This window comes from Triticum urartu, chromosome 5A, assembly GCF_056163025.1.
Source record: "Triticum urartu cultivar PI428250 chromosome 5A, HENAU_Tu73, whole genome shotgun sequence".
Lineage (NCBI taxonomy): Eukaryota > Viridiplantae > Streptophyta > Magnoliopsida > Poales > Poaceae > Triticum > Triticum urartu.
The window spans coordinates 444,323,764-444,395,491 of record NC_141877.1 but is presented as its reverse complement, the minus strand read 5'-3'; the positions used below and the strand labels follow the sequence as shown (position 1 = coordinate 444,395,491).

Below are 71,728 nucleotides of genomic sequence, written 5' to 3'. Positions count from 1 at the left end.
CCGTCTCATTTACACACAAGTTTTCGGGGTATGTTTTCAACAAACTTTTATCCTAGAGTCAAAAAGTGATTATGATGTTTGCAGTGAGTTATCAGCTTTGTTGTGTATATTATCTTGTTGCACAAAAGTTATCGGGGTATGTTTTACAACAATTTTCATTCCCTCGATTAAGAAATTACCGCGATATTTGTATATGAGTTATCAACTCTCATGTGCGTGTATTATCATGTTGTTTACACATGAGTTATTGGGAGGTATTTTTTAAGAACATTTTTCCCTGGTCAAAAAGTTACCACATCTGGATTAAGTAATTTATCAGCTCTGTTGTATGTATATTACCATGTTATTTAGACACAAGTTATCAGGGTATGTTTTCAACAAACTTTTATCACAGGGTCAAAAGTTACCGTGGTGTTTGTAGTGAGTTATCAACTTTATTGTGTGTATAATACCATGTATGCACACAAAGTATCGGGAATATGTTTTCCAACAACCCCCCCCCCCCCTCAACGGGTTCACCTAAGTATCAGGTATGCATTGCTTCTATTACCATGATATTCACGCAACCATTATCGAGGTTATATTTTTCAACAATTTTTCCTTGGGGTCCAAGTTATCATGTAATTACCATGATGTTTATACAGAAGTTATCGGGGTATATTTTTGACAACTTTTTCCCTTGAGGTCAAAGTTAGCCTGGTGTTTGTGCCTAAGTTATCAGGGTTGCCATGCAGAAATTACCGTGTTGTTTACACACAAATTACCGGGGAGATGTTTCAATAATTTTTTCACCCCTGGTCGAAGTTACCATGACATTTATACGTAAGTTATCGGGTCCCGGTTCACAAATTATCATGCCATTTGCACAGAAGTTACCGGGGAATGTTTCAACCCAAAAAATCCCTAATGTGAAGTTGCCATGATATTTACAATGAGGATACATGGGCAAGGTATACAACCCGTTGGTATATGGGAGACTACAAGACAACTTGAGAAATCCAAAAAAAGAAAAAGAAAAATGCTTTTTTTGGCTCATATGAAAGTGAAATAAAGGTTAGTTGTCATATTTCTACTTATTAGACAACAATCAAGGCAGGGCCAGTTGGTTAATACACTGATGCTACATTGTAGGGTAGTAGATTCGAGTCACACTTTAGACAATTACGTTTTCAATCCCGATCTGGACGTGGGCTGAGCTGGCGTAAGGGGCTGTGCGATCGAAACCTTGCTATTCACACAGAAAAAACTGGGGGTATATTGTATTAATTTTTTCATGTTAAAGAAAGGTTACCACGGTGTTGGCGTGTAATTTATCGGATCTTATATTTTAACAACAAAGAATCTTTGATGATCTTCCAGAATTTCCATGATGCTTGTACGTGAGTTATCAGGTATGCAGTGCGTAAGCAAATTTATACGGAAGTTACCGGGGTATGTTTCAACTACTTTCCCCCCGGTTCAAAGTTACCATGGTAAGGGTACGTAAGTTATCACTTCTACTTCTACTTTCATGTTTGAGGTCGTCTCTGATCATTTTTCTCTCCCTGGTGGCTGGAACCCTAGCCGCCGCCAGGAGAGGCCCTCTTTCAGCGCCGTCCTTCGACGGCTCCCATTCGCCGGCGACCCCAGTTGTCGGTGGTAGGGGGGTCGCCGGATCCACACGTGTGAATTGTTTTTACTTCCTTGTAAAGTAGATTCTTAGGTTGTTCATCATTTTGGCTTCGGCGGCGACGATGACGACGCTGAATAAAGATTCTTCGGATCCTTCCTTGACGAGGCCATCGATCCTATGGTTGGGGATGGATTTGGAAACCAGTCGGTTCAAGCAAGGATGGCGTGGCGGCGGCGCATCCTCGTGGTGGACCTGTGTCCTCGGGCTCCGCCGTTGCGACGACGTTTGCTCCAGCGTCGGCGCGGAGCTTGGGAGATAGTCCCGGAGCGGATGCAGATTGTGGTCTGTATCGACGACATCTGGAAGATGGAACGTGTGCTAGGTTCGTGGTTCGTGAATGGAAGGTATGGTTTCCTCCTTCTGCGTCTTACGTGGTAGGGTGCCAGATCTGAAGTTCGATGACGTGTCCGGAGTGCTGTCCCGGTCTGATTCGTTCAACGGCAATGACTTCACTTTTGGTGAGCCACCTTGAAGGTCCGCAAAGCTGCATGTCAGCAATGGAGCTGCGTCGAGCTCGGGTGAGGAGTTGATCTGTTATTCTTTTCTTCGATGGATGTCGTGGTGGTGCTGAAGGCAGGTGACGAGCATTGGTGTCAAGCTCGGAGATGTTCTGCTATCTTTTCGGTTTTGTCATGTCAGTTCTTACGTGACTTGTATTTAGTTCTTTATGATATGAATGAGATACGTATTACTATGCAAAAAAAGGTACATAGTTATCAGGTCAACTTGTGTAAATTACCATGATTACCATAGTTTGCGCACCGGCGTAAACTGACAGGTGACAGAAGGAACGACGTTCACGTCGCGTGACTCAAAAACAAACGGCGAGGGATATGTTCGATTTCGTTTCAAAAATAAAATGATGCACCAAATAAGATTTTCGATGGTTAAATAGCATCGTGCCATTTTCAAAGTGTAGGAAATTAATAGAGGGGTGTTGGCTATTAGGATGAGGTTTACTAGCAGAAGAGCCCGTGCGTTGCAATGGGAGAGAAAACATAACACACGCTCTTAAATCAATAACTATCACTCAAGACCACAATAGGTCCATCTTTTTTATTTTTGCGATGCATCATATTTGTGTTGCCGCTTATCCTTCTTCTCACCCTCGCCGACGATGGCCTCGGTGTTCACACAAAACAACAAAAAATGTGTGTTGAATATGATTAATCCTAAGACGTCTCTCTCTCCCTCTCTCCTCCCTCTCCCTCTCTCTCTTCCTCTCTCTCTCTCACGCTCGCTTGCTTTCTCTCACTCTCGCGATGAGAAATCTGTTGTTTTCCCTTGCGACATTTTTCCGAGGTATGCATGTGGAGTTATCGATGTTTCCTTTTCCGCATATGCTTATAGTGGGGTGTTTATTTGCAATCCGGATCGCCGCCGGTATGAAAAAAACGAATCTTGCGCTATAAATTATAAGTTTGCTTCCATAACAATATTTTAAAAATATTTAACAGGTAAAATTAGCATCATATTTAGATTCCACACTTTTTTCTAATAAAATTTCATATATAATATGTTAAAATCAAAGTTACGGTTTAAAAGATACAGATAATTTAGAAAATCATTTGGTTTGACTCAACTATATTCCAAAATAATATTTAAAAATACTTAACAGGTAAAAATAATCTCATATTCATATTCTAAATATTTTTCTAATCAAATTTCATATATAACATGTTCAAATCGAAGTTACGGTTTAAAAGATATGGATGATTTTAAAAAGCATTTGTTTGATTTAAATATGATCCGCGGATGAATTACCTAAAAAATCAGGGGGTGGGGGGGTTTCAAAAAATGTAAAATAACGGTTCGGATATGACTTAAAGCCGGGCGGCGGGTTGATTTCAAGAAAAGACATGGGTTTTGTGTAAAATACGAAAATAACGATTCGTTTTAACTTAAAACAAGACTGAGGGTTGAATTCCCTGAAATAGAGGAACTTTTCTAAAAAATGCCATGACGGACGAAAGAAACCCACTTTGCTTTATTATTAGGTAAAGATAAATATTTGCTATCATGATGGCTAGGGATCGAATCCCTCTTCCCACATAAAATTTGACTTTTTTTCTTGAATTTCGCAGATGAAAATCTCAAGGGAAAAATAACCAGCGTTCAAAAAATCTGATGTGACGTACGAATCAGGTCACGGGATCGATTTGTTCCAAAAAAATAGGGAGGAAAACTAGCGATCAAGTCGCATCGGGTCATGCAAAAAAAAGGAAACTACCCAACAAGATCGTGCGAAGAAAATTGGAAGGGAAATGTTTACACCCGGTGTGCCGGCCGAACCGTTGCGCCGGACGCACACGACGCGTTGGATCGAAGCAAATCTGTGTCCTGCGCCCTCTCCCAGATCCTTCTTTCTTTCTTCTCACTCCCCGGCGAACCACCACCGCCAGGTGAGCTCGCGCGGCCGCGCACGCCTCGCCCCGCGTCCCGCCGCTGACCAACAACCTCTCTCCCACCTCCCCCTTTGCGCCCCAGGCCCATCCCCTACTGTATTTTTGGGCTTCTTCGTATGCTCCGTGGTGCATAGATGCTCCTGCGACAGAGGTAACGGGACCGTATCGGGGCGCCGCGACGGAGGTGCTGGGACCGCGCCGGGGGCACCATGCCGAGCCATGCCGACGAGCCTCCATGGACGACCATGGTGAAGGTTGTGACGCCAACGAGTGGACAACGATGCTGGAGCCATCATTTTGTTTTACTTCAACCGGCGAAATTCAGAGCTGGAACCACAGCTGTTTTTTGTTGCAACCGATAAGTGAGTTGGAAACACAGCTGGTTTTTGCTACAACTGTATCATTTTTTTTGCTACATCCGGCGTCTTTATTTGCTACAATCTTTCGACGGTGTAGTTTGGCCGATGACGACAAACAACTGCAACTGGGAGATCAGAAAAGTTGCAATCCACGCCACGAAAAGGTACGACCGGCAATAAAAAAAAGCTACAACTATCAGACTGACGTGTTGCAACCAAAGACGGCAAACTTGTGGCCGGCGACAGTAGATAGCTGCAACCTACGACCAGGAGCTGCAACCGGCGTCCACTTTTGCTACAAGCTGCATTTTGCCCTGCTACCATCGGCGTCGAGTTTTGCTACAACCGGAATCAACAGTTGGAAAAAAGCTTCAACCGGCGATGTTTTTTGCTGCCACCGTTGATGAATTTTGCTACAACCTTTAATCAGGGGGTCCGACGGGGGCGCTGGACTGCGAGCGGCGAGGCGCGGGACTGCAAGCTGCCGGAGCTGCAACCGGCAACTGGCGTTGCCGGAGCCGCGGCCATCACCAACGAGGGGAGCTGCAACCCACGGGCGAAGTTTTTGCTGCATGTGGATCCCGACGAGAAACATGAGAGAAGACGGCGGAGACCGGCGGTGAGCGCGGCGACCGGTGGCGAGTGCGGCATCCAGTAGCGGGGGAGGGGGCGGAAAGAGGAGGTCCAGGTGACGGGGTGACGGCCGGCGGCTGGGAGAGAAGAGGAAGAAGGAGAAGGGAAGTCAACGTGGGGGATCGAACGGCTCCTAATTGCGCGCATCGAACGGCTAGGGCTGGACCGGCCGAAACTGTTCGGCCGGTGCGCCGGCGCCTAGCATCGACCAGATTGGAACGGGGAAATCGGGATCGATAGCACGAGCGTGAGCGAGCAATTCATATGTACCTGTTGCACAAAAAAAAGAACTAGCGAACGCAGCGCTCGGGATGCGGATGGGGCGACGGCCGAAGCGCAAGATCTGATTATGGGTAGGAATTTGGTGGACATGGTTCCACATGCATAGTTTATGAATAGTAAATTCAGAAAAATACTAAAAAATCTGAATATCTTTTGTAACATACATAGTTGACTCATATACTCACATACGAAGTTTCATGAAAAAATGACATCCATGGTATTCTAGACAAAAATAACAAAATCGATGCTATTTTAGAAACCATTGTTTGCTGAATAGTAAGGACCTGATTGTATTTTCTTCACTAAGGATGCCCACAAGTATTAGAAAACTTCACGCATGAGTAGAATGATCGACCAGTTTGATAATCCAAAATTTTCAGATTGTTTTGAATTTTTCTAGTGTTTGTTTTAAATTTAGTATTCACCTGGGTGCACGTGGAACCATGTTCACCTGTGTATTTTCGAATCACTATAGCTTACATTACCGTATTGTACTTGCTCTGTGTATTTTCGAATCATTATAGCTTACACTACCGTATTGTACTTGCTCTCAGACGATAAAAAAACATAGCATTTTGTGAACTGTACAAAAGAACATTTCGTTTTAAAACATCAGATGTCAGGGCTATGATGCCACGTGTATCTTTGTGTCCACATAGTCAGGAAATATTCCTAGTTTCCCAAGTATTTTATTACGCTCTACACGTGCTAAGCTATCATGCAGAAACATGCATGCCAAGTTGCCAACATTACACCATCGAACATAACACTTTATTCAAATAGAATATGATCGCCCGGGCCAGTTAATGTAGCGGATCTCAACTTGATTGCTCTTTCATTTACTCACATCGTGCTACAAGTATATTGCTACGAACAAACATGCTCATATATAACAGCACTGTGGCGCTGAGAAATATAGTGGTATATGGTTCGCCAGATAGACATGAAAATAGTTGGAAGAACCTCAAGGCTTGTAACCTACACATTTATCGCAGATCACTCTGCATTTTCTGTAGGTATCATACTCTGAGATCTTGATATTGCAGCTCATATATGTGTAGACTATAGCTTAGCCAGGGTCTGACTGTATGCTGGATCCATGCAGACAACCACCTGAACAAGTCCCAAATTAAGAAGAAAAAAATGTAAGGTGAAATACAACTGCCAAGAAAGGCATTCCTGTAGTTATGGGTTTATATCATGGCAACGGCGGTACCTTGCCAACGCTCCTGCCAGAATGGAGATGTTCTACTGCGTCTGCCACAGAAGCAACACCTACGAACTTCTTGGGGTCAAGGGAAACCTGTTGCATGCCGTGAGCAGCAAAGTAAGTTAGAACGAGAGAAAAACAAGAGTAGTGAAAATGGAGGGGCAACAACTAATATTAATTCAGTTAACAGCTGGAAAGTACGAAGCATCAGCATTCTGGTTAAAAGTAGGCAACGTGGGAGACTGGAATGCTGCGTATGCACCTTTTTCATTGCTTAACATAATATTACCGCGAAACGTATTTATTTATCAGGCTCTGCTTTGCGTGGCTTGCTGAGGTTTCTGCCCTGTTACCTAATGCAGGTCCTACTTGAATTATTCAATCGAGAGATATCTGTCTGGTTACTGACATTTGGCGGACTGCCATCACAGACAGAGAACACATACCTTTAACTTCCCAGACGCATGCAGATCGAAAAGCTTGTCAAGGTGTTTTTGCCACAGATCGGCATATTGAATCAGGAAAAATCCAGCCTGAGATCGTAAAGGAAATTAAGAGCTCATAGTTTTGAGTACACTACAGAAGAACTACATGTTGGATGCAGATTTCTATATGTATGACTCAATGTCTGCCCACATATAGTTTGTGACCACACATGTAATTTTGAGCAGGTGGGAGTGGTATAGTCACAGAAAGTTGAATGAGGTTGCTTCATCTGTTGCTGTGCTAACCAGAAAGGAACAAACGAACTCATGTTATCTTCGGATCAAATGTGTCCAGTGGAAAACAATATTTTTACCAGTGTTGTGGTTCGTTCAGCTTTAACTTCAGTAAGATTGCACTTGCTTGATTTCCTCATGACCAAATTATTAAGCAGCAAATATATTGCAGTGCATGCAAACTGAGTAGTTCCAGTGTTCTACTGCATACACATACCACAGTTTGGCTCTTTCCAAGAATCTTCTCACACAATCCATAGTAATTCCGTGGCATCCATCCATCCTTTCCTTGATACTGAAAACATCAGTTACTCTTCTCAGTACACTTATATCAATACAGTACAAACAAACTGCAAGTTCCTATCAAAACTAAGTACAAGGAGAAAAAGGATAATTAACAACGATATATTAGGTATGTATCAACATAATCATAATAGATCAACACGTTCCCAACTGTTGATGCAGATGCATAATCGATTGATTTCAACATTCAGTTTGTTGCGGCACTTCAGCTACTTCACTGATGAGTTTATGCAAACCGCTACTCAACTGCTCATTTGTTATAAAATCTATGAAATATTCTCTTTGGTGAACAACAACAACAACAAAGCCTTTTAGTCCCAAACAAGTTTGGGTAGGCAAATATTCTCCTTGGTGAAGCATGGAACAAATGAAACATAACCTATTCCCTCTCTGAAGTTGGCATTCAGAGTGTTAAATAGGTAACTGCAGGTTCAGAGAATGTCAAAAATATACATACCTGAGAGATCATACCAATTACAATGAGGCGTCCACGGACAGCAAGTGCATTCAAACACAAGTCAAACATTTCAGCGCCTACAGATTCATAAACTATATCTGCACCTCTTGGAAACTCCTTTTTCAGAACCTGGAACGAAACACTCATTAGTACCTAATTTTTTCAGTCAGGAAACAATTGCTAAAATTATCAAGAAGAATAAATAAAGGATTAGTGTAGTAAATTATAATTATGACCTAAAACATCGTATATTTGTTTACAGAGGGAGTAAGTTCAAACTAATCATTTCGGAGACACTACTATTATAGTAAACATTCTCCAGAGAGACATTAGATCATACATGTAATTCAAGCATTCCCAACACACATTCTGCATTATAAGTAGAGGTAGGACACAGCCTCGCAATAGGAGGATATAATGAACTAGACAATATATTTTGAACATACTGTCAAAGTACAAAGATAAAAAAAGAAGATGCTACCAATATGAGCACAACACACAACCACACATGACAGCAAAATTGCATCATTTGCATGCAAAGCGGTAGAAGTATGAAAATTAAAACTGGAAGAAGGCATACATCTTTTATCTTTTCATGTTGGTAGTTGATGACTCGATCAACCCCTAATGAAGCCAGAAGTGCAGCTTTATTCCCGCCACCACATGTGGCAATAACCTTGTTGCCAGCTAGTTTAGCGAGCTAGTGAAGTGACGGAGAAAATATCAGAACATACAGACATGGATCAGGGTAACAAAACATATAGCACATAGAGCAAAAAAAATCACAGATGATGACTTGCCCATGTCCTAGAAATATCGTATTCAATGCAAGAAAAGCACATGCAAGGGGCCAAAACATGCTCCAGTGGCAGTGCTGGCTAATCATGAAAGGCAAACTATATGTTTTCCGAGTGTATGAAATAGTTATCCTGTGCAAGTTCTTAAAGGGAAATGTGGATAAAACATTACTATCCTGTTTTAACGCCTAGATAACTATGAAGTAGACGAGCAACTGAGTATTGCATCAAACAAAATAAAGTAACGATGGCATAAAATAAAAAATGCCATCAACTGACCTGAACAGCAAACTGTCCTGTCCCACCAGCAGCAGCTGTAACTAAAATAACTTGTCCGGATGTCATTTGACCTGACTAAAGGGTAACAGAAAACAACCCAGACCAGACCAGACCAGGAGGGAAGTTATATTCCAGAAGTGAACTTAAGTTCTGGTGATCAAATAAGAGCTAAAAACACAGATGGTGTATGACAAAAGTGGTAACTGCATAGCAAGATAACCTTTTCAAGAGAAATTGAAGCAGTCAATCCTGATGTTAGCATAGCAACTACTTCGGGGTCTGATCTTGGCACCAGAAGAAGATGTTTGGCTGGAACCTTTTAGCAGGAAATTTTGAAGACAGAGGTAAGTATATGGAAAAGTAAAAATTCAAAAGGTCAGAAATGATTTCATTCAAAAGAGGGCGCAGATTAGGTGGTAATTTCTTCTGCAACAAAAATACATAGACTGCAGTACCACTGTAAATTCGGCATAGCCCCCAAAGGTCATAAGGGCCACAGCAGTGCCAACTTTGATATGTCTCACCGAATCTCCAACAGAAGCAACAATTCCCACAGCCTGCGTATATTGGTTTTTATAGATAAGATACATTAAATTCTCCTGTAAGAATGTAAGAACTAATGCAGCAACACCATATCAAATCGTTAGAGGTGCAAGCTGGTTTGATGGAGGCATATTGCATAGGCATGCCAATGTTCTCGGTTTACTCTACACCAAGAGTAACTGTTTCCCACCTAGCCGATCAAGAGTGAGCACGTTATCCTTGCCCTTCGGGGTCAGCCATAGTTTGTGCCATCATGTAGTTGGATGTCATACCAACAGGCTGACAACTCGGCTGTCTTAGAAAGTTCTTTTCATGCCGGCACAATTAAACAATCAGAGTCATTACAGCACTCAGGGGAAATGACAAGAATGGTGTACTTTTTTTCACAGAACATCTTCCTACATTGAAAATGCTTTTAAGTTCAAAATGGACATATGGGACCATCAGTTACCTCGAAACCAGCATCAAATGGAAGGTGTGCAGAAGCTTCTTTAGCATTACCACTGAAATAACGGCCAGAAGTGAAGTTCACCTGAAACAAGTCACTAACATTTCTGACAGTTCGGAAATAGTAAATCAAAATAGAAGCAATTGAAACATATATGAAAGGACTTACGTCACTAGCATTTACACCAGCGTATATTATTTTAACAAGAGCACTATGTGGTTCCATGGGCAATCTCAGCCGCACACGATCAATTCTTGTAGCATTGCGGAAATTATGGCTGAGCGTGTGAACCGTTCTACAGAACCATCATGAAAAGACAGACACTATTAGTAGCAGACACAATTTTCAATATCCATACAAACATTCTACCATGGTAAGAACTGACAGGGCTGTGCTTTGACGAAGTTAACCTACCATCTATAAGATAACTTTCAGACCAATGAGGATATTACACATGTAAAAAGAGACATACTACTCTAACCCCCCCCCCCCCCCCCAACACACACACAAAAGCGGTGGTGGATTAAGAACATTGTGTTTGGAGAGGTACAAGTGTTGTGCTCTAGTCTGAACCTTCGTGAAGAAATCCACCAACCGAAGTTCAGAAGGCAAATGTTGAAGTGCAATCAATTAATCCTGCACACAAGACCACATGAAGCGCATTGCCCACCTTTCTTCATTAACTTGCGCTTTTGGGTGAACTGACCAGTACATGCAACTTTACATGACATCAGATCTGGATTTTTTTCCCCGCACGCACAACTCGTGCTCTCCTCTCATCCAGATTGGTTTCAGTTTCTTTTCTTTTCCCCTGATCAATTTCTTCGAAGCCGGGTCTTGAACTGAAGACTCTTGGCTCTACCATGTGAGAAAATATGCAACTTGTATTTCTACGAGGCCATAAGCTAAGTTTATGCACGTAAATGTGTGGTAAATATACAGAACCCCCCTTCTAAAATGGGCACATTAAACAGCTAAATGTAAAGTATTATACAACTAACAATTTGGAGCTGTAGGAGGCGATGCATAATAAAGATTTAAGAAATTGGCATGCATATCATGTCCAAGAAATGGACTCGCATATTCTCTACTACAGATGTTAAAGTATGTTAACTGGCCAAGATTTTTTAAAGATGCAAAATGGCTGATAAATTATTCAGTAAAGGGACAGCAAATCTTTTTTTTAGCAGGAACAGTAGGGAGAGACGGCGCATCTGATAAAATGAAATATCCTGAATTTTTTGGGAGTTCAATTTTTTCTAAAACAAAAAAGCTAAGGGTGTTGCAACATAATCTTATATTATATTGTATTTATTTTTGGAGTTGCTCAAATCAATATCAAGTCGTTTGGAGGAAAATAATTTCCATAATATCCTGAGTCGATTTAGTATTTTATTTGAGTTCATCTTGTCTATCTTTTTTCACGGAATTTTTACAAAGTCATTTGTTTTTTTCCTCTACTGTTATTTCCAGTGCAGTAAAAAAATATTCTAAAAGTTAATATTATATTGATTCTCTCTCTCATTGGTCTTGGACACGTATGTACCAAAGCGTCTCTCTATTCTCTTGTTTTTTTCTCTTTCTTCCTTTCCCTTTCTACTCTGGACAGCCAGTGCAGCAATTAGGCCCATTCCAGCGAGGTGCAGCAGCCGCACAGCCCACTCGGCCAGCTGATCGAGCGAAGCGTCTTCCACCTCCCGCACGCACTTACATAACAGAAACGTCCATGGCTGCCGCCTCATCTACTCCTTGCGCCATCACTTCTAGGCCTCTTTACTCCTTGCCATCAACACAACACAAAAATTATGCCCCATCCAACCACGAATTCATTCAAACTAATTGTTCCACGCATAATGGTCTTAATCCCAGGCAAAAAACTGATGCATCGAATGCCAGCCGTTGGCATTCATCACTTGATCTCCCTCTCCCGGCCATTATTTTCCAAACCACTCACATCACTATGTTCGTCTGGACCTCCTCTATAAAAACCAACGAACATAGTGACACGAGTGGTTCGAAGAATGATGGCCGGGAGAGGGAGATCAAGTGATGAATGCCAACGGCTGGCATTCGGTGCGTCAGTTTCTTGCGTGGGATTAAGACCATGCATGGAACAATTAGTCTGCATGAATTCGTGGTTGGATGGGGCATAATTTTTTTGTGTTAATGATAAGGAGTAAAGAGGCCTAGAAGTGATGGGGCAACAAGTAGATGAGGCGGCAGCCATGGACGTTTTTGTTATGTACGTACGTGCGTGCGGGAGGTGGAGGACGCTTCGCTCGATCAGCTGGCCAGGTGGACTGTGCGGCTGCTGCACCTGGCTGGAATGGGCCTTGGGCCTAATTGCTGCGCTGGCTGTCTGGAATAGAAAGGCAAAGGAAGAAAGAGAAAAAAAAACAAGAGAATAGAGAGACGCTTTAGCACATACGCGAATGAGATAGACCGACAACAAGCAAGGTAAGGAACGTGTTGGGTCCAAGAACCAATGAGAGAGAAAATTAATATAATATAATATTGATTTTTATAATAAACTTTGACTACAATGGAAATAACAGTAGAGGAAAAAAATCAAATGACTTTGGAAAAAATCCGTGAAAGAAAGATAGACAAGATGAACTCAAATAAAATACTACGAATGACTAAATCGACTAAGGATATTATGGAAATTATTTCCTCCTGTCATATGCTAAATTAATTTCAAGCGACTTGGTATTATTGAGCAACTCCAAAAACAAATACAACATAATGTAAGATTATGTTTCAACATCCTTAGCTTTAAAAAAAATTGAACTCCCAAAAAAAGTCAGGACGTTCATAAAATCATACCCATCAATGCATAGCTGCAGTTTTGCAAAAAAAGTGCAAACAAAAGTTTGCTCACTGTCTGCTTAAGGGATCAGAGTAGTGACTTTAAGCATTTTAGGTATGGATAAAAGAACAAATAGAGTAATACTGACACGTTGCTGTTTCTTTGTGAGGATATTTGACAAGTCCTTAGAGAAATATGGATAGAACATAGCAGGATTACTTACATCTTCTCGAAGAATTCAGGTGTCTGGATGCTGGGGAATCTATTCTTTGTTACTGTCATTTTTGACTTTGTGGCATACACCAAATACTTCTTTTCTTCCTCTGATGTTGGCCAGTACACCATGCCTCTCCTTTTAGATATCCAAAGGCAGGCACCAGCCTTGCTCTCATCTTCTATAAGCTCAAATGCACCTAATCCAAACAGAAGACATCATATCCCTTCAGATAACATGGAGAAAAAAGTTAGAGCATCATAGGCAAAAGATATAGACCTATATATAAGTAGGTCCATAGATATCAAAATAGTTTAGTAGGTCTCTAAGCTTGCACAGTGCTACTTCAGGCAGGAACTTGAGGACTGCACTTGTAGAAAGGTAGTGAAGGCAGGAGAGCAGTACCTAGTACCGACCTGGCACATAGGGCTGGCATAGCCAAGGGACTGATTATAATAAAAGATAAAACATATGTAATTTAACAACTCAATGCTTTGAGTTAAACCTATTTGGCATTCAATTAAACCTGCATTTTTTTAGTTCAGGAACACAAGCAATATACTTTACAAGTCTAGGAACACGTCAGTTATTTCCAAACTTAGTTAATAGTTTGTAATAATGGATGCACATGTTTCACACGGAAAAACAACACAACCATCCATGTTCATTTTCATGATTTCATCATCAATTAAAACACCCGGTCTCAACTTATCTAAGGCTAACTGTAACCTGTAATCCTGAGACACCAGATGTAGGCAAAAATATATTTTTTGATTAACTGAACTATGTGAGAAACACAGTACCATTAATAACATCCTCCATCTTCAAAAACCCACCAAGCGCATCTACTAATACGCGGTTTACTTGTTCTCCCATATTTGTTTGGACAAACTGCATACACCAGTCCAATATATTTGTTAGAATAAATAATAAGCTACTATGTTTACGATAAATATAAAGTTATCATGACTTGCAGCATCTAAAATATGCTCCATCTGTCATCAACTACGAAATGTGGATATCAACTCACTAACATCAGCTAGTTTTCGCAGATGGAACAGTGAATAAAATTGGTCCACACAGTCATGCTGTTTGCTTTTAAAAAACTGAACTATGTACCATTCAAATTTAACTCGGCTAAAGAACGAAAATTGTACAAGGTTCTAATTGTGCATGGGTCATTCGAAAAGAGCCCTGGTCAGGGCCCTAAAATGGCTCTGGCCGACGACCTTACAGTGAGCAGTCACACTGGCTATTCAATCTAAGTTTTCCCATCCGCACAAATTTATGCAATGGAAAATGCAATGCACTGCACAGTACCACTCTCGGTCAAAAATATGCTCACAACTGTAGCACAGAAAAATAGGCACGGTCTGAATGTAAGTACAATAGTGCGAGTCAATAAGTGAGTATGTCACAGATACAATGCTAAGTATTTCTCTTGCCTCATGCAAATTATTAATACCTCAGGGCAGATCACATTGACACGAATGCCGTGCCGTTTTAATGGAGCAAGTGATCTTGTAAACATAATCACACCACCTGCAGATGAAGTTTGAGGTCATATTGTGCATAAAATAGATCATACATTATATAGAAGGAACACATAATTAGTTTGTAGTAATAGTGCAGCTGATGTCAACACGGAGCACTTTACATAGCCAACATGAACTTATGTACAAGTTTTGACTGTTAATAAATGATATGTCTAACTTACTGCAAAAGCAATTTCAGTCTGCCTAGTGCCTACAACACATACACCTTTTTTTAACCAATTAGCAATCTCTGAAAGAAAACACATATTAAAGCAGCTAATTTAAAATTGAAAAAGGGAATGCTACATTTTAACACAGAAGCAAACGAGTACATCAACTCTCTGCAGTCCACTTTATAGTGTAGATATCCATGTTCATACATGCATATTAAGATGGCTGAAAAGATTATCGACTTCTACATCGTATATATACATAGTTCACCAGTTTTTTTAGCAGATTAACAGGGGCTCTGCAAAGCTGATTTAGTAGAGCGTTGTGGAAGATAAAAGTAAAATAGCCCATCCCCAATGAAGTTTATTTCTTTCGGGAGGTCATTTCTGATGAAGATTCTAAGGATATCTTTGATCATTACTTACTCGTTAACTTGGTTCAAGAAAGGAAGGCACAAAACTAAGATACACATACAGCAAAAAAAAAAGTAAGTTCAAACAATTGCACTAAAGAGCAAGATCGATTTTACAAGGATGACCTGATACCGGAGTTTATAGCATGTTTATTTTAGTACGACATGATGACTTATAATCACCTTGATTACTATTTTTTAGGAGTGTATACCTTCTGTCACTACAATACGAGCCTACGTTTACCTTCACTAAATTTCAAAAAGAGAGTCAACACACCACATCACAGCTTACACATTACAAACAAAGTCACCATTTTAAGTACATTTCTTAATACAACGAAGAGAGATCAACCTTTTGTCCCACTATATATGGGTTCATAGTGCATAGGGTATAAGCCAGCAACTGAACCAATATTTATTATGGCACCAGGCTTCTTCTGTGCACGCATCATTTGAGTCTGCAGTGAACAAATCCAACCATAAGTAGTGTACATGTGCAATTTACAGGGAGTGATATTTCTCTTGCTCTTTGAACCATAAGTAGTTTGCAAATAACCATTCGTGCAATTGATATTTCTTTTCAAATATTGCACTAATAAAGAATTCAAACTCCATGAATAATGCAAGCCTGATTGTTTAATCTTCATTGGTTCAAAGTTATATCTTGTCTCTTGCTCTCAAGGAAACCCGACATGCAATATGATGACAAAAAAGGTATTATGCCTTCCATCCTCCGGTAATGAAAACATGGGAGGTAAATCCAACACTTTCTTTTCTCCTAAACAACCGCATCAACAGAAATTGTAGCCCATACACATCTCCATAATGCTCTACCTAAGTTAATAGATGGCGGACAGTACCAGCACTCTGTTACTACAGATAGTTTGAGTTAATAAATAGTACTAAATTAACTTGAAAAATTTACTCAAAAATTGTCAGCAGGGGACTTACTGCAATGCGAGTACCATCAATAACAGCAACAAGGTTCACATTTACAGCACGCCTCCATGTCTTGGTTCCATTGGATGTATCATCATAAACTAAGGATTTGTTGACAAATCCAGCACAGTTGATGCAGACATCTAATCCACCATACAAGTTTACATGTTTCCCAAAAGCAGCAGCAAGAGCATCTAGACATAAAATCAGTGTGACCATAAGATCATGGCAACATAGAGGGCAAGGAAAATTACACTTTCAGTCAATCGTCAAAACCATAAGGCAAGTAATCTGTTTCAAAACATAAGGCGAGTGATAGAATGCCCATGAAAGAATAAATCCACCATAACAAAATGACCTGTTGGAAAGCAAATTGAGGTTTCATGAGAGCACAAGAAAGCAATATCTATATTTAAAAAATTATGTGATGCCAAATTTATTCAGGAACAAATGTATGCAAAAAAAAAAATGTGATGCTTGAAACAAATCTTATGTTTGTAACATTGTGTCAATGAAGTAATGAGCTATACTTCCTTTGACGCTTGAACAAATTATCGAATGACATTAATTACGCTCTACCAGTGTAATGCCATTTGACGCTTGAACAAATTATTGGATGGCATTAATTATGATCTACCAGTGTAATGTCATTAATGACTTCAGTTGTGATGTTATGTTAACTGTTGCCTCCAATTTCTAGCAAACTGCGTTGGGCAAAAGCCAGCCTGAACCCTTTTTCATTACAGCAACATAGCCAAGCTATAAGTTTGGATCAAAAGTTATGTTGTAGCAGGCCAATTAATTGCTGCTACCTGCTTCCACTTACCTGCATCAGTAACATCACACTTGATGAACATAGCATATGGAACTTTAGAATCTCCATGAATCTGGCTGCTTCCCTTTTGAACCAATGACGCAACTTGTCCTCCGTGTTCTTCAGAGAAATCGACGACAGTCACAAATAGACCCTTGTGCGCAAGAGCAATGCAAAGCGCTTTCCCTTGAAGAACAAACAAGGACAGTTAGACCGTGCAATATATCTAGCGAAATCTCTTGTTCCACTACACCAAATCAATTTAATTGTGACTTTTGAGGTATGTAATAGGCAAGGGTGTGAAGCCCAATCCGGCCACAGAGAACGGAACGCGACTGGCATTGGCAAGGAGGTGTGTCCTTACCAATGCCGGAGCCGCCGCCGGTGACGAGGGCCGACATGCCGGGCTCCAGCTTCATCGCGGCGGCGCAGCGGAGAGGCCGACGAGGTCCTGTCTGGGAATAGCGGCGGAGAAGGCAAGGAAGGCACGGAGTGGGGCGAGGGTGGGGGACCGGGGAGGTACTAGAGTAGGGGACCGCCCGGCCGGCGGAGCTGCCGAGACGGGGACAGGCGGCGAGAACGAGGCGCCGCGGCGGCGCGGGCGGCGGCCCCTCGCTCTCGTTAATCTCGCCATGCCTCGCTCCGCTTCTCTTGTCCGTTTGGTTTGTTCCGTCCGCGAGACGGTTCGTCAATGTATCCGTTTCCTTTTTTGTTAAGGGGATGTATCGGTTTCCTGGTCTGGGCTGCCTACAACCTGGGCTGATTTTTCGTAGGGCCTGGGCCGGCAATATCTTTATGGGCTTACTCTAGGAAAAAGTCCAAAATAAACCAAGTTGTAGACGAAAGCTAAATCAAACACTAAACTTTGAATTCCGGAGATTGGTACTCTAAACTTGTAATTCCAGTCTATTTTCGACCCAAGACCTGTTTGGCACACCGGGAATACAACAATCCCGGCCGGGATAACCAGCTACTCTCACGGACAAGAATTTGGGCCGACCCACTATAACACAAAAAGAATTCATGAAGTTTAAAAAATGTTCGCACATTTCTAAAATTGTTCAGAAGTTAAAATATGTTCATGTTTTATATGTTCGGCACGAATTCAATTCATTTTGTGTTTTTAAAAACATATTTGTAATTCTGAAATTCTATTCGCATTTTAAAAACTGTTTACGGTTTCAAAAAAATTCACATTTGTCAAAAAATGTTCAGAATTCCATTAGTTTTTCACATGCTATGAAAAATGTTTCGGATTTTCAGAATTATGTCACAATTTTTGAATAATGTTTTTGGAATTTCATAAATTATACCGTAAATAATGTTTTTAAAAAATGTTTCAGATTATTGGCCGCTCACTCGACTGGGCCGGCCCACCAGATATAAAGCGAGTTTTTTTCCTTATCACGCACCATAGAAATTATTTCTTTCTTTTTCTTAACGCGCAATGTAATAATTCCAAAAGAGAAAAACCGTGGATTTAAACTTGGGACCTGGCAGGGTTGACCTGATTTGGTTAGCCACTACACCAGACGACTATGACTTATAATAAGAGGCCGAAAATATTTAATTTGAAACCAAAGCGTCAAACTTTGAAAAAAAATTAGGGGCAAATAAGTATTGAAAACGTATTTATTTCTGAAATCTTCGCACCTTTTATAAAAGTACGTTTTTGAAAATTTCGAATACTTTTAAAAAACCAACAACTTTCAGAAAGAGAACACCTTTTGAAACATAAACATTCTTTTAAACCAGAAAAAAAATTAAAGTGCAAACACTTTTTGGAACATAAATTTTTTATGAATCCTGAACAAAATTTTAAAGTGTGAACACTATTTGTACAATGTAAAAAAATTTGCGTGTTGTAAAAAAATGTGTCATAACCTTAACAGAATATACGTGACATGTGTTTGAAAAAAGTGTATGCAAATTTAAAAATGTTGAACCATGTAAAAGAGTGTTCGTGTAGTTTTGTAAAATGTTTATTTTCATTAATAAAATGTATGACATGTATTTGGAGAAATATTACCATGTATTCAAAAAAGTTTTGAAAACAGTTAATTAAAAAATGTCCATAATGTATTTGAAAATATCAAAAGTTTATCAAATATTTAATGTGTGCGTTAAAAATGTACATTCGGTACTGAGAAAAAATAGACATGTGTAAAAATTTAAAAGAAAAGAAAACATAAAAGAAAAAATCTAAGAAAATACAAATTAGTACGCGCGCGTGAGCGACTGCGCTACTGGGCCGGCCTAATTCAGCAGATCCCGGCAAATCCTCTAAAGGTTTAAAATAGACCGGGATTAGAGAGTTTGGTGCGCTGATTTCAGGGATTGAGAGTTCGGGGTTTGGTTTAGCTTTCCCCTACAATTTTAAGGTTTGTTTTGGACTTTTTCCCTTACTCTAGACGACGGAGCTGCACATCACACACTGCCGAGCCACCATAAACTAATGAGAATTTTCCCTAAAAAAAACTAATGAGAAATAAAAGTACTCCCTCTGTGCCTCCTAGGTACTTTTCTTTTCCTTTTCGTGAAACATCTGGCATGTCGATTGCTGATTACTTGATTGAATGCCATGCTAGTTTGCTTTAGTTTATTTGTCTTATTAAAGCATACACATTGATGATAAATTTACTAGACGTACACAACACCTTATGAGCCAGCTCAAAATATTTGCCATATCTCCTACGTATTTCTTAGTTGTGTTAATTTTTGCTTTGTAATACTTACTGAATGGTCAAATGATTTCTCTGCAGCTGCATGCCTGAATGCGGAGCTTCTTTGGGCAGAATCAGCTGCAAGTGGGAAGAGGAAAGGTAGTGATAATGAAAGTTTATGGTGGGCGGTGAGGTGGATTCTTGCTCGATTTCATGGGGAGTTGAGAGTTAAGCTGTGTCTCAAGTTCAAGATGAAATGCTTGAGCACGCTCAAAGCCTGGAACAAGGGCTTGGAAAATGCTCAAATAGTGTAAGTTTTCCTGCATGTTTTCCGTTGTTCTTTTTGACTAAGATGGTTGAACCTATCATTCTGTTGAGGAAGGTTGAAGATTTGCCGAACTGTTTCTTTGGCCATTTGTTCTTCGTAAGGAGCTCACTCTGCCGCTCAAAGATGCAAGTAACTAATTGGTGATGATGGCAATGGCCTGGATCTATTGGCAATGCTGATTAATTCCACTAGGACGCAAATTATTTAGAATGGCATACACTCCTACTCTCAGTGATCAACTGATAATCACGTTTTTGTTGAATAGTGCACATTTGCAATGCTGAAGTAGCTTTGTAGCCTATAAATTCTGATTTATTAAACGAGGATGGCAGACACTAAACTTAGTCCTAGATAATATTTGGCCAGGCTGCTGTATTTTCATTGCCCCTCTTGGCTTTCTCCTGCGGGAGCGCTAGAAAGTCACAACCTGAAAATTCTTTCTTTGGGAGGATTAGAGGAGTTTGCATCATTGTTTGGTCGTGTCAATTCTGATCTCATGTACTGGCTGTCTTAGCACTTACACGGTCATTTACTTGCTTACCTTGCAGGGAGCTTTGATGCTTGCAGATTTGTTTCTTTTCAAGCTACATACGGCTTCAACGAGAATTGCATTTCTTGTTCCTGGTGGATAAGTTGGAGAAGCGGAAGCATATCTGCATGATTCTGAATCTATGTTTCTGAAGTTGTCCATTTTGTTTGGCTGTGAATTAAGTGCATTATGATATGAAAGATGGGAGCCTTCAGTTTCTATTATATAAAAACTGTAGGAGCTTGTAATATAAGAACCTTCCGTTTCCGCTCGTGCCTGTAGATGGCTTTGTATTTGCAAACTAACATGTGGTTGGATAGTTAGAGGGACAGTGATATCCCAGTCCACCAGGGTTCAAGTCCTAATGCTCGCATTATTCCTGAATTTATTTCAAGATTTTTGGCGAAGCGCGTTCAGTGGGAGGAGACATTCCCGTCGACGACGAAGCGCTTACAGTGACTTTGAAATCTCAAGATGATATGCCGACTCAGTCTCTCGAAGGTGCTCATAGGATAGGGTGTGTGTGTGTGCGCGTTCATAGGGGTGAGTGTAATTTACCCCCTCGTTCCTGGGCCTACATGTGGGGCTGCGGGCTGCGGGCACGCTGCTCTTCACAGTATGAGCACTGAACACTTTGCTTTGCGTCAATTACTGATCTCCACTCTTAGTCTGTTCAATTCTATCGAGGTTGATCAATAGAGGCAAAAGTCACCTGCATATCTGCTGTGCAGGCGACCAGGGCAGCATATGCAGTGGTTCAAGTATCATTCTTATTCTTTGTACTTGGTATTAAATTCATGCTTCAGCCAGTTCATCTACAAGTTCAAACTTCCAAGCATCATTCTTTGTACTCCCTCTGATCCAAAAAAAGTGTAGTTTTTGTACAAAACTGCAACACTTTTTTTGGATCCATTGGTACTGGCTTCAGCCAGTTCAACTAAAAGTCCAAACTGCTGAAGAAGATTTCATTTGGAGCAGCTCTCATGCTTAGCTTTCATCTAACTTTTTCTTTTTTAAGGAATCAAAGAGCAAAAGCTCACTATATGAGCGCGCGCAAAATTTTCTTACACCCAACACAAATTCTGCACAAAACATGAAGTATAACGCACCACTGAACTGAGCAATCTATTCATTTATTTAGGCATGGCATGTGGGATCGTACACTTATTTGGTTTCTATATAACGCTTGGCCGGTTGCGAACTGATCAGACAACCGAGCTACACGGTGACTTCACTATGCAACTACTAAGTTCCTCGCCTCGACACTGAATGTGCACCTATAACGTACGCACTCGTCATAAATTACATTTCCTGCGTCATGTTTTGTGATGAAGTCTCTGCGGAGTACAGGCTACAGCTTAGCGAGGGTCTGGCTGTAAGCTGGATCGATGCAGACGACGACCTGAAGATGTTCCACAGGGAAATTTGTAAGCTACATCAGGGTAGACGTGAACAGGATCGTTTGTGGTTATAGAGATGGTGGGATCATACCTTGCCGACGCTCTTGCCAGAATGAAGATACTCTACCGCATCCACCGCGGAAGCAACGCCCAGGAATTTCTTAGGGTCGAGTGAGACCTGTCATACACGGTGTGACATGTTAAGCCAAAGTTATTAGAACAGAGAAAAGACAAGCACGTGTAGATGTGATAGAGTATGATTTTCTGTAGTAATGAGCTGTTGCTACAGTAGTTTAACAATTGGCAACCCACATCTTTGCTTGGTTTGTGATCTGACCATTGTTTGACATGCGCACCTACTTTAAACATGACCACCAATTGGCAGGGTGAATTAGGGTAGGCACCCAAAGCCCCAAACACCGGCAGTTTTTCTCAATTAATGTCACGCAAAGTAGCAAACAGCAAACACATAATGTGAAGCGTACCTTTAGCTTTCCAGAGGCATACAACTCAAATAGTTTGTCAAGATGATCTTGCCACATGTGAGCATGTTGAACCAGGAAAAATCCAGCCTGAAATTGGAGAGGAAGAAGTCCAGAGTTTTCTGCAACGGGGTTCATAGTTCTAAAGAGACAGAGTCCTATTGGATCCAAATCAATCTATACGGCTTAACATCTGTCTTGTATAGTTTATGAAGTATGCATAGAAGTAGTTTGCGGCTTCTGAAAGGTCTGATACGATATTAAAAAAATGGTATTTCTAGACCTAGATCCAGATAAAGAGATTCCAATCATAGCTAAAGGTTGCTGCTTGTCTATTGCTTTGGTACACAGAATTTCGAGCATATGAATCAAAATACCATGTTTCTTTTAATACTACAGTAAGGACAGCTGGATGCCCGGTGCACTGTCGAGGAGAACCTTTTATCTTAGTCTTGCTGAGAGAACTCTTGTGGTACATACGAACAATGTAACACATAAACTTTCAACATAGATGGCATTATTTCTTTGTATCATATCCAACTGCTAAAATTTACTTGATGATTTGGATCTAGGAGAACACAAGTTTCGCGATCAACTTATTGAATGAACATTGAGTACAAAGAAAGTACTCCTATATGCCAACTAAGAAAATCAGATACTGTGCTGCACACATACCACAGTTTGACTTTTAGCAAGAATCTTCTCACATAGTCCAGTGTAGTTCTTCGGCTTCCATCCCTCCTCTCCTTGATACTAAAAAAACATCAAGGGTTGTTCAGTACCAGTTGGTATCAGTTCATCCCTAAGATATGACATCTTAGTAAAAACAGCTACAATGAAAACAGGATTGGCCGACACTAATTCAAATAGGTGGTATGTACAAACCAAGAGATCAATGATTTCCCTAGGTGCACTCCATGCCTCCAGTTTACATACAGATGCATGATGGGAATATATTATGTAATAATGTTAGCAAGGACTCTTCAGAATATTCTCAGGAGGGTGCTTATTCACTCCACCAAATGAAAACACACAAATCATAAAGCTTTTCACAAAAAATTCAATATCCCAGTACATAATAATTCAAACGAAATAATTTTCAGAAGCTGTCAACATTACCTGAGAGATCATACCAATTACAATGAGGCGTCCATGGACTGCGAGCGCATTCAAGCACAAATCAAACATGTCCCCACCTACAGATTCATATATAATATCTACACCTTTTGGAAACTCCTTTTTCAGAACCTGGAATCAAGCATTCAAACAATCAGTGATTACTGAACACACTGAGAAGAACAAATAAGGGATCAGTGAAAATAACAGTCAATTGAAACCTATAATTTTGGCAACATACTACTGATTATAGTCATTCTCTGCAGAGACATTACAGCATAAATGTAATTAAAGCATTCCCAACCAACATTCTGCATCATCTGTGGCACGTGAAAGGCTATACAAGTGTAAGAATTAATTTCTTGGAAGATTATATTCTGGTAAGCAAGTAGAGGTAGGATACAACCGCACAAAAAATTAGATGGTAGACGGGCTAGAGAATATACCCAGCACAATTTGCAAGTCTACCAAGAAAGGTAATGCTATAAAAAAATTAGAGCATTTGAATTTGATGCGGCGGAAATATGAAAAGCAGAGACAGAAGAAAGCTTACATCTTTGATCTTCTCATGCTGGTAGTTGATAACTCGATCAACACCTAAGGAAGCTAGAAATGCAGCCTTACTTTCGCCACCACATGTGGCAACAACCTTGTTGCCCGCTAGTTTTGCAAGCTGGTGAAGTAACAGAAGAAATATTCAGAACATAAGGATATGGTTAGGTACTAAATCCAATAACAGTTGCTTAACAAAAATGAAAAATACATGGACAAAGGAGAGAACCTTGCCCATGTCCTAGAAATACCATATGTATTGCATGGCCAAAACATGGCCCCAAATGCTAGTTAACTATGAAAGACGAACTATACATGTCCCAACTGCATGAAATTGTTATCTTGTGCAAGTTTCAAACGGCAATGTCAAACATTATATTTATACGCTTAGGTAAACTGTAGAAATGGATGAACAATTGAGCATAACATCAAACAAAAAATAACATCAAACAAAAATAATCATATAAGTAGTATCAAAATAGCAACAGCCCACCTGAACCGCGAACTGTCCTGTTCCACCAGCAGCTGCTGTAACTAAAACAACTTGCCCAGATGTCATTTGACCTGCCTAAAGGCAGCAGAAATCAACTTAGATCAGAACAGGAAGGAATATATATTCAAAATTCAAAAGGTTAGTTGACTAAATATAAGGTCAAAGTCGCAAGGTATGCGACCAAAAAAGTGTATCAAAATAACCTTTTCAAGAGAAATTGAAGCGGTCAATCCTGATGTTAGCATAGCAACGACCTCCGGGTCTGGTCTTGGCACCGGAAGAAGATGTTTGGCTGGAACCTTTCATCAGAAAGATGTAAAGACTAATATTATAACTGGCAGACGAGGTGATAGTATTCTGAGGTACAAACTCAAAAGACTGGAGATGTTTTCACTCCAAGGAGGACAAGGTTAGTCGGCAATTTGTTGTGTAGCAAAAAGATATGGGCGTAGACCGCAATACCATCGTAAATTCAGCATAGCTTCCAAAAGTCATAAGGGCCACAGGACTGCCAACTTTGACATGGCTCACTGCATCTCCAACAGAAGCAACAATTCCCACAGCCTGCATATATTAAAATTCTCATGAGAAATTCTAATCGCCCAACAAAGATGTCAAGAGAAAACTTTCCGTATTTTCGGGCAGCAACATAGTTACGTATCACAACACCTGTGTAGCAACAGCATATTAAAATAAGCGCAAAAAAATAATTCGATGTAAGTACGTGACATACCAGTTTGATTTTGTTTAAGTACCAACCATAATTTAAATCGTGATTCAGTTTCACAACACAAGAAGTTATGGAAGTAAAGCTGATTAAGATTTCCCCTTTTGCATCATGTGCAATCATAGCCCCCAAAGATTAAGATTTGCATGACTGATTTATGAGCCAGTACTTGGGTCTCGACAGGATATCTTGCTCAATTGGTTGGACTAAACAAGTGTTGGTGAATTCACTCCTCTCCTCCTCTTATGTGTTCAGAGGTTGGGCATGATTTCGCTCTATGAATGGAGCCGGGGGGGGGGGGGGGGGGGGGGGGGGGTTAGTATCTTGTATGCACCATGTACTTGTGTTAGGCTCCGTTTAGCATCAGGGTGGAATATCATAACCTGGTTTGGCTAACCAGCGTTTGCCTATTTTACCGTTTCTTACTTTGTTTAACCAACTTATTATTAATTCCATGGCTAGTTTTCTGCAGCAGAATATAAAATAGGTTCAGCACAGCACAGTTCAACAACCGCAAACTGAGCCTTAAGTGTGTAGCTTATCTGCTTATGAATGAAGATATGATTTGCTTCTGAGTTCTGATTCCAGCAGATAGTTTTTTATATTTACCTCCGAGAATCTGATAGCAAGATGTCATGCTTCTGATTCAGTACGAGCCATATATTTTTTTCCCTCCCTCCAAATTTTGTAGCATAGTAAACTAGAAGTATGGTACGTATAGCAAGCGAACGAGTAGTCAACTAGTTGCAACTAGTCTATGAGCTGCTACCCAGCATCTAGACTTGACTTGAGTCTTGACTTGTAAACCCCATCGAATGATGTGAGTGAGTTTATCCTACAATTATCTGTACAAATTGCACTATCAATGGAATCATTATGTTGTACTCCCTCTGTAAATAAACTAATATAAGATCGTTTAGGTCACTAAAGTAGTGATCTAAACTATCTTATATTAGTTTACAGAGGGAGTGGAATTCTTAATACATATGCAAAAAAAGCATTATTGCCAGACATTGTTTAGAAGATTTAACTTGTATGGGTCGCAGTTGGTTTGACAAGAATATTGGCAAATCGTTTCAGTATGTCAAGGATTACGGGTGTATCCACAATTTATTTAGAGTTACGTAATAGCCTATTTCTTGTACCATGTCTCTATCTGGTGAAATTCTGAGTCAAAATGTCAAAATGTCAAAATATGGAAGCATATGCTGCGTTGTCAGAAATTCCGAATGATGGTGTAAGTTGTTACACAAAATAACATCTTAAGAACGTTATCCAACATTGAGGACGGCATTAACATAGACATGTAATACTATGGATCACCTCAAAACCAGCATCGAACGGAAGGCGTGCAGCAGTTTCTTTAGCACTACCACTGAAATACCGTCCGGAGCTGAAGTTTACCTGCATGACATCATTAAAAGCTTCCAGCAGTTAATCAACAGGGAGTCAAAGAAAAGCAATTAGACACTAAAATCCAAGGACTTACATCACTAGCATTTACACCAGCGTATATTATTTTAACTAGCGCACTTTGTGGTTCAATGGGCAATCTCAATCGCACACGATCAAGTCTTGTAGCATTGCGGAAATTATGGCTGAGTGTGTGAACAACTCTACAAAATCATAGAGACAATCATTAGTGTTGAGATCTCATATAGTGTGAAAGACGATAACTGACAAAGTATTGCCATTAGGGAATTTTGTAGTGTAGAAACTTAATTGACAAGCAATACAGTGTCGAGATCACATATAGTGTTAATGGTTTTTGGATACTTTTGCTGTTATACCTCTGAGGTCTCATCTATGTTGCTGATAAACAACATATATTTCAGAAACAGACACTCATAACATCTATAAGAAACAGGATAATATTTTGTGAATATCAATCCATTGTTACGCATAACAGAGTATGTAATTATTCAAAAGAAAACTTTGCAATATGTGATTACTGCACAATTCTGATGGTTAGATTTGGTCATTTAATCAGAAGGGAAGTTTTCAGTTTAACTTTCTACGAGTTCCTGAAACTGAATGAGTGGAATTATTCACACAAGTTTTTGTGGGATGTAAAAACTGCATAGGAAGCATCTTGACCAAAGATAACCTGAATGGTAGGGGGTGGAAACGAGATCAACTTGTCATTTTTGTGGGCAGGAGGAAAGCATCAACCACTTGTTTCTGGTGTGCCCTTTGGCTAGGTTTAATTTGGAATATAATCTGGTGTGCATTTGATTTGCCTTGTGTTCCTAGAACTGTGCCTAAATTGAGCAGGACTGGTTGAGTAGGTGGCAAGTGACATTTGCAGAAGAGCCGGTGGTAGAGGCCTGCCAACGAATACAGGCTTGAAGGTTCTCCGTTGCTGCAATGGGGAGAGAGATGCAATGATAGGAATGTTTTTGAGATGTTCCGCAAGAGCACGCGTGGAAGATGAACTTCAGCAAGCTTTTGCTGGAGAGCATCTACTATTTCTCAGTCTTATGTGAGAACTTATGGTGTGGCTCAGTGGGTTTGAATTGTCAGTTTGCTGTAAGTCATTCGCTCTCTTTAACATTTTCCATTTAGAACTATAACAAACTTCTACCTTTTGGGGGAAAACCCTCTTTTATCGGAGAAATTGGAGATATCATTTCAAACCAAAATTGAGGGTATTTTTGAGTGTCGTCTTTCAAGAAAGCTTGAACCCTCCAATATGACAAATGGAGGTAACAAAATTAGCTATTTGGTCAAGTATTTCTACCAGGCTACTAGCAAGAAAAGAACACTGGAACAGAAATCAGAATATAAGAGATTTTCTTTCAATCCGGAAACCTTGCAACAAAGTAAAATAGTACTCCCTCCGTCTAAAGGATTTCTCTAGAGAGTGCAGACACATAGTTAGAAAATACTGCAAGCTATGAAAATCACGTATCTAAAAGTTATTCATTTCCTGTCTAAGGGATTGATTCAGTGACTTTAAGCATTTTAGGATAGAATCGTACGAGAAAAAAAAATGTACTACTGGGGGTTAGAGAGTTGTGTTGTTGTTAACTTGAGAATATTCCAAGTGCTTACAAATATAAATATAACATAGCAGGGCTACTTACATCTTCTCATAAAACTCAGGTGTTTGGATGCTAGGAAATACATTCTTTGTTACTGTTCTTTTTGACTTGGTATAATTCAACAGATATTTTCTTTGTTCCTCTGCTGATGGCCAATATTCCATCCCTCTCCGCTTAGTTATCCAAAGGCAAGCACCAGCTTTGCTCTCATCTTTTATAAGTTCAAATGCGCCTAACCAAAATAGAAGAGGTTCGTTTCAGATAATAATTAAGAGAAAGAGAGAAAACATCATACGAAAGACATAATGCATACCTAGATATGACAGTAAATACCTAAACTTCTAGGTTGCTAAACATGTAGAAATGGTGGGCCGAACCATACTCACCTAGCAGGGATGTTTGACATGGACAAATTGATGCGCTCCAGCAAAGCGATAGCAATATATGCAAATTTACAGTTAAGCTCTTTAGCCTTTTAATGTTTGCAAATCAGCAAACCCCATACCCCATATTTTTGAGATATCATCACTGACATTCCATTCCCACATTCAGTTGGTCATGTTGTCATCAATTGATAAGTGAACAGAACAGACATGAAACATATGTTTAGGACTCACTGGTTCTACAAACAAATAGACCTTCTGGCAGGTGGTATTCCAAACAAAACCAGGTTCTGGTGATTTTCTACTGTCATTTCAACCATCTCTGCGAACCACACAAAGTTTTGGCCAGCCCTAACTCATACAAATTAAGGACAGAAATTTGAAGTTCTTAAGCTTGAAGAGTCAAGTGAGCATGTATTTTATCAATTTATAATAATATACCCATAAATGTATAAATGCCTATGTTAATTTTCATCATTTAGAACATCCCACCTCAAATAAAGATTCGAACAATTCATCGAAGACCAAATAGTAGCATGCGATAACTGTGATGCATACAATATGGAAAAATGCTGAAAGTACATGACATATTTAACTACAGCTTTAAAAGGTGAGATGTAGTATACCATTAACAACTTCCTCCATCTTCAAAAATCCACCAGTTGCATGTACTATTTTTTGATTTATTTGCTCAGCCATATTAGTTTGAACAAACTGCATACCACAAATAACACTAATGAAAGATCATCATGGCCTTTGTCCCTTCCAGCTGTTACTAATGAGATAAAATAATATGCTAATCTGTCTGGAATAGTTAGTTGGATTCTAAATTATACTCCAACCCTTGCAAATTACATCAAATAGTGGACATCCTCAAATTTTCTAAGATGGAATTATCGATAAAATTTGGCATTTGGCCCACTTAGTTGCTTTTGCCATTTAGCTCAACTACATGTCTATGCCAATCTATCTCAGGTAAAGAAAGGAGGATTGTCTAAGAGTGAGATTTCCTGTGTGAATGCTTGGTGCTGAAAGATATTTACCCCTGGTACTTGAGATTGCAATAGCTGCACTATCTGGTTAATCTGGTGACTTTTCAAGTTGATAGGAATTTACGTACTGGATAAAACATTGTGCTCTACTGTACGTCTGTACCATTGTCAAGTTAATATCTTGACAGACTATAAAACCCATCAGCAGATTCCCACAAGATTAGAATGAAAAAAATGCACAGCACTAGCTGAACTAATATGGCAAGCAAACTCAGTATGTGGTAGAAAAATAAATAAATAGACAAATAATATATACTCCCTCTGTAAACTAATATAAGACGTTTTAGATCATTAGTTTACAGAGGGAGTACATAATAGTATAATAATTGCCACCCATCATGCAATTCGCTAATACCTCAGGGCAGAGCACGTTGACACGAACACCATGGCGTTTCAATGGAGCAAGTGATCGAGTAAACATAACAACACCACCTGCCGAAAATGAAGCTTGAGATCACAAAGTGCACACATGCTTCAAATATATCATCATATGACATAAAGGACTAGAAGTTAATACTAAAACGTGTAGGCAACAGCATGTAACATTCTATATGACCGAAATATGAACTTTTGTACAGGTTATGGTAGCATGTATCTTGAACCATGTAGAAAAACAATCAGCATGAATATAAATTTCAATAAAACCAACATTCATAATTGGAATTCATATGTACTTAGGCCTTGCATCGGCACTGTGATCTGCTGCCAGAGAAAAAAAAGTAGAAGTATACAGGATGGTGTATGAACCTTTTGTCCCAGTATATATGGGATCGGCGAACATGGGATAAAGGCCCGCAGCTGAACCAATATTGATTATGACACCAGGCTTCTTCCGGGATCGCATTATTTGACTCTGGTGAATATATCCAACAGTAAGTTTTGTGCATATGGCATTTGGATGAAGTAGAAACAAGTAACATGTATAACAATAGTTATTATCTTCCGAATTATTCCAAGATAAAAAAAATTCAAAAATCCTCTTCTGGCTCCAAAGGAAACCATAAGAACAGGCCACGTTATGACAAAATCAGTACCACTTAATTTCCTTGAGTAATGGTTAATGGAAACAAATAAAGGGAAACCCAATACTTTCTTCCCTTAAACAACTGGATGAACAGACAATTAAAGCCTATGCAGAACTTCTGGGTTATATTATTTAGTATGTCTAAGTAATAAGAAAGCATAGACAGCACGAGATAGGATATTTGGCTTCCGGGCTCCATGGAGCCCGGACTTTTCTAAAATTCAAAAGCTGACTTTTTTAAGTTAAAAAAAACTGAAAATAAATACACAGGTACTTGGAGATATATACTGCATGTGTATAAAATTTTATTATGAAATGCGTTTTGAAGTGAGCTGTGTAAAAAAAATCATGTACTTTTATAGTGAATGGTACATATGCTACAAACACATGATTTTGTTACTTTTTTGTAGCTCGCATGAAAATGTATTTCACCATGAAATTTACAGAAAAGTAGTATGCATCCATAGGTATGTGTGTATTTTTTTCAGAATTTTTTTAAATCTAGAAATCAGTTTTTCTTTTTCAAAAACCAGGCTCCATGGAGCTCAGGAGCCAAACACAATTTCCATAGACAGCACTCAGTGTTACTGCAAGATTAGCAGATTGAGTTACTGAACAAATAAATATAACAATGTTATTGCAATAGTCAACACTTACTGCAATGCGAGTACCATCAATAACAGCGACAAAGTTCACATTTATGGCATGCCTCCATGTCCTAGTTCCGTCAGATGTATCATAATAAACTAATGTTTTGTTGGCAATTCCAGCACAATTGATGCAGATATCTAGTCCACCATATGTGTCTACATGTTTCGCAAAAGCAGCAGCTAGATCACCTGCATATCAAATCACTGTAACTTCAAATCATGGAAAACCTGAAGAGCAGCAAAATCATGCTGTTATTTAACATTTGAAACCATACGACAAGTAATCCGCATGACAAAACAAATCAGAACACACCAGAATTTTTTTTGTAATGCCTGACGTGCAAAAATAAAAATAAACAAAGCCCTGTTAAAAGAGATTTGATGCTTCTTTACAGCGAACGGAAATAAATACCATATTGATGCATTAGGTATTAAACCTAGATAGTAGAAATACAGCAGAGATGGTTGGTATTTGTTAGCTTTGTTTGGCAGTATTTTCAGCTTGTGCTTAGAAGGCAAAAGACTGAGATTAGATGTAACACCAGACATGCATGATCTCTACAATGGTATGATCTTCATATCACATTTAGAACGTAATGCTTGACAAGTATACTGTATGATTGAAGTGACGCTTGTCTTACCATACTTTGATTTGATGCACTTATTTTTCCAAAAATATTGCATCAACAAACAGTTAAAAAGTAGGTCCTCATGCAAATTAACTGCTCTTTGCTTGCTTCCCCTAAAACAACTCTTACCTTCAATAGAAACATCACACTTGACGAATATGGCAGACGGTACTCCAAGATCTCCATGAAACTTTCTGTTCTCCTTTTGAACTAGCGAAGTGACTTCTCTTCCATTTTGTTCAGAGAAGTCGACCACGGTCACAAATAAACCCTTCTGTGCAAAAGCGATGCAGAGCGCTTTCCCTTCAGAAAATCAAAAAGGAGTTAGCGGTCGATATGTTAATGCAATGCAATCTACTAAAATGATTGCCCTGCACAAAATCAAGTCGATGAGGAAAGGAAGGCAACATATTTCAAAGGTGGGAACATCATTTTGGCATAGTAGCTGACAGGTACCGAATACCGATACTGTACAGGTGCAAGTATAGATTGCCTGCTACCGTGCTAGTATCTTATAACTCTTGAGACATTTCTTGCTGTGTACGGGGGGCCACGGGCACAACAGCAGTACACAATTAGTTCTGTCGGTGTGACGTTCATAGTTCAAGTACACGATAGTAAATTAATCCATTATTGCAGCCGAAGAAGTACAACCGCATCCGTCCCCCGTTCGTTCATTTGTACAGGCACAATGATGTTGCAACTGTTAACCAATGCTTTCCAGGCAGTAACCCATCAGTTCATCACCACCAGATCAAGTACCACCCGGCGTAATTAGCCCACCCCTACCCGGTTCCCGCATCGAGCTCTCACCAACAGGTTACACTAAGCAAACCCGCTCCAGCTCACAGGTCAACCCGCAATTAAGCATCCCCCAGCCAGTAGCAAGCGCACTTGGCCACGCAGAACAGCGTGAGGCGCATCAGATCAGAGCCAGAATTTCGGCGAAGACAAACGCCCATGAGCGGACGCGGGGAAGGAAGAGGAAGGGCGCTCCCTTACCGATGCCGGAGGCGCCGCCGGTGACGAGGGCCGACATGCCGGGCTTCAGCTCCATCTCGCCGGCGCGGTGGGGGGAGACCGACCAGCTTCAGGCGAACGAGCGAGAGAAGCACGGAGTGAGACGGGGCGGGACGGGGGAGAGAGGAGTGGGTATGGGCAGCACGGCCGGCCTGCGGAGCTGCCAAGGCGGGAGCTGTCTGCTGGGGGAGACGAAGTCGTCCCGTCCTTCTTCCTCCGTTTGATCTGTTTGGGATTTGGGAGGAGAGAGAGCTCCGATTGGGAAAGTGACGGCAAGCTCCGTGACCGGTGAGGACGCGAATGGGGTGATCCAACGGCGCCACAGGCGAGTTGGGCGTGGCCGGTGATTATTTTTAATTCGGGAACACCAGTATGGTGTTGGAACACCAGTATCTTATTTTATTTTATTTTTTATTTTAAAAGATCATCCGGGCCGCGACCGTAAGATTTGCCGCATCAAGCGGTCGAGCGCGTCCCACCATTGCAACACAGGTCTTGTTGCAGAATTATTTCTACAGCACAGGTGTTGTTGCAGAATTTTTTTGCAACAGTTGTTTTGTTGCTTTTTTGCAACTGAGTTTCTGTTGGAATATTTGTTTTTGTAACCGAGGTCTTGTCGTAGACCATTGCAACACTATATATGTTTTAGAAACATAGCTCCTATTGCAAAAGCGCGTTTAACAAAGATGGTATGTGGGCTTTCACTTGGACATGTGTCACGCAGCGGAGGTGGCGGACGCGGTCGCTGCGATCCGCCGGGTGATGGTAAGAGTTTCCCTTTGTTTTAAATTGCTTGCCATGCCTCCCTGTCAATCTATTGTATGTTGGTGTTTTTTTTCTCTTTTGAAATGTACTGTATATGGGTGTTTTTTTTCATTTGAAATGTACTGTAACTTGGCGTTGGTGAGGGAAATACTGTTCCAGAAAAAGCAAGGAGGTATGGGGCAGGGATCTTCAATTCTTTAACTTAGCCATGTTAGACTAGTATTAGAGGCTACTAGGCGAACCAAATTGTCTTTGTTGCCTTAAAAGCATCTACAGGCGGCCATTGCAAATCCACTAATCTTATAAATCCGATCCCTCAAACGCCCGCGGACACGATTAGGCGTGTCCGCGGACAGTGACCAGTCACATTTTAAATTAGCCGCATCTAAGTCTTTCATATTTTAACCTCTAGATCCATAAAAAACATGCAAAAAAAATCTTACGTACTACTCCCTCCGTTCCTTTATATAAGGTGTATTTGTTTTTTACAAAGTCAAACAAGCGCAAGTTTGACCATGTTTTTAGAGAAATATATCAACATTCACAATATGAAATTTATATCATTTGATCCATCATGAAAAGTAGTTTCATATTTCATCTACTAGGTATTGCAGATGTTGTTATTTTATTCTATAATCTTGGTCAAACATTCAAATGGTTGACTTGCACAGAAACCAATACACCTTATATTCTAGAACGGAGGAAGTACATACTATGTACTACCCTAACTAATCTTCATCGTCGTAGATTTCCACGGCGTCGGTACCAGGCGTCGGGTGGACGGGCGTGTAGGAGGGCTCCGACTCATCCTCCTCCTGCTCGACCTCATCCTTGTAGGCGAGCATCTCCGCCTCCTCTACTGCCTGCTGCGCCTCCATCTCCTGTCGACGACGGCACCTGGCCTCCGTAGTCGACTCAGAGTGGAGGGAATCAAGGATGGCCTGCTGCTCCGCCTGCAGATCCATATCGCCAGCGTCCCCCAAATTCTCCTCCCCTGCTCATCCTTCTCCTCCTCCTCCTCCTCCTCCAACTCCTTCTTCGGATCCACTGCATCTGGAAGGAGCCCCGCGGCGATCGGGGCTTCGCGCCTTGCCCGGATCTGCTCAAGGAGCTCCAGCCGGCGCTCCCGCGTTAGAAATGGGTAGCTCCTCACCCGGCGGCGTGGCGGCATGGCGACTAGGTGAACGGGGAGTGGAAAGTGGCAGCGGCGGCAGACAAGCGGAGGAAAATATGGATGGTAGGGTTTCGGTGCCGGCAGTCGACTTAAATAGCCAGGCTAGGCACTACGCGGCCCGCCAGAGCAGCACCATGCGGCGACATCGGACCACTGGGTTCCCGAGCGATTCCGCGCAGGACCCCGCCGTCAGTCCAACATGGCGGGCGCGCTCGGGCGCTCCATATTTGGGCTGGATATGAGAGGTGCAGTCAGCCCGGGCGTTTGAGGCGCCCGTCTGGGTCAGATTTTCGTGACCGGCCAGTGACCAGACGGACCGCCTGGGCATTTGAGGCCGGTTTGGGGCGCCCGGTTGTAGATGCTCTAAGAGCAAAAAAATTGATTGTAACCTTTTGAATTGTGAGTTGAAGAAGCTTAGGCTAATCAGAAGCAAGAGGGTCTCTCTCTCTCTCGCAAGGCGACTAGCGAGAAGCCTTCTTTCTCTCAATCTCCGCTAGCGATCCCTTGGATTCGCCTCGCCTCTGCCAGCCACTCAGCGGTCGATGGTGGGGAAAGGAATCATGGTACCTGAGCTCTAACTACTCCATATTAGTGTTAGGAAACGTAGCGTGCAATTTCAAAAAAATTCTTACGCTCACGCAAGATCTATCTAGGAGATGCATAGCAACGAGGGGGAGAGTGTGTCTACGTACCCTCATAGACCGTAAGCGGAAGCGTTTGACAATGCAGTTGATGTAGTCGAACTTCTTCTAACTCCGACCGATCAAGTATCGAACGTACGGTATCTCCAAGTTCTGCACACGTTCAGCTCGGTGACGTCCCTTGTCTTCTTGATCCAGCAAGGCGTCGAGGTAGTAGATGAGTTCCATCAGCACGATGGTGTGGTGACGGCGATGGTGAAGTGATCCGCGCAGGGCTTCGCCTAAGCACTACGAAGATATGACCGTGGGAGTAAATGGTGGAGGGGCGCCGCACACGGCTATGCAATAGTTTGGGGGGTGCTAGGGGCGCCCCCACACACATATATATAGGTGGGGGAGGGAAGGCAGCCAGGGCGCCCCCTAGTGTTGGCCGCCGCCCCCTAGGGGCCCTGCCTTGCCCTGCCCCCCCTTTCCATGTATGCATGAAGGGGAAGGAAAGAGGGGGGTGAGGGAAAGAAGTGGGAATCCTAATCCACACTTTCCTTTCCCTTCCGCACTTTCCTTCTCCTCCTCCTCCTATGGCCTTATAGGGCGCACCAGCCCCTTGTGGGCTGGTGTGTTCCTTCACAAGGCCCATATGGCCCATAGGATTGCCGGGGGTACCCGAAACACCTTTCGATGACCCGATAAGTACCCAATAACCTCCGGAACATTTCCGGTATCCGGATACCATCTTCCTATATATCTATCTATACCTCTCGACCATTTCGAGACTCCTTATCATGTCCGTGATCACATCCGAGACTCCGAACAACATTCGGTCACCAAATCATATAACTCATATAATACTATATCGTCATCGAACGTTAAGCGTGCGGACCCTATGGGTTCGAGAACTATGTAGACATGACCGAGAAACCTCTCGGTCAATAACCAATAGCGGAACATGAATGCTCATATTGGCTCCTACATACTCTACGAAGATCTTTATCGGTCGAACCGTTATGACAACATACATTATTCCCTTTATCCATCGGTATGTTACTTTCCCGAGATTCGATCGTCAGTATCTTCATACCTAGTTCAATATCATTACCGGCAAGTCTCTTTACTCGTTCCGTAATACATCATCCTACAACTAACTCATTAGTCACTTTGCCTGCAAGGCTACTCATGATGTGCATTACCGAGAGGGCCCAGAGATACCTCTCCAATACTCGGAGTGACAAATCCTAATCTCGATCTATGGCAACCCAACAAACACCTTCGGAGATGCCCGTAGAGCATCTTTATGATCACCCAGTTTTGTTGTGACATTTGATAGCACACAAGGCATTTCTCCGGTATTCGGGAGTTGCATAATCTCATAGTCGAAGGAATATGTATTTGACATGAAGAAAGCAATAGCAATAAAACTGAACGATCAATATGCTAAGCTAACGGATGGGTCTTGTCCATCACATCATTCTCTTAATGATGTGATCCCGTTATCAAATGATAACTCATGTCCATGGTCAGGAAACCTTAACCATCTTTGATCAACAAGCTAGTCAAGTAGAGGCTCACTAGGGACTCAATGTTTGTCTATTTATTCACACATGTATTTAGGTTTCCGATCAATACAATCCTAGCATGAATAATAAACATTTACCATGAATAAGGAAATATAAAATAACAACTTTATTATTGCCTCTAGGGCATATTTCCTTTAGTCTCCCACTTGCACTAGAGTCAATAATCTAGTTCACATCGCCATGTGATTAACATGAATAGTTTACATCACCAGGTGATTAAAACCCATAGTTCACATCGCCATGCGACCAACACTACCATCAGTGTTCGTCTTCCTCTTGAAGATCCATTTATTCTCAATGGCTTGTCGATCATTGGGCAAGTCCACCAAAGTCCACACTTTGTTCTCATACATGGATCCTATCTCAAATTTCATGGCCTCAAACCATCTGTCGGAATCTGGGCTCATCATACCTTCTTCATAGTTCGTAGGTTCGCCATGGTCTAATAACATGACTTCCAGGATAGGATTACCGTACCACTTTGGTGCGGAACGTGCTTTGTTCGACCTACGAGGTCCAGTAGTAACTTGATCTGAAGTTTCATGATCATCACCATTAGCTTCCTCTCTAGTTGGTGTAGGCATCACAGGAACGGATTTCACTGGTGTGCTACTTTCCAATTCGAGAGAAGGTACAATTACCTCATCAAGTTCTACTTTCCTCCCACTCACTTCTTTCGAGAGAAACTCCTTCTCTAGAAAGGTTCCATTCTCGGCAACAAAGATCTTGCCTTCAGATCTATGGTAGAAGGTATACCCAATTGTTTCCTTAGGGTATCCTATGAAGATGCACTTCTCCGATTTGGGTTCGAGCTTATCAGGCTGAAGCCTTTTGACATAAGTGTCGCAACCCCAAACTTTAAGAAATGACAGCTTAGGTTTCTTGCTAAACCACAATGTCGTGGACTTACACGGCAGATGTCCTAGCGGAAGGACTTAGTCGTGGAGCCATCGCAACTAGGTTAGCTTAAAGGGGTTAATCGGGACAAAGGACACATGGAGTTTATACTGGTTCAGCCCCTCGCAGTGGAGGTAAAGGCCTACTCCAGTTTGGGGTTGTATTGCTTGGGTTTTGATTACCAGGGAGCGAATACGCTTGACCTAGTTTTCAACTTGTTGTTTCTTAAGTTAACCCGTCGCCGGGTCACCCCTTTATATACACAGGTTGATGCCCGGCGGCTTACAGAGTCCCGGCCGGCTCATACACTACGTGTCTAGGTCGGTGACTAACTAAGCTTGCCTTACAATACAAGTTATACATGTGGCGGTTCATCCTCTTGGGCCTCAAGTCGCCTCTGGGTCTTGGGCCGTCAATAGGCTTGCTATGACCCGCCATCTTCACTGATGAGTCGCCAGTGGTATGACCCGGCCCCTCCTGGGCGGTTCATACCCAGTAGTTATATCCCCAACATTAGGCCCCAGGTTGATTTGAACTTGTTCACATCAATCTTCAGTACCCGACTTGTCAAAATCTTACATCGTCATTTTAACAAATTTGCTGTAACCTGCCATGACGTCAGCTCACAGAACCTCCTTAACCCGCCATGACGTCATTTCACATTAATTTTGCACGAGGCCCAAAACATCTTTAACTGATCCTTATCTTAATGATCATCCCAAAAATCGAGGCGTCCATATAGCCACATGATGATTTCGGCCTCCTCAATTCCCGCGCATGCCCTGTATCCATCCTCTTATAAATAGGGACGGGGGTCCTTTTCATTTTCCCCCTTGCCTCCTCGTCTTCGTCTTCCTCTCGCGACTCCTCTGCAGGCTCGAGATCCGCCGTCGCCGTCCTCCGTCCGTTGCACCAACTCAGGCCGCTGCATCAACCTGATGAGTCCAGAGAACGCCGGCGCTCCACCGCAGTCCATCTGCATCCATAAGTATTCATCTCCTTATACCTCAGATCTGCATTAGGGTTATCCTTGTTCATCGGTGTTCTTCGACGTTCTTCGTTTTCTCCTTTAGCTCGAGTAGCTTTTGATCTGAACATGGTATGAAACTTGTGCAGTAGCAGTTTAGCATTCGTTTTTAACATCAGAATACCTCCTCTCCATAGAAAATCTCATCAGAGCACACAAACTTTTCTGCTGCCGCCACCTTAGGTTTAGATTTTTACTGCTTTTTCTGAACTGTTGTAGATCCAAAATTATTGCTCAAGTCATTGAAATCTGTTTGTCCATCACTTAGCAAAACTTTCACTAATAAATTTGAAGCATCATAACTGCCATGGCAGCTTATATCATAAACCCTGATCTGCCATATAACATTAAGTCCCGTTTTAAGCCGCCATCATGTGCTTCCTAACCTGTATAACCTGGTAATATTCTACGGTTTAACCATGCTTACTCATTCATCCTTTGAACTCTGGCCGGCTTAATAGCATAATCCTTCCAGTTTAACAGCATAATCCTTAACCCGGCAGGTACCATTAGTCCCCTTTTAAGTCGCCAATATGAATATCCGCGTACTTTACTGTTCATCTTCCGGCTTAACACATCCGCCGCTTATAGCACTTTACTTTTGAATCAACGGTCCGACTCAGCAACTTTAATCTTAAACCAACAATATTTCTTTCTTTCAAGCCTTCATCAAAATGGGCAAGACTGTCACTGCGTGCAACTGGGTTGTTTCCTGGGTCACCGAGGAAGACTTGAATGAATATGTTCAAACAGGTGTCTTGGCTAAAAAGTATCTCATTCATTGGAGGGTCCCAGGCACTGAAACTCCTCTTGAGCCCAAGGATGGTGAAATTATTGTCTTCACTGATCATATGCTCCGGGGCTTCAGCCCGGCTCAAAATTCTTTCGTGATGTGCTACACTTTTTCAAGCTCCATCCACAAGACATTGGACCAAATTCCGTTTCAAACATCTGCAACTTCCAAGTATTTTGCGAGGTGTACCTTCAACAGGAGCCCACCGTAGACCTATTAAGGGAATTTTATTACTTAAACTGGCAGAATGAGTTCATAGACTGGCCCAGCCTAGAGCTTGGTGGCATTTCTATACAGCGACGAAAAGAAGCCACTTTCCCAGCCACCACTCTGCCCAGTCATCCCAGAGACTGGAACCAAACCTGGTTTTATTACAAAGATACTTATCCGTAAGGGGAAAATCCTCTGCCGGGTTATCGCGCCAGCTGGCTTAGCAACAGGCACCCTCTTCCAGACCGCATCAGTACAACAGAACGGAAGAAGTATATGCCAGTTTTTTCAAAGATCCGGGCCTTGATGGCCAACGGCCTGACTGGAATTGATCTGGTTCGGTGTTGGGTCGCCTGGAGAGTCTTGCCCTTAAGCCGCCGTCCCGGCTTAATGTATGAATACACCGGCGAGTTAAAAGATCCTCAACGCCACTGCTAGATTGAATTGACTGAGAAAGACATCAATAACATGACCAAATCTCTGTTAAACGAGAGCTTAGAAGACTGCAGTAAAGTTGGATTGAATCCTTTATGCGTTCTGAACAAACCGCCAACTGTAAGCTTTTAACCAATTTCGCGATTGAATCATACCTTCATCCATATTGCCTTTTCATACCCATTTAATTTTTTGCAGGCCGATTCTCCATTTTGGACTAAGAAACCGCAGGATAAGCCGGCCAAGAAGCCCCGGATCAAGACCAAGGCTACAAAAAAGCCTGCCAAGAAGAAGTCCAATCCGTCCGAGTTATTTGACTTGGATGATAATGATGAGTCGGAGGTAACACTTGACTCCCTTGGCTCATTTTTTGTACGTCTTATTGATAATGATTGCTATCAGGATGATGCGGAAGGAAGCCAAGCCAATGCTGAAGAGGTAACTATCCTTTCCTCTGACTTTGAACCTTTGCCAAGACAGAAAGTTCATCAAGCAAGCCTGAAAGTAAGGTTTTCTCATCCTTTAGCTTATTTGGATCCCAACTTTATTTTGAAGAAGCAGCAACATGAAGCTCGCCGCACAACCCGGAATAGCGGCGGAGGAGTCCTTTCCTCCGGCTTACCCAACACACCAGCACCTCGCAAGAGTCGACCGGAGGTTTCAAATATTTCTGACTTAGCTTATCCCAAGGCGGGTCTTTTTCGTCAACCTCTTAACCCGTCTGACTCAAACTACCAGGGAACATCTCATTCCTCCTCCGGTGACTCGACTAGGACTCAAATCTCGGCTTTCAAGACCGTGCCTGGGTAAGAGTGTTAAATCTATCCACTTTGCTCTTTTAACTGTCATATTAACTCTGCCTTATGCTTTCTTCTCAGTGGGATAGCCAAACCCAGCAAGAAACAGAAAATTGACAAACCGGCTGAAGAATCCAAGACTGCTGAATTGGAGAAACAGTCGCATCTAAAACTTTGCATCAAGTGTCAGAAACTGCTGTGGATGATCCCCCTCCAGAAGACCACCCTGTTACCCAAGATCCATGGATGTTTATCCAGAAAATGATAAAACGCCCAGTCCTGCTCATCCGGCTAAGGAATCTGATGATATAATGATTACTGGGACGGCTTATCAGGCCCTAGGCAACCACATTGCCCTGTCCAAGCATAGCGCCAAGGAGGAGTTCTCTGTTGTTGACAAGGGAAAATGGAAAGTTGACTTGGAAGGCTATGCTCAATTTAGTGCTCAAGAGATTCACTCACCAGCCATGATTTCGAAGCCGGCCTGGTCAACCTAATGAAGGAGCGCTTTGAGGTAATCCAGCACAATCCTCTTCATAAATGTATCTCTATTAGCCGCCAAGTCTATAGAATATGATAGAATTGCATATACTGTAGACTTTTAGATAGTCATAAATAGATGAAGATCAAAACTAGTAGCCCCCAAGGGCCGGCTTAAACTATCAAGTTAAGCCGGGACTTTAATTAGCAATGATCAACTTTGTACCTGTAGCCCCCAAGGGCTGGTTTAATCAACATGAATAAACCGGGACTTATTCCCATGGATGAAAATAAAATCGAAGTATGTAGCCTTTATAAACCAGATCATATCATTTTGCCCGGGTCATCATATAAACTTGTCTTGAAAAGAGCAATAGGCATTAGCCCCCAAGTGCCAAGGAAAATACTTGTATTGTGCTTGGGACTTCAAAAATAATCATGATCATAATGCCTTCCATGTTTATTCATGTCGCAGGCTGAACTAAACGAGAAGGAATCCCAAGTCAAAGATCTAAGGGCCAATATCCAAACACAACAATTTGAGACTTCAAAAGCCAAATCAGAGCTGAAGACTGCATTGGAAAACATTGAGCAGTTGAAACAAAACTTCAGTACTGATAGAACCGTCTGGGAGACCGAGAAAGTAGCTCTATTAAAAAGAACGGAGGATGCCGAAGCAGCCCTTAAACCGTTAACTCATGAGTTGTCCAGTGTAAAACATCAAATCAACAGCATGACATTGGCCATCTTCGGTAAGTAACTAAAAATACTTTCCTTTGCACCAACAGTATATCATAGTCATCTGCCGGTTTATCCATAATTTTACTGATGTAGGCTCCCGAAGCACCAAGTTGGGTTCAGACATGCGCATCAAGCTCAAGGCTGTATATACTCTGGTAGAGCAGCTATACACTGGTGATCAACGGACAATCTCTGGTGCCCTCCCTCATTAAGGAAACACTGGAAAAGCTGTCGGTGCTGCCCCAAAGGATTGAGGATTTAAAGCGATCAGCCGCCAGAGCCGGCGCCATGGCTTCCCTAAGCTGGGCAAAGGCATGGCAAGTAGATCTTGATCCAGAAGATTTGGCTAATGGCTGCCCTAGTGTAAAAGAAGACGGGTCTCCCTTCAGCGTTGATGACTTTGCAAAAATAGCGAGGGAAATGAGTCCAGTAGCAAGAAAACTAGCTGAAGACACAGACCTATCCCAATATCAGACAGCTTATGATGCTGATAACAAGAAGGTGAAGGCGTCGGTTCATCAAGAGGTGGATCTCATCCCGCCGACTCGTAAGCATACCTTCGCTTCTGACTTGATCCATCAAATCTTATAGATGATGAGGTTGTATTTAGAGCTTTGACTTGTATCAACTGGGCCACGCCTGACTTCCAGCCAATGGGTAATCAAGAAGAAGAAGAAGAAGCGCAGGATGACCCGAAGGCTTCGACCCGCCAAGACTAGAAGTCTTAATTCATGAGCCGATTTACCAGTCATAGCATTTGGATGCTATGTCTCAAAAAACACTTATCCTTTTGGGCCGTCAGATGCCTTGTAAGAGGCTAGTTAAACAATCCTGATCTTGTCACACCATTGTGCGTGTTTATTTGCATAACACTGCTGATCCATCATTTGAAGATCTGCCACTTATGCTGATAATATCATCAATTATGCAAACCATGCTTATCATTTTTCTTGCACATAAGCAGATAACAAGTGCCCTGGCGGTTTACCCCAGGGCAGGTCACAATACCCCATATAAAAAACCACTGATGACAAAATAGTCCATAACCAGGGCCGGTTTATCAAAACCTCATATAATCACAGCAAAATAAATATCATACCTGTGATATTTGTTCATACTGCCGGCTTATCATACGTCGTGCAGTAAGGGTAACAGCCCAAAGACTGAGAGCACAATGCCCTCTTCAATTTATTCATACCGTCGGCTTATCATGCCATATGCAGCAAGGGGTAACATCCCAAAACTTAGAGCACAACACTCTAAGCACATAATCATCATACACTGGCGAGTTAAAGTCCAAAACCAGGCCGGGTTAATAAAACTCCGGATAGATTCATATATGAACCATAAGGCAATGTGGCCCTAATCAGTTTTCAACCATATATTAACATGACAACAGAAGATGAATCTCAAAAATTATTCAAAGCAAATATAAAGCAGAAAAACAATGCATTCATAGGCTGCCAAGCCTCAATATCAAGTGCTATTCAAGGGCCGCACAACTGCTGAATTAAACCTTAATTCAAACCCGTAAGCCGGACCTCACATGACCAATCGCCGTTTTAACCTTGACAAATTCAGGGTCTTTATAAGATTGATTGTCAAGAGTATGGTGAGTCATTCCAGGATTACTTGGTCGGAGTGGCAGGCAAACAAAGGCAGGATAACCCGGTTTTTTGGTGAATACACCTGGCGTCCAAGCCTATTACAAGGGACAACAAAGCTCTGTTCATTAACAGGAGCCCCCAAGTAATATTTCATTCCAGGTGTATAAGCCGGATTAATAGGGTAGTCATAGCTATGCTCAATGAGCAGGAATCCCCCAAGTATTTTGTAATCATGGCGTACAAGCCGGATCAAGAGGGTAGTCATAGCTATGCTCAATAAGCAGGAAGTCCCCAAGTGATCGTATGAAGTGACAATAAAGACTCATATTCTCAGAAATGAAACGACAAAGGCCCTGAATTATCAGGGATGCTGACTTTATTATATTCATCAAAATATATACATTGACAAAGTATGTACGTCACAAGAGCCGGTGGCTCAGGTGTAATAAGGCCGAAGATGAGCAATATTCCACGGCCGATGGGTCTCCTCCTCACGTGCGTGAGTCCTTGTGGTCTCGAACATCGATGAGGTAGTATGACCCGTTGTTCAGATTTTTGCTGGCCACAAAGGGCCCTTCCCAAGGTGGGGATAACTTGTGCATGTCAGTTTGATCCTGGATAAGCCGGACCACCAAATCTCCTTTTGTAAGGTTCTGGTTTTAACCCGGCGGCTATGATAGCGACACAGATCTTGCTGGTAAATCACCGAACGAGCCGCCGCAAGGTCACGCTCCTCATCCAATAGGTCAATGGCACCTTGACGTGATTTTTCATTATCAGCTTCAACATAAGCCGCCACGCGGGGCGAGTTGTGACGGATGTCACTAGGGAGAACCACCTCTGCTCCATAGACCATGAAGAAAGGCGTGTAACCCATAGATCTGTTGGGGGTAGTATTGATACTCCATAGCACTGAGGGCAATTCCTCCACCCAACAACCCGGTGTCCTCTGCAAAGGGACCATAAGCCGGGGTTTGATGCCTCTCAAAATTTCTTGATTGGCTCTTTCAGCTTGGCCATTGGACTGGGGTGAGCCACTGATGATACATCAAGACAAATATGCTCTCGTTGATAGAATTCTTTCATAGCACCCTTGGATAGATTAGTGCCATATCATTTATAATGTTGTGAGGATAACTAAAACAGAAAATCACCTTTTTGATGAACTGAACCGCTGTTGTCGCGTCACACTTATTGACCGGCTCTGCCTCAACCCACTTTGTGAATTTTTCAATCACCACTAAAAGGTGGGTCTTTTTATCTTTGGACCTTTTGAAAGGCCCAATCATATCCAGCCCCTAGACTGCAAACGGCGTGATTGGAATCATCCTCAATTCTTGAGCCGGCACATGAGCTCATCTTGAAAATTTCTGACAACCATCACATTTACTAACCAAATCCTCTGCATCGGCATGAGCCGTCAGCCAATAAAACCCATGACAGAAAGCCTTGGATATGAGAGACTTAGAGTTGGCATGATGACCATAATCTCCTTCATGAATCTCTCGTAGAATCTCACGACCTTCCTCGGGAGAAACACAATGTTGAAACACCCCTGTGACACTGCAGCGATGCAACTCTCCATTGACAATAGTCATTGACGTAGACCGCCAAGTTATCTGCCTAGCCAAAGTTTCATCTTCAGGTAACTCACCCCGTGTCATATAAGCCAAATATGGTACTGTCCAATCAGGAATAACATGAAGAGCCGCCACCAGCTGCGCCTCCGGGTCAGGAATAGCAAGATCTTCCTCTGTAGGCAATTTGACTGAAGGGTTATGCAGAATATCAAGGAAAACATTAGGTGGTACTGGCTTACGCTGGGACCCTAACCGGCTCAAAGCATCGGCCGCCTCATTTTTCCTGCGATCAACATGTTCCACTTGATAACCTTTGAAATGACCAGCAATAGCATCAACCTCACGGTGGTAAGCTGCCATGAGTGGGTCCTTAGAATCCCAAGTGCCTGACACTTGCTGAGCCACCAAATCTGAGTCACCAAAACACCTCACCCGGCTTAAATTCATCTCCTTAGCCATCCGAAGACCATGGATCAAGGCCTCATACTCAGCTGCATTGTTAGTACAAGGGAACATCAACCTTAAAACATAAAAAAATATCACCTCGTGGGGAAGTCAAAATAACTCCAGCCCACAGCCTTCCAACTGCCTGGATCCATCGAAGTGAATAGTCCAATATGTGCTATCCGGCTTCTCCTCAGGCATCTGTAGCTCAGTCCAGTCATTGATAAAATCCACAAGTGCTTGAGACTTGACAGTTGTCCGTGAAGGAAATATGCCCTAGAGGCAATAATAAAGTTATTATTTATTTCCTTATATCATGATAAATGTTTATTATTCATGCTAGAATTGTATTAACCGGAAACATAATACATGTGTGAATACATAGACAAACAGAGTGTCACTAGTATGCCTCTACTTGACTAGCTCGTTAATCAAAGATGGTTATGTTTCCTAACCATGAACAAAGAGTTGTTATTTGATTAACGGGATCACATCATTAGGTGAATGATCTGATTGACATGACCCATTCCATTAGCTTAGCAACCGATCATTTAGTATGTTGCTATTGCTTTCTTCATGACTTATACATGTTCCTATGACTATGAGATTATGCAACCCCCGTTTGCCGGAGGAACACTTTGTGTGCTACCAAACGTCACAACGTAAACGAGTGATTATAAAAGTGCTCTATAGGTGTCTCCAAAGGTACATGTCGGGTTGGCGTATTTCGAGATTAGGATTTGTCACTCCGATTGTCGGAGAGGTATCTCTGGGCCCTCTCGATAATGCACATCACATAAGCCTTGCAAGCATTGCAACTAATGAGTTAGTTGCGAGATCATGTATTACGGAACGAGTAAAGAGACTTGCCGGTAACGAGATTGAACTAGGTATTGAGATACCGACGATCGAATCTCGGGCAAGTAACATACCGATGACAAAGGGAACAATGTATGTTGTTATGCGGTCTGACCGATAAAGATCTTCGTAGAATATGTAGGAGCCAATATGAGCATCCAGGTTCCGCTATTGGTTATTGACCGGAGACGTGTCTCGGTCATGTCTACATTGTTCTCGAACCCGTAGGGTCCGCACGCTTAAGGTTTCGATGACAGTTATATTATGAGTTTATGAGTTTTGATGTACCGAAGTTAGTTTGGAGTCCCGGATGTGTTCACGGACATGATGAGGAGTCTCGAAATGGTCGAGACATAAAGATTGATATATTGGACGGCTATATTCGGACACCGGAAGTGTTCCGGGTGATTTTGGAGAAAACAGAGAGCCGGAGGGTTACCGAAACCCCCCCCGGGAGGAGTAATGGGCCATATGGGCCTTAGTGGATAGAGAGAGGGGCAGCCAAAGGTGGGCCGCGCGCCTCCTCCCCCCTGGTCCTAATTGGACTAGGAGAGGGGGGGCGGCGCCCCCCTTTCCTTCTCCCTCCCCACTTCTTTCCCCCTCCTAGTAGGAGTCCTACTCCTACTAGGAGGGGGACTCCTCCTTGGCGCACCATAGGGCCCGGCCGGCCTCCTCCCCTTGATCCTTTATATACGGGGGCAGGGGGCACCCCTAGACACACAAGTTGATCCACGTGATCATATTCTTAGCCGTGTGCGATGCCCCCTTCCACCATAATCCTCGATAATATTGTAGCGGTGCTTAGGCGAAGCCCTGCGACGGTAGTACATCAAGATCGTCACCACGCCGTCGTGCTGACGGAACTCTTCCTCGACACTTTGCTGGATCGGAGTCCAGGGATCGTCATCGAGCTGAACGTGTGCTAAAACTCGGAGGTGCCATAGTTTCGGTGCTTGATCGGTCGGGCCGTGAAGACGTACGACTACATCAACCGCGTTGTGCTAACGCTTCCGCTGTCGGTCTACAAGGGTACGTAGATCACACTCTCCCCTCTTGTTGCTATGCATCACCATGATCTTGCGTGTGCGTAGAATTTTTTTTGAAATTACTACGTTCCCCAACAGTGGTATTAGAGCCTAGGTTTTATATGTTGATGTTATATGCACGAGTAGAACACAAGTGAGTTGTGGGCGATATAAGTCATACTGCTTACCAGCATGTCATACTTTGGTTCGGCGGTATTGTTGGACGAAGCGGCCCGGCCCGACATTACGCGTACGCTTACGCGAGACCGGTTCTCCCGACGTGCTTTGCACATAGGTGGCTTGCGGGTGACAGTTTCTCCAACTTTAGTTGAACCGAGTGTGGCTACGCCCGGTCCTTGCGAAGGTTAAAACAACACCAACTTGACAAACTATCGTTGTGGTTTTGATGCGTAGGTAAGATTGGTTCTTGCTTAAGCCCGTAGCAGCCACGTAAAACTTGCAACAACAAAGTAGAGGACGTCTAACTTGTTTTTGCAGGGCATGTTGTGATGTGATATGGTCAAGACATGATGCTAAATTTTATTGTATGAGATGATCATGTTTTGTAACCGAGTTATCGGCAACTGGCAGGAGCCATATGGTTGTCGCTTTATTGTATGCAATGCAATCGCGCTGTAATGCTTTACTTTATCACTAAGCGGTAGCGATAGTCATGGAAGCATAAGATTGGCGAGACGACAACGATGCTACGATGGAGATCAAGGTGTCGCGCCGGTGACGATGGTGATCACGACGGTGCTTCGAAGATGGAGATCACAAGCACAAGATGATGATGGCCATATCATATCACTTATATTGATTGCATGTGATGTTTATCTTTTATGCATCTTATCTTGCTTTGATTGACGGTAACATTATAAGATGATCTCTCACTAATTATCAAGAAGTGTTCTCCCTGAGTATGCACCATTGCGAAAGTTCTTCGTGCTGAGACACCACGTGATAATCGGGTGTGATAGGCTCTACGTTCAAATACAACGGGTGCAAAGCAGTTGCACACGTGGAATACTCAGGTTATACTTGACGAGCCAAGCATATACAGATATGGCCTCGGAACACGGAGACCGAAAGGTCGAGCGTGAATCATATAGTAGATATGATCAACATAGTGATGTTCACCAATGAAACTACTCCATCTCACGTGATGATCGGACATGGTTTAGTTGATTTGGATCACGTAATCACTTAGAGGATTAGAGGGATGTCTATCTAAGTGGGAGTTCTTTAAGTAAATTAATTGAACCTAAATTTATCATGAAACTTAGTACCTGATAGTATCTTGCTTGTTTATGCTTGATTGTAGATAGATGGCTCGTGCTGTTGTTCCGTTGAATTTTAATGCGTTCCTTGAGAAAGCAAAGTTGAAAGATGATGGTAGCAATTACATGGACTGGGTCCGTAACTTGAGGATTATCCTCATTGCTCCACAGAAGAATTACGTCCTGGAAGCACCGCTGGGTGCCAGGCCTGCTGCTGGAGCAACACCAGATGTTATGAACGTCTGGTAGAGCAAAGCTGATGACTACTCGATAGTTCAGTGTGCCATGCTTTACAGCTTAGAATCGGGACTTCAACGACGTTTTGAACGTCATGGAGCATATGAGATGTTCCAGGAGTTGAAGTTAATATTTCAAGCAAATGCCCGGATTGAGAGATATGAAGTCTCCAATAAGTTCTATAGCTGCAAGATGGAGGAGAACAGTTCTGTCAATGAGCATATACTCAAAATGTCTGGGTATAATAATCACTTGATTCAATTGGGAGTTAATCTTCCATATGATTGCGTCATTGACAGAATTCTCCAATCACTGCCACCAAGCTACAAGAGCTTCGTGATGAACTATAATATGCAAGGGATGAATAAGACTATTCCCGAGCTCTTCGCAATGCTGAAAGCTGCGGAGGTAGAAATCAAGAAGGAGCATCAAGTGTTGATGGTCAACAAGACCACTAGTTTCAAGAAAAAGGGCAAAGGGAAGAAGAAGGGGAACTTCAAAAAGAACAGCAAGCAAGTTGCTACTCAAGAGAAAAAACCCAAACCTGGACCTAAGCCTGAAACTGAGTTCTTCTACTGCAAGCAGACTGGTCACTGGAAGCGGAACTGCCCCAAGTATTTGGCGGATAAGAAGGATGGCAAGGTGAACAAAGGTATATGTGATATACATGTTATTGATGTGTACCTTACTAATGCTCGCAGTAGCACCTGGGTATTTGATACTGGTTCTGTTGCTAATATTTGCAACTCGAAACAGGGACTACGGATTAAGCGAAGATTGGCTAAGGACGAGGTGACGATGCGCGTGGGAAACGGTTCCAAAGTCGATGTGATCGCAGTCGGCACGCTACCTCTACATCTACCTTCGGGATTAATATTAGACCTAAATAATTGTTATTTGGTGCCAGCGTTAAGCATGAACATTATATCTGGATCTTGTTTGATGCGATACAGTTATTCATTTAAATCTGAGAATAATGGTTGTTCCATTTATATGAGTAATATCTTTTATGGTCATGCACCCTTAAAGAGTGGTCTATTTTTATTGAATCTCGATAGTAGTGACACACATATTCATACTGTTGAAGCCAAAAGATGCAGAGTTGATAATGATAGTGCAACTTATTTGTGGCACTGCCGTTTGGGTCATATCGGTATAAAGCGCATGAAGAAACTCCATACTTATGGGCTTTTGGAACCACTTGATTATGAATCACTTGGTACTTGCGAACCGTGCCTTATGGGTAAGATGACAAAAACACCATTCTCCGGTACTATGGAGAGAGCAACAGATTTGTTGGAAATCATACATACAGATGTATGTGGCCCGATGAACACTGAGGCTCGTGGCGGATATCGTTATTTTCTCACCTTCACAGATGACTTAAGCAGATATGGGTATATCTACTTAATGAAACACAAGTCTGAAACATTTGAAAAGTTCAAAGAATTTCAGAGTGAAGTTGAAAATCATCGTAACAAGAAAATAAAATTCCTACGATCTGATCGTGGAGGAGAATATTTGAGTTACGAGTTTGGTGTACATTTGAAAAATTGTGGAATAGTTTCGCAACTCACGCCACCCGGAACACCACAGCGTAATGGTGTGTCCGAACGTCGTAATCGTACTTTACTAGATATGGTGCGATCTATGATGTCTCTTACTGATTTACCGCTATCATTTTGGGGATACGCTCTAGAGACGGCCGCATTCACGTTAAATAGGGCACCATCAAAATCCTTTGAGACGACGCCTTATGAACTGTGGTTTGGCAAGAAACCAAAGTTGTCGTTTCTGAAAGTTTGGGGCTGCGATACTTATGTGAAAAAGCTTCAACCTGATAAGCTCGAACCCGAATCGGAGAAATGTGTCTTCATAGGATATCCAAAGGAAACTATTGGATACACCTTCTATCACAGATCCAAAGGCAAGACTTTTGTTGCTAAATTCGGAAACTTTCTGGAGAAGGAGTTTCTCTTGAAAGAAGTGAGTGGGAGGAAAGTAGAACTTGACGAGGTAACTGTACCTACTCCCTTATTGGAAAGTAGTACATCACAAAAAACCTTTTTCTGTGACACCTACACCAGTTAGTGAGGAAGCTAATGATGATGATCCTGAAACTTCAGAACAAGATACTACTGAACCTCGTAGATCAACCAGAGTGAGATCCGCGCCAGAGTGGTACGGTAATCCTGTTTTGGAAGTCATGCTACTAGATCATGATGAACCTACGAACTATGAAGAAGCGATGGTGAGCCCAGATTCCACAAAATGGCTTGAAGCCATGAAATCTGAGATGGGATCCATGTATGAGAACAAAGTATGGACTTTGGTTGACTTGCCCGATGATCGGCAAGCAATTGAGAATAAATGGATCTTCAAGAAGAAGACTGACGCTGACGGTAATATTACTGTCTACAAAGCTCGACTTGTCGCAAAAGGTTTTCGGCAAGTTCAAGGGATTGACTACGATGAGACCTTCTCACCCGTAGCGATGCTTAAGTCTGTCCGAATCATCTTAGCAATTGCCGCATTTTATGATTATGAAATTTGGCAGATGGATGTCAAAACTGCATTCCTGAATGGATTTCTAGAAGAAGAGTTGTATATGATGCAACCAGAAGGTTTTGTCGATCCAAAGGGAGCTAACAAAGTGTGCAAGCTCCAGCGATCCATTTATGGACTGGTGCAAGCCTCTCGGAGTTGGAATAAACACTTTGATAGTGTGATCAAAGCATTTGGTTTTATACAGACTTTTGGAGAAGCCTGTATTTACAAGAAAGTGATTGGGAGCTCTGTAGCATTTCTGATATTATATGTGGATGACATATTACTAATTGGAAATGATATAGAATTTCTGGATAGCATAAAGGGATACTTGAATAAGAGTTTTTCAATGAAAGACCTCGGTGAAGCTGCTTACATATTAGGCATTAAGATCTATAGAGATAGATCAAGACGCTTAATTGGACTTTCACAAAGCACATACCTTGACAAAGTTTTGAAGAAGTTCAAAATGGATCAAGCAAAGAAAGGGTTCTTGCTTGTGTTACAAGGTGTAAAATTGAGTAAGACTCAATGCCCGACCACTGCAGAAGATAGAGAGAAAATGAAATATGTTCCCTATGCTTCAGCCATAGGCTCTATCATGTATGCAATGCTGTGTACCAGACCTGATGTGTGCCTTGCTATAAGTCTAGCAGGGAGGTACCAAAGTGATCCAGGAGTGGATCACTGGACAACGGTCAAGAACATCCTGAAATACATGAAAAGGACTAAGGATATGTTTCTCATATATGGAGGTGACAAAGATCTCATCGTAAAAGGTTACATTGATGCAAGATTTGACACTGATCCGAACGATTCTAAATCGCAAACCGGATACGTTTTTACATTAAACGGTGGAGCTGTCAGTTGGTGCAGTTCTAAACAAAGCGTTGTGGCGGGATCTACATGTGAAGCGGAGTACATAGCTGCTTCGGAAGCAGCAAATGAAGGAGTCTGGATGAAGGAGTTCATATCCGATCTAGGTGTCATACCTAGTGCATCAGGTCCAATGAAAATCTTTTGTGACAATACTGGTGCAATTGCCTTGGCAAAGAAATCCAGATTTCACAAGAGAACCAAGCACATCAAGAGACGCTTCAATTCCATCTGGGATCTAGTCCAGGTGGGAGACATAGAGATTTCCAAGATACATACGGATCTGAATGTTGCAGACCCATTGACTAAGCCTCTTCCACGAGCAAAACATGATCAGCACCAAGGCTCCATGGGTGTTAGAATCATTACTGTGTAATCTAGATTATTGACTCTAGTGCAAGTGGGAGACTGAAGGAAATATGCCCTAGAGGCAATAATAAAGTTATTATTTATTTCCTTATATCATGATAAATGTTTATTATTCATGCTAGAATTGTATTAACCGGAAACATAATACATGTGTGAATACATAGACAAACAGAGTGTCACTAGTATGCCTCTACTTGACTAGCTCGTTAATCAAAGATGGTTATGTTTCCTAACCATGAACAAAGAGTTGTTATTTGATTAACGGGATCACATCATTAGGTGAATGATCTGATTGACATGACCCATTCCATTAGCTTAGCACCCGATCGTTTAGTATGTTGCTATTGCTTTCTTCATGACTTATACATGTTCCTATGACTATGAGATTATGCAACTCCCGTTTGCCGGAGGAACACTTTGTGTGCTACCAAATGTCACAACATAAATGGGTGATTATAAAAGTGCTCTACAGGTGTCTCCAAAGGTACATGTTGGGTTGGTGTATTTCGAGATTAGGATTTGTCACTCCGATTGTCGGAGAGGTATCTCTGGGCCCTCTCGGTAATGCACATCACATAAGCCTTGCAAGCATTGCAACTAATGAGTTAGTTGCGAGATGATGTATTGCGGAACGAGTAAAGAGACTTGCCGGTAACGAGATTGAACTAGGTATTGAGATACCGACGATCGAATCTCGGGCAAGTAACATACCGATGACAAAGGGAACAGTTGTTATGCGGTCTGACCGATAAAGATCTTCGTAGAATATGTAGGAGCCAATATGAGCATCCAGGTTCCGCTATTGGTTATTGACCGGAGACGTGTCTCGGTCATGTCTACATTGTTCTCGAACCCGTAGGGTCCGCACGCTTAAGGTTTCGATGACAGTTATATTATGAGTTTATGAGTTTTGATGTACCGAAGTTAGTTCGGAGTCCCGGATGTGTTCACGGACATGACAAGGAGTCTTGAAATGGTCGAGACATAAAGATTGATATATTGGACGACTATATTCGGACACCGGAAGTGTTCCGGCTGATTTCGGAGAAAACCGGAGAGCCGGAGGGTTACCGGAACCCCCCCGGGAGGAGTAATGGGCCATATGGGCCTTAGTGGAGAGAGAGGGGCAGCCAAAGGTGGGCCGCGCGCCTCCTCCCCCTGGTCCGAATTGGACTAGGAGAGGGGGGGCGGCGCCCCCCTTTCCTTCTCCCTCCCCACTTCTTTCCCCCTCCTAGTAGGAGTCCTACTCCTACTAGGAGGAGGACTCCTCCTTGGCGCACCATAGGGGCCGGCCGGCCTCCTCCCCTTGATCCTTTATATACGGGGGCAGGGGGCACCCCTAGACACACAAGTTGATCCACGTGATCATATTCTTAGCCGTGTGTGGTGCCCCCTTCCACCATAATCCTCGATAATATTGTAGCGGTGCTTAGGCGAAGCCCTGCGACGGTAGTACATCAAGATCGTCACCACGCCGTCGTGCTGATGGAACTCTTCCCCGACACTTTGCTGGATCGGAGTCCGGGCATCGTCATCGACCTGAACGTGTGCTAAAACTCGGAGGTGCCGTAGTTTCGGTGCTTGATCGGTCGGGCCGTGAAGACGTACGACTACATCAACCGCGTTGTGCTAACGCTTCCGCTGTCGGTCTACAAGGGTACGTAGATCACACTCTCCCCTCTTGTTGCTATGCATCACCATGATCTTGCGTGTGCGTAGGAATTTTTTTGAAATTACTACGTTCCCCAACAGTCCGAGGCATATATTTCAAACCATGGGGCCCAAGCTCAATGGCCCATTTGGCTACCCGACCTATGGCTTCTCTGTTTTGAATAATATCCCCCAAGGGGGCAGAACTAACCATAGTGATGGGATGACCAAAGAAATACTGCTTTAGCTTACGACTAGCCATGAACACTCCATATACCAGTTTCTGCCAATGTGGATACCTCTGCTTGGATTCAATGAGGACCTCAGTGATATAATAAACCGGCCACTGAACCGGATATTCCTTGCCTGATTCCTTCATTTTCACAACAATTGCCACGCTGACAGCTCAGCTATCGGCAGCCACATATAACAACAAGGGCTCCTTATCAATAGGAGCAGCAAGGATTGGCGGTTCAACTAACTGTTTCTTCAAGGCTTCAAACGCCTGATCAACAGCATCATCCAGACAAAGTGATCTGTTTTCTTCATCATCTGGTATAGAGGGATGGCTTTTTCTCCCAACCGGCTTAAGGCCGCAATACGACCCGCCAGACGCTGAACATCATTAATACACACCGGTTTAGCCAAGGAAGTAATAGCCTTGTTTTTCTCCAGGTTAGCTTCAATGCCCCTTTCAGAAACCAAAAAACCTAAGAGCTTGCCCGCTGGCACACGAAAGACACACTTGGCCGGGTTAAGCATCATCTTGTAGACATGGAGGTTGTCAAAGGTCTCTTTCAAATCATCTATCAAGGTATCCTTCTTCCTGGATTTCACAACAATATCATCCACATAAGAATGAACATTGCGTCCAATCTGATCATGAAGGCAATTCTGAACACACCGCTGGTAAGTTACCTGGGCACTCTTGAGCCCAAAAGGCATAGACACATAGCAGAAGGCTCCAAAGGGAGTGATAAAGGTTGTCTTCTCCTGGTCCTCAACTGCCATCTTGATCTGATGATACCCGGAATAAGCATCCAAAAAACTCAAACGCTCACAACCCGTCGTAGCATCAATAATATGATCAATACGAGGGAGAGCAAAAGGATCAGCTGGGAAGGCTTTGTTAAGGTCTGTGTAATCCACACACATGCGCCAATTACCATTTTTCTTAAGTACCAGCACCGGGTTAGCCAACCATTTGGGATGAAAAACTTCAACAATGAATCCAGCTGCCAAGAGCCGGGCCACTTCTTCACCAATGGCCTTACGCCTCTCTTCATTAAAGCAACGAAGGAATTGTTTGACCGGTTTAAAGTTTGGATCAATATTGTGAGTGTGCTCAGCAAGTTCCCTCGGTACACCTGGCATGTCTGAAGGCTTCCACGCAAAGATGTCCTCGTTCTTACGGATGAACTCGATGAGCACGCTTTCCTATTTTGGATCCAGATTAGCACTGATATTGAACTGCTTGGATGAATCGCTAGGAACAAAATCAACCAACTTAGTGTCATCCGCTGATTTAAACTTCAACAGAGGGTCATGCTCTGTGGTTGGCTTCTTCAAAGGTGTCATGTCTGTCGGGTCAACATTATCTTTGTAAAACTTCAACTCTTCTTTTGCACAAACAGACTCAGCATAAGCAGCATCACCCTCTTCACATTCCAAGGCTATCTTCCTGTTCCCATGCACTGTGATGGTACCCTTATAACCCGGCATCTTAAGCTGCAGATAGACATAACAAGGTCTTGCCATGAACTTGTTGGGGAACATTGCAGAAAACAAAAATTTTCCTACTCGTTTCACCAAGATCATCTAGGAGTTCATCTAGCAACGAGTCATCTAATGCATCTACATACCTTTGTAGATTGCGCACGGAAGCGTTCAAAAGAACGGTGATGATGTAGTCGTACTCGACGTGATCCAAATCACCGATGACCAGCGCCGAACGAACGGCACCTCCGCGTTCAACACATGTACGGGACGGGAGACGTCTCCTCCTTCTTGATCCAGCAAGGGGGGAGGAGAGGTTGATGAAGATCCAGCAGCACGACGGCGTGGTGGTGGATGCAGGGCGTCACAGAAGCAGGGCTTCGCCAAGACTACGAGGGAGAGACGTAATGGGGAGAGAGGGAGGCGCCAGGGGCTGGTGTGAAATCCCTCCTCTCCCCCCACTATATATAGGGGTGCCAGGGGGGTTGGTGCGCAGCCTAGGAGATCAGATCTCCTAGGTGCGGCGGCCAGGGGAGGGTTTCCCTCCCCCCCAAGGCACCTCGGGGTGCCTTCCACCACTTGGACTCCTCCTTGGTGGAAACCCTAGGCGCATGGGCCTAGTAGGGCTGGTGCCCTTGGCCCATGAAGGCCAAGGCGCACCCCCTACAGCCCATGTGGCCCCCCGGGACAGGTGGCCCCACCCGGTGGGCCCACGGGACCCCTCCGGTGGTCCCGGTACAATACCGATGACCCCGAAACTTGTCCCGATGGCCGAAACAGCACTTCCTATATATAATTCTTTACCTCCGGACCATTCCGGAACTCCTCGTGACGTCCGGGATCTCATCCGGGACTCCGAACAACATTCGGGTTTCTGCATATACATATCTTCACAACCCTAGCGTCACCGAACCTTAAGTGTGTAGACCCTACGGGTTCGGGAGACAAGCAGACATGACCGAGACGACTCTAAGGTCAATAACCAACAGCGGGATCTGGATACCCATGTTGTCTCCCACATGCTCCACGATGATTTCATCGGATGAACCACGATGTCGAGGATTCAATCAACCCCGTACGCAATTCCCTTTGTCAATCGATATGTTACTTGCCCGAGATTCGATCGTCGGTATCCCAATACCTCATTCAATCTCGTTACCGGCAAGTCACTTTACTCGTACCGTAATGCATGATCCCGTGACCAGACACTTGGTCACTTTGAGCTCATTATGATGATGCATTACCGAGTGGGCCCAGTGATACCTCTCCGTCATACGGAGTGACAAATCCCAGTCTCGATCCATGTCAACCCAACAGACACTTTCGGAGATACCCGTAGTCTACCTTTATAGTCACCCAGTTACGTTGTGACGTTTGGTATACCCAAAGCACTCCTACGGTATCCGGGAGTTACACGATCTCATGGTCTAAGGAAAAGATACTTTGACATTGGAAAACTCTAGCAAACGAACTATACGATCTTGTGCTATGTTTAGGATTGGGTCTTGTCCATCACATCATTCTCCTAATGATGTGACCTCGTTACCAATGACATCCAATGTCCATTGTCAGGAAACCATGACTATCTATTGATCAACGAGCTAGTCAACTAGAGGCTCACTAGGGACATGTTGGTGTCTGTTATTCACACATGTATTACGATTTCCGGATAACACAATTATAGCATGAATAAAGACAATTATCATGAACAAGGAAATATAATAATAATGCTTTTATTATTGCCTCTAGGGCATATTTCCAACAGTCTCCCACTTGCACTAGAGTCAATAATCTAGTTACATTGTGATGAATCGAACACCCATGGAATTCTGGTGTTGATCATGTTTTGCTCTAGGGAGAGGTTTAGTCAACGGATCTGCTACATTCAGGTCCGTGTGCACTTTACAAATTTCTATGTCTCCATCTTGAACATTTTCACGAATGGAGTTGAAGCGACGCTTGATGTGCCTTGTCTTCTTGTGAAACCTGGGCTCCTTGGCAAGAGCAATAGCTCCAGTGTTGTCACAGAAGAGCTTGATCGGCCCCGACGCATTGGGTATGACTCCTAGGTCGGTGATGAACTCCTTCACCCATATTGCTTCATGTGCTGCCTCCGAGGCTGCCATGTACTCCGCTTCACATGTAGATCCCGCCACGACGCTTTGCTTGCAACTGCACCAGCTTACTGCCCCACCATTCAAAATATACACGTATCCGGTTTGTGACTTAGAGTCATCCAGATCTGTGTCGAAGCTAGCATCGACGTAACCCTTTACGACGAGCTCTTCGTCACCTCCATAAACGAGAAACATTTCCTTAGTCCTTTTCAGGTACTTCAGGATATTCTTGACCGCTGTCCAGTGTTCTTTGCCGGGATTACTTTGGTACCTTCCTACCAAACTTACGGCAAGGTTTACATCAGGTCTGGTACACAGCATGGCATACATAATAGAACCTATGGCTGAGGCATAGGGGATGACACTCATCTCTTCTATTTCTTCTGCCGTGGTCGAACATTGAGCTGAGCTCAATTTCATACCTTGCAACACAGGCAAGAACCCCTTCTTAGACTGATCCATATTGAACTTCTTCAATATCTTATCAAGGTATGTGCTTTGTGAAAGACCTATGAGGCGTCTCGATCTATCTCTATAGATTTTGATGCCTAATATATAAGCAGCTTCTCCAAGGTCCTTCATTGAAAAACTTTTATTCAAGTAGGCCTTGATGCTGTCCAAGAGTTCTATATCATTTCCCATCAAAAGTATGTCATCTACATATAATATGAGAAATGCTACAGAGCTCCCACTCACTTTCTTGTAAACGCAGGCTTCTCCATAAGTCTGCGTGAACCCAAACGCTTTGATCATCTCATCAAAGCGAATGTTCCAACTCCGAGATGCTTGCACCAGCCCATAAATCGAGCGTTGGAGCTTGCACACCTTGTCAGCATTCTTAGGATCGACAAAACCTTCCGGCTGCATCATATACAATTCCTCCTTAAGGAAACCATTAAGGAATGCCGTTTTGACGTCCATTTGCCATATCTCATAATCATAGAATGCGGCAATCGCTAACATGATTCGGACGGACTTCAGCTTCACTACCGGTGAGAAAGTCTCATCGTAGTCAACCCCTTGAACTTGTCGATAACCTTTAGCGACAAGCCGAGCTTTATAGACGGTTACATTACCATCTGCGTCTGTCTTCTTCTTAAAGATCCATTTATTTTCTATGGCTCGCCGTTCAACGGGCAAGTCAGTCAAAGTCCATACTTAGTTTTCATACATGGATCCTATCTCGGATTTCATGGCTTCTAGCCATTTGTTGGAATCCGGGCCCGCCATCGCTTCTTCATAGTTCGAAGGTTCACCGTTGTCTAACAACATGATTTCCAAGACAGGGTTGCCGTACCACTCTGGTGCGGAACGTGTTCTTGTGGACCTTCGAATTTCAGTAGGAGCTTGATCAGAAGTATCTTGATCATTATCATTAACTTCCTCTCTAGTCGGTGCAGGCACCTCAGGAACATTTTCTTGAGTTGCGCCAGTTTCCGGTTCAAGAGGTAATACTTCATCAAGCTCTACTTTCCTCCCACTTACTTCTTTCGAGAGAAACTCTTTCTCTAGAAAGGACCCATTCTTGGCAACAAAGATCTTGCCTTCGGATCTGAGGTAGAAGGTATACCCAATAGTTTCTTTAGGGTAAAGGATATTGATGTTGCTGCCTCCATCCATGAGCACCTTTGTGAACTTGTAACCTCCAACCTGAGGTGCAACCACTACAGCCAAGTGACCCGGATTGTCAACTTAGGGCGGGTGATCCTCACGGCTCCAAAGGATAGGATGTTCAGACCATCGCAAGTAACCGGGAATCGCCGGCTCAACTGCGTTCACCACCCTTTTATGAATCTTCTGGTCTCGTTTACATAAACTCGTGGTGAATACATGATACTGTCCATTATTCAACTACTTCGGATTACTCTAATAACCAGATTGCTGCTGCTGATTCCCTTGACCAGACTACTGATTAAAACCACCTTGATTGCCTTGGCCCTGGAAACTAGAGTTTGAGCGGCCACCACCAAAGCCAGGCCCATGAGAATCGGATCATGAGCCGCCATTCGGGCCATGATTGTTCTGGAAAAAATTGGAATTCCTATACTCCCTCATGATGAAGCAATCCTTCCACAGATGATTGGTCGGCTTCTCTTGCGTACCATGCTTTGGGCAAGGCTGGTTCATCATTGATTCAAGGTTGAACTTCGGCCTGCCAAGCTGGGGCGGCTTTCCCTTCCGACGCTGATTATTATTCTGTGCATTGCAGTTAGCCACAAAGTCGAAACCACCCTCAGCTTTGCGTTTGCCGTTACTACCGTGACCCGCCATGTTATGCTGTTGTCCCTTCGCACTGCCACTCTTCTTCCCCTTACCCGCCTTCTCTTCATCAGAGTTGGGGTCTTTGGTACTATCAGAGTCGGCATATTTGATGAGAGCCACCATGAGCTCCCCCATGTCATTGTAGTGGCGTTTAAGCCGCCCCAGTTTCTGCTTAAGGGGGAGGAAATGGCAATTCTTCTCCAACATCAGGACTGCTGAACCGGCATTGATACTGTCCAATGAGTATATGATAGCTGAGACCGGCGCACCCAATTGGTTGTCGACTCGCCCTCACCTTGGACACAAGAGTCTAAATCCAGAATTGACATGGGCTGCTTGCACGTGTCTTTGAAATTATGGATAAAATGTGTTTTCAGCTCTGCCCATGACCTAATGGAGTTAGGGGTAGCCCTTTCAACCAAGTACTAGCCGGCCCATCCAACATCATGGTGAAATACTTAGCACATGCGGCATCGTCAACATCCAACATCTCCATAGCCATCTCATAGCTCTCAATCCAAGCCTCTGGGGGCTGATCCGCTGTGTAATTAGGCACCGTACAAGGACCCTTGAAATCCTTAGGCAAACACTTGTTGCGCAGAGCCAGCACTAAACATGGCACATCCAAGGTTCTAGAGGTCACTCCTGCCTTCACCGATGCTGATGGATAAACCGGAGATTGCTGTTGAGCCGCCAGCTCTGCCTCCCGACGCGCCCTGCCTTGATCCACCAAAGTCTAAGCGTCGACACCACCGTGCGCCGAGTCATGCCGACAAGGCTGGTTATGGTGCTGCTCACTGCTTGAAACTGCTGGCGAGTCAATGTGCCTGCTAGAACTCCGGCTTGGTCGAGGGGTTGAGTGAATCCGTTCACGGCTATACAAAATAGCCACCTGTTGAGCCACGACCGTTTGAAGAAGTTCTCTGGCCCTCCATGTCTCTATTGCAGCTGGAGACTCGCCTTCAACTGGGAGAGCCGCCAATCGTGTTGCCGTAGCGATCATGTTATCCAAAGGGTTAGAATAATGACCCGATGGTGTCGGAACATGCTGAGGCAGAGTTACATCCAAACGAGCGGATCCATAGTACGCGACTGAACCGACGCTCCGGTCACAGGCGCCTCAACCGCCCAGTTCACCACAGGAGGGTCACTAGTCCCTGCCCCAGGTGTCGGGGATATACCCCGCGGTATGAACCGACCAGAAATATGACCCGGCCGGGCTTGGCGGTTTACTAGAGATCCAGTTGACACTTGGCGATTCACTGGCGACCCGCCCTGACCAGACGGTTTACAAGCAACCTGCCTGAACATTATGACGCACTGGTAACCCGGTGGGCGGCGGACGATTGACAAGGCCCAAGGACCAGAAGGCCAGTTTATGTTAATGGTGGGTCGGTTTAAGAGGAAAGGCATGAGGAATATTTACCTTACAAGGAGTTAAGACCCGGACTTGTATCCGGTTTGTATTAGAAGGTAGACTAGTCCTAATCCTAATAGGACTGCACATGTAACCCGCCCCTCTAACTTATATAAGGAGGGGCAGGGCACCCCAAGAGGGGGGAAGAAAATAATCTTAGGGCTAGACATAACTAGGAGAGCCAGTTTACGGCGATTCCCTCATGATGATAATGAGACTTAGCCACAAACAACATGTAGGGTTGTTACCGGATGATGTTTCTCGGGGCCCGAAGCTGTCTAAACCCTTGTCTTATGTTGCATCTCTCGATTCTGCTCAACCCCTCTCAAGCTACCACATAGATGCGTTGGCCTCACGACTAAGTCCTCACACTAGGACATCTGCCGTGACTATTCCACGATAGTTGGCGCCCACCGTGGGGCCCACGCACGGTGGTGTTGAGTTCTTGGAGGGAGCTCTTCAGAGATCGAGAAGTTTGCATCCGGATGAGGAAAAGACCGGTTTCTTGGAAGGATCTGCATCAACGTTAAAGTTCACTAGAGATTTTTTATTGATGGTGCTCGTCGGTTCGTTTGGCAAGATCATCAAAGAAGATCTCAAAAGGTGAGGATTTTTGTTTGGTTCAACAAGTATTCGCCGGGTCGGATGGATGCAAGTCGCCAACAGGCGCAAGGCCAAGTTTCCGCCGAGTGACCAAGTCAAAAAATATAAGCAAAAGTACCGGTTCATCGCATCCAAGGGTTTCGAGTACTAGTGCATCGCCGGTCACGCCATCTGAGACCGAATCGGTCTTTTTCTTTGTCAACTCTGTTTGGGTCCATCAGGGAAGATTACTACAGGAAGGGCACGTCTCCATCTCGATCCGCGCTTTCAAGTCGGCCGCAGGTCACCTAGCCTGTGGCCTCCGAGCCGCGGCGACGACCCGCCACCAGCTGCTACACCTCTGCTGAGCTGCCTCCGAACAAATCGCCATGGCTCCAGGGTCAGGCCACTTCAAACGCAGGCCCTGCTGGCTCACCGGCCTCCACAAGTCGTCCGGGTGGCCTTGTTCCTCTGACCCCGTCCCGCACCGAGTCGCCGATGACTTCACCACCGAGGCCTCGTGTTTTTGACGCCTCTACCATTTCTGCTCCAACCACCACTCACCTGGACCGCCGTGGTCGCCTCCTCGACTGCAGGCCTGCCCTGTGTCTGAGCCGCCTGTCTGCTGAGAGCTGCCGTTATTTCAGTCAACCGAACCAACCAACTCAGTCTCAATCCGAGCCGCCTTCCACTGCCAGGCTGCTTCAAGGGCCGTCTGCGAGTCGCCACCTGGCCTTGACCGCGGTCGAAGCTGCTGTCCCATATTTCCGTGTGTTGTTCCAGCTACTGCGGTCTACCTCTGCCTTGGGCTTGCTTCAGTCGCGCCACGACGCGTCGCTAGCTCACCACCACTGCCGGATCAAGTCCCAGAAAAAAAATTCACCTACAGTCGTACATCAACAGGTTGCTGCTACCTGCGAATATGTGGTTGTGGCAGCAGCAAGAACTGCGCTGTACAACCACACGTGCTCAGACAAAAATTGCAAGGAAGGCCATGTGGGGTGTCATCATGCTGTGAAAAGCTGCAAGCCCGACGCTACGTGGCGAACAATCAACAATGTCCACAAATCTCTTTTTTCCTTATGTGGTAGCCAGGCACTCCTCTTACTACTACCGTCGCTCCATGTACCAAAAGCACATGAAAACCTCTGCTTCCCTCTGCGAAGGGCCTATCTTTTATTTTTGCCATATACCTTATACAAGAGTCATGGTGATTTTCACCTTTCCTTTTTACACTTTATCCTTTGGCAAGCACTATGCGTTGGAAAGATCCTGATATATATATATCCAATTGGATGTAAGTTGTCATAAACTATTATTGTTGATATTACCCTTGAGGTAAAAGGTTGGGAGGCAACACTATAAGCCCCTATCTTTCTCTGTGTCCAACTAAAACTCCATACCCATAAGTATTGCGTGAGTGTTAGCAATTATGAAAGACTAAATGATAGTTGAGTATGTGGACTTGCTGAAAAGCTCTTATATTGACTCTTTGTGGTGTTATGATAAATTGCAATTGCTTCAATGACCGAGATCATAGTTTGTTAGTTTTCAATGAAGTTTCTGATTCATACTTGACATTGTGAATAGATTGTTACTTTAGCATAAGAAATCATATGAATATATATATAGGGTGGGTATATTATGATAACACCCCTTAAGACCTTATTCTGCACACCAAAACGCCTTATTCTGCACACCACCAAGATCGCGCCGCCGCCCCTCCCCTCCCGGCCTTCTACCACGGCAGCGGCCTGGGCGAGCCGCCGCCCCTCCCCTCCCGGCCTTCTACCGCGGCAGCGGCCTGGGCGAGCCGCCGCCCCTCCCCTCCCGGCCTTCTTCCGCGGCGGCGGCCTGGGAGCGATGCCGCCCCTCCCCTCCCCGCTTTCTCCCGCGGCGGCGGCCTGGAAGCGACGCCGCCCTTCCCCTCCCGGCCTTCTTCCGCGGCAGCGGCCGACAGCGACGCTGCCCCTCCCCTCCCGGCCTTCTTCCGCGGCGGCGGCCAGGCAGCGACACCGCCCGTCGCCTCTCGGCCTTCTTCCGCGGCACGCACTGAGCAACACCAGCCTATCGGCCTTCTTCCACGGCAGCAGCTCGGTAGCACCGCCACCGAACTCCTCCGGGCCTGCAATTAGCTGTACTTCATCAGATGTGGATTGGTGCTGCCTCGACATCAAACCAATTCGAGCAAGGAGGAGTGTGCGCAAGGTTGCTTCATCCACGCTAGCTTCTTGGAATAAGTCTGCATCGACCTTCAGAGCAAATCCTCCTTCCCCGTTCACCTTGAGCAACGTCCAGACCGCCCATGAACTTCTGAAGGGCAAGTGGACTGCACGGGCGAACGTGAAAGTTGTGCAGGCGGACGAGAAGGGAACTTCCTCCTGTAAATGCAAGGAATCACTGCATCACGAGGTAAGCAGTACACTTCCTCAACCATCTCAGTGTAGTTATCATAGACAAAGTAGTACAAGAAGTACAACGCGCGATTATGTAGTACAAAACCTATGCAGTGCGGTTGCTTCAATTTGTTGTGGGGGAAAATGCAGTACGCTTGTATAGGTTCATTACAGATAATGATGCAGTGCGGTTGCTTCAGTTCACCTTGCGGGGTGATGCAGTCACCATGCAATGCTTCGGCAGTACCATTTTGAACACATTGCAGTCCGCATGATTCAGTTCATTTAACCTGGCAATGTAGCTCGGTCATTTTGTGTGCAGGAGATGACGTTCAGCAGATACAAAATGCCGCGCATAATTGACAGCACTGAGAACAACAACTTTCAGAAGAGTGGATATTCTTCTGAAAGAGATACTGGCTGGGTTACCCCTGAGATTCCTCATGGATTCTTCACGACGACAAACAGGGTGCAGTACTCTCCACAAGAAGATTTTTCACATGACGAAGATGTAGTTGAAGATGACGATGATGTCACATTCGTCTGGGAAGGCACTCACCAACGCGATGATGAAGACGATGACGATGAAGATGAGCCGATAATAGTTCTCAACCCAGAGTATAAGCACGAGCTCACTACGTTTGGACAGCATGTCCGAACAGACAATGATGACGCAGTTGAACACGATGTTGCAACAGATGATGATTATGTCTATGATGATGTGCCACTGCTCCAAAATTTTCAAACCAATCCACCGAGACATCGTCACAACACTGGATTACCACCACGTCCACCTATTGCACCCCAAAACAGAGCTCAGCGTCCACCTGCTGCACCGAAAAACAGAGCTCCAACCAGACCTGCTGCATCAACTTCGACGCTGCGGCCACCAACGGTGCCTCGGTCAAAAGTAAACAGCAGGTACAAATCCTCCTCACTGTTACCGCCGCGAGATCCTCAACTACACACATCTGCTATAACCCCGCCATGTCCAATACAACCCGGCGAGCTGCAAACACCATCAGGTGAACGACTCTACACACATGTAAGTTTATGGTCTGAAAAAAAATAATTGCAGTCCATTCAGATAACATTGCAGTGCACACTGATATTTCTTGTGAGCTTTGGCTAGGAACATTGCAAATGCTTTATTAAACTCGTATGCACTCCTCGTATTCAAAAAACAGAACAGAACAAATTTTCTCATATAGCATTTCAATTAATGCAGGAAAAAAACATGCCGCTGAACCTCGTACCTGCTGCTGGAATGAAATTCACCACGTACGACAAGGCATGGGACTTTTACAACAATTATGCAAGATGTGCAGGGTTTGGTATACGCAAGAGGGCAAAACACAGGACAAATGCCTACATTGTCTGCTCAAGAGAAGGGGTCCACAAGCAGGCTGTGTCAGATTATCACCGGGTACGTCAGAAGACATCAAAAAGGATTGGCTGCAATGCAAAGATTAGAGTCAAAAAAAGGAAGGATGGCAAATTTGTGATAGAAATGGTTCAACTCAACCACAATCACAAGATGCTGGAAAGCCCCGGGATGCTTTTGCACATGTGATCGCACAAAAAAGACGATCCTTTAATATACCAGTTAGTGAAAGACATGCAACTGGACAACCACACACATGCTCAGATGATGTCGACGCTGTCGCGTATGTCCGGTGGTCTGCAGTACATGGGACATACTAGCCGCGACTGGGTAAACAGGTAAGCACGTAACAGAGCATATCTCTTGAGCATTCTGTCTGTAATTATTCCCTGTTTGGTGAGATAAGTTTGCATTGTCTCTGAAAATGCAGGAAACAGAAGTTTGCCAGAGAAGAGTCTGAAGATGATGTCAAGAAACTTCTGAATTTCTTTGAGAAAATGCAAAAGATAAACCCAGAATTCTTCTATGATTATGACGTTGATGCAGATAACCGTGTAAGAAACGTCTTTTGGGCGAACGCAAGTTGCAGAGGATCGTATGAAGATTTTGGAGACTGCGTTACATTTGACACGATGTATAAAACTAACAAATTCCACATGCCGCTGGGAGTGTTTGTGGGGGTGAACCATCATCTATAGAGCATCATATTTGCTGTTGCACTCATGCGAGATGAAACAATACCATCATTTGAGTGGGTTTTCAAAACCTTTCTGAGGTGTATGAACAACAAGCCGCCAATCTGCATGCTCACAGGTACAAAAAAAATAAAAAACACCTGCATACTTACATTTTGTTTTGTTTTGTGCACTTATATTTCTTCCATCTATCTTGCAAACACACAAACAACTTAATAAAAAAACACTGTTTGTCTCTTCTTAGACCAGTGTTCTTCGATGAAGGCAGCATTAAAAACTATCCTCCCACAAACTCTGCATAAGCTGTGTCGGTGGCATATCATGAAGAAGTACAAGGACCACCTCGCCTTGCTGTATAAGGCGCACGAGAAGCTCAAGGACGAACTCAATGCAGTGCTGAACCACCCACTAATGCCGTCAGAATTTGAATGAGCATGGAAGAACCTCATTCAGAGGTACAACTTGCAAGACGACGAAGTGATGAATTCACTGTGGGATGACAGGCACGAGTGGATCTCAGCTTACTACAAGGAAATTTTCTGTGCTCGGATGACTTCCACACAGAGAAGCGAGAGCATGAACCGCATACTGAAGAAAATTTTTGTCAGGGAGAAGCATGATCTCCATCTGTTTGCTCAGCAGGTGTACAAGTGCATTCAGACCAGGAAGGCTGTCAACCACGCAGAGATAGTAGCAAATGAGGTAAACAAAATGTCAATCAAAAACTGCTTAAAAAATATGACTACAAAAACAAACAATTTTTTCATTTCTCTGGATCGTAACAGTGCATTTGTGATCATGCAGTCAGAGGTAAAAACAACAACAAAGTTTGGCTTCGAAGTTTAGCTATCAAAAGTGTATACAAGGGCAGTGTTTGCAGATTTCAAAGAAACACTCTACCGTAGCACTGCATTCAGAGCAGAACGGTGCCCTGAGAACCCGACAAAGTATCTCGTACACCACTACAACAGATCGGATGCATTTGACTGGGCAAGGCATAATTTCCAAGTGGTCGCCGATGAAGAGAAAGGTGTCTACGAATGTGAGTGCAAACTCTGGACACACACATGTGAGACTCCTAGCAAAAAAAATTTCTAGATTCTCATAGTCATGCACGAAAAGCTAACTTACTGAACTTTAAAAGTACATATGCATGTGTAATTCACAAAACTAAATGAAGTTCACTTCTTTAAAAAATGAACAAATAATGAAAAAAAATTATGTTTACTAATTTCATGCAGTTCACTTACAGAACAAAAAAAATCATGTTTGTCTGCAGGCCTCTTCTGCGTCCATGTCTTATGCATGCTTTCTCATTTGAGAGTACTCAACATTCCTGAGGTGTACATCATGAAAAGATACACCCATAACGCAAGATCAGATGCAACGTTTGACAGAAGAGACTACGAACAAACAACACCAGATGGAACCTCGCTTTTTTGCCGTAGAAAATTGCTGACAGAAACAACAATGGACCTTGCAAACAGAGCGACAAGGTCCGACGCTGGGTGCCACAGAGCATTGTCTGGTATGAGGGCACTGATAGAGGAAGTTGACGTGCTCAACGAAGAAGAAGAAGAAGCAGCAAAACTAAAGCAAGCAGAAAAATCCCAGCATGACAATAATGCCGAGCAAGTAGAAAATACTGAACACATTGGAACTGGTGCTATCAAAAAAGAAACAATTCTTCCACCTCCTGTTTCAAACACAAGAGGAAGGAAGAAAGGGGGAGATGCAACCCAGAAAAAGGTGGCATGCAAGGAGAAAAATGATGACAAAAACAGTAAGCCACAGCCTGAGCTGGACAGTGATGGTCACCCACTGGGAATAAGAAGGTGCAAGACATGTAATGAAATCAGCCGCCACAATTCCAGGACGTGTACAAAAAGAAATGAACAAGAAAAACGAGGACATGGAGATGCACAACAAAATAGAAATTCCACTCACAACACTAAGAAATGGACGAAACCGAGACGTTGTAGCATCTGCAAAAAGAGGAAGAGACACAATTCAAGAACCTGCCCCAAAAGAAAAAGAAAAAGATCAGAAAATGAGGAAGACGAAGAAGGTGAGATCAAAGAAGAAGATGATGACATAACTGAAGAAGAAATGGCTTATGAAGAAGCAGATGGAGAAGAGGAGGAAGAAGAAGAGAGTGAAGAGGACGAAGAACGTGAAGAAACTGAAGAAACAGTGGCGTATGAAGAAACAGATGATGAAGATGATGAAGAGGAAGAAGAGAGTGAAGAGACTGAAGAGAGTGAAGAGAGTGAAGAGGACGAAGAACATGAAGAAACAGTGTCAACAAGACCACCACAAGGAAATGCTGCTGTACAGAAAAAACCGAGAACAACACCACTTTCAAAAAACAAGGTAGGAGCAAAGAAGGATGCAGTCCACAGCGCTGGAAAACCAAAGCAGCCATCAACCAGAACGCGGGGAGCAAAGAAGGATGCAGTCCACAGCGCTGGAAAACCAAAGCAGCCATCAACCAGCACGCGGGGAGCAAAGAAGGATGCAGTCCACAGTGCTGGAAAACCAAAGCAGCCATCAACCAGCATGCGGGGGGCTACAAACACAAAGGTGCAGAGACAAGAACCAGCAACACCGCCATGGAAAACAAAAGAAAGTGCGACGTTAGACACGCTCCAGTCACCGCGCAGAAGCAGCAGGTTAACGACCAAATAGATGAACAAACAATAAATTAATCGTATGTATAGCAGTTTGCTTATCTCTATGACTTATGTATCAGTTTAAATTTTGTGTAAACACAAATTTCTCGTCGACTATGAGTTATTCAACTAAACCATGTAAAAGAGAAAATGGTATATAGAGTATACCATATATATATAGCAGTCTTGAGTAAAACATTGACACATTTTGATTCAAAAACCATGTAAAAAATGTTGTTAGCTCGCAGCAGTCCAACGAGTAGTACATATAAAACGCATTTCAATATGCAGTATGGAACTTGCAAATATGTAGTACGCTTCGAACTATCATGCAATACTATAGACTAACTACATGTAGTACACACCATACAAATTGGGAATTTTTTTGGAAACATGTAGTGCTCAGCTAACATATAAGCAGTTCACATATTGTAACCATGTAAACACAAATTTCCCACTGAATAAATAATTGAAGTGGTTCAGATCACAAAAGTGCTTGTTACAAAACACATCAAAAAAGATGAAGCGTTCAACACGCAAAAGTACTTATTACAAATCAACTTCATAACCTTAGCCGATCACGTCAAACGTGATTCTAACCGTACGATCCTCGAGTTCAAAGAAGTTGAGGACAACAACTTGCTCATACTTCAGGCCACTATCAATGACAAATTCCTTCCACCCTTTGTGCAGACACAGTCGCCCGTCAACGCCTATAGTGTACTTGGCTGGTCGAAGGTATCCATTACCAAGAATAACTTGAAGAAGTCCTTTCTTCTTGAGCCGGACATACATAACAGCTCGTTTAGGAATTTTCTGTAAAAAATAATAAAACTGTTTGAGAACGAAACTAGCAGTACAATTCTCATACTGTGCACAGAGATAGATGAAGTGCACAACAGTCAAACGAGTAGTACATATAAAACGCATTTCAATATGCAGTATGGAACTTGCAAATATGCAATACGCTTCGAACTATCATGCAGTACTATAGACTAGCTACATGTAGTACACACCAAAAAAATTGGGAAAAAAATGTGGAAATATGTAGTGCTCAGCTAATATATAAGCAGTTCACATATTGTAACCATGTAAACTAAAACATAAGCTACATGCACACAAGCATAAAAATAAAAAACAAGAAATAAGAACACATTGCAGTGCACTTCAAAAAACAAAGAAAAAAGTGCGTTCCTAAAATACTGCAAGTTCAGAATGCAATGGAATTATACCAAAAAAACACAAAGAAAAAAATCATATCTAACGAATCATACCATCTTGTAGTGAGTCTCCACATCTGTTGGCGTAAGCTGATGGACAAAAGGACTCGTGCAGCCAAGGCCACGCCGAATCAAGGCAGAATAGAACGCAGAAACGTTGATCTGGC

The 71,728-nt window shown here is 43.1% G+C and overlaps 4 protein-coding genes across 5 annotated transcripts; 2 read left to right on the top strand and 2 right to left on the bottom strand.

The window, feature by feature from the left end:
- Positions 1-6,025: 6,025 nt before the first annotated feature.
- LOC125509568 (uncharacterized) lies at positions 6,026-17,672 on the bottom strand. 2 transcript variants are annotated; one of them, XM_048674561.2, is made up of 18 exons: positions 17,366-17,672; positions 17,014-17,187; positions 16,200-16,381; positions 15,601-15,706; positions 14,596-14,672; positions 13,934-14,021; positions 13,140-13,329; positions 10,276-10,402; positions 10,111-10,191; positions 9,572-9,673; positions 9,337-9,432; positions 9,117-9,191; positions 8,621-8,740; positions 8,041-8,169; positions 7,498-7,575; positions 7,008-7,094; positions 6,568-6,654; positions 6,026-6,464 (listed from the first exon to the last, which is right to left on the bottom strand). In XM_048674561.2, the coding sequence occupies exons 1-18, from the start codon at positions 17,418-17,420 to the stop codon at positions 6,414-6,416; spliced, it is 1,905 nt and encodes a 634-aa protein (XP_048530518.2). In that variant the 5' UTR covers positions 17,421-17,672; the 3' UTR covers positions 6,026-6,413. The 2 variants fall into 2 exon arrangements, 1 of the variants encoding a protein (XP_048530518.2); XR_015604856.1 differs by lacking the exons at positions 6,026-6,464; positions 6,568-6,654 and having other exon boundaries at positions 7,006-7,094; positions 7,361-7,575.
- Positions 17,673-21,633: 3,961 nt separating this feature from the next.
- LOC125529838 (uncharacterized) lies at positions 21,634-33,378 on the bottom strand. The gene is made up of 18 exons (XM_087526368.1): positions 33,076-33,378; positions 32,203-32,376; positions 31,452-31,633; positions 30,518-30,623; positions 30,126-30,202; positions 29,345-29,432; positions 28,378-28,567; positions 26,781-26,907; positions 26,615-26,695; positions 25,027-25,128; positions 24,768-24,863; positions 24,565-24,639; positions 24,073-24,192; positions 23,523-23,651; positions 23,079-23,156; positions 22,407-22,493; positions 22,013-22,099; positions 21,634-21,923 (listed from the first exon to the last, which is right to left on the bottom strand). The coding sequence occupies exons 1-18, from the start codon at positions 33,128-33,130 to the stop codon at positions 21,873-21,875; spliced, it is 1,905 nt and encodes a 634-aa protein (XP_087382494.1). The 5' UTR covers positions 33,131-33,378; the 3' UTR covers positions 21,634-21,872.
- Positions 33,379-40,642: 7,264 nt separating this feature from the next.
- On the top strand, positions 40,643-41,671 carry LOC147971837 (uncharacterized). The gene is made up of 4 exons (XM_087524145.1): positions 40,643-40,729; positions 40,808-41,266; positions 41,348-41,415; positions 41,488-41,671. The coding sequence occupies exons 1-4, from the start codon at positions 40,643-40,645 to the stop codon at positions 41,669-41,671; spliced, it is 798 nt and encodes a 265-aa protein (XP_087380271.1).
- Positions 41,672-65,936: 24,265 nt separating this feature from the next.
- Positions 65,937-68,515, top strand: LOC147971836 (protein FAR1-RELATED SEQUENCE 1-like). Its single transcript, XM_087524144.1, has 7 exons — positions 65,937-66,635; positions 66,819-67,103; positions 67,197-67,312; positions 67,405-67,528; positions 67,934-68,062; positions 68,123-68,371; positions 68,474-68,515. The coding sequence occupies exons 1-7, from the start codon at positions 65,937-65,939 to the stop codon at positions 68,513-68,515; spliced, it is 1,644 nt and encodes a 547-aa protein (XP_087380270.1).
- Positions 68,516-71,728: the final 3,213 nt, after the last annotated feature.

Bases quoted from the DNA above. Each gene is read 5' to 3' on its own strand.
- LOC147971837 (XM_087524145.1), top strand. From the start codon at position 40,643: ATGACCAAATCTCTGTTAAACGAGAGCTTAGAAGACTGCAGTAAAGTT. The intron at 41,267-41,347 runs GTTTCAAATATT...TCAAACTACCAG, and splicing joins CTCGCAAGAGTCGACCGGAG to GGAACATCTCATTCCTCCTC. The intron at 41,416-41,487 runs GTAAGAGTGTTA...CTTTCTTCTCAG, and splicing joins GCTTTCAAGACCGTGCCTGG to TGGGATAGCCAAACCCAGCA.
- LOC125509568 (XM_048674561.2), bottom strand. From the start codon at position 17,420: ATGAAGCTGGAGCCCGGCATGTCGGCCCTCGTCACCGGCGGCGGCTCC. The intron at 9,433-9,571 runs GTACTGCAGTCT...TCCTGCTAAAAG, and splicing joins GCTATGCCGAATTTACAGTG to GTTCCAGCCAAACATCTTCT. The intron at 6,655-7,007 runs GTATGTGTTCTC...GGCATGCAACAG, and splicing joins ATGCGTCTGGGAAGTTAAAG to GTTTCCCTTGACCCCAAGAA.
- LOC125529838 (XM_087526368.1), bottom strand. From the start codon at position 33,130: ATGGAGCTGAAGCCCGGCATGTCGGCCCTCGTCACCGGCGGCGCCTCC. The intron at 25,129-26,614 runs GTGATCCATAGT...TAATATATGCAG, and splicing joins CGTTCGATGCTGGTTTTGAG to GCTGTGGGAATTGTTGCTTC. The intron at 24,864-25,026 runs GTATTGCGGTCT...TTCTGATGAAAG, and splicing joins GCTATGCTGAATTTACGATG to GTTCCAGCCAAACATCTTCT.
- LOC147971836 (XM_087524144.1), top strand. From the start codon at position 65,937: ATGCCGCGCATAATTGACAGCACTGAGAACAACAACTTTCAGAAGAGT. The intron at 67,104-67,196 runs GTTCAACTCAAC...TTAATATACCAG, and splicing joins GCAAATTTGTGATAGAAATG to TTAGTGAAAGACATGCAACT. The intron at 68,372-68,473 runs GTAAACAAAATG...GTGATCATGCAG, and splicing joins CAGAGATAGTAGCAAATGAG to TCAGAGGTAAAAACAACAAC.